The following is a 72,089-nucleotide window of genomic DNA, read 5'->3' as shown; positions in this document are numbered from 1 at the left end:
TTTGCCTCTCCTAAACTGGGTCTCCAACACGTGAAACAGAAAGAAAGAAGACAAAGACAAAAATCATTTTAATATAATTTTGAGTTTCCCAGCCCCCCCCCATCTGGAGAAGAATCTAAAGTTTGGGTCTGTCATCTGAGCTATGGTTTGAGTGATCCCTCCTCACTCCAAGCCCCTTTCGGCTAGAAGAGCAATTCACAGGCAATTCCTGATCATCCTCTTAAGTAACCACATTATTCAAACTTCTTTAAGCTTCCCAAAGTCTTCCCCAATGGATACTTCCACAGGCTGTCAGTTGGCCATTTGCATTTTTTGAAATCCCTTTCCATTTGTCTTGTTGTGTCTTACTCCTAAATCAAGTCGGAGCAAATCTTCCAAGTCATTATTCAAAGAGACACTAAGAATTTTCTCTTGTCTAGGCTTGGTGGTACATAACTTCAAACAACATTAAAAATGAGGCTAAGGAAGGAGGAGATGACAAGTTCAAGACCAGCCTCAGCAACTTAGTGAGGCCCTAAACAACTTGGTAAATTATAAGTTGTCTCAAAATAAAAAAATTAAAAGGACTCAATTTGGGGCTCCATGGTAAAGCACCCTGGGTTCAATCCCTCCTTCCAAAAACAGAATTTTCTCTTCACTATAAAGTCATGCTAGATGATCTACTATGAATAAATTGCAAAACTAGCCACTTAGATTGTTCTTGATTTTCCTATAGTTCCGTATCCAATAGGTATGCAGTCCTGCCTCCTAACATCATACACCAAAGGGACTGAAGGTCCAGGAGGCTCTGGAAGGCTGAGCAGGCTAGAGGGAAGGGTAGCACTCTGACCCTTTCTCCCACACACTTCTTATTTGCCAAAAAGACACTATCTGCATGGGGACAGGAGTCTTTTCCCTCTCTGAGATGGAAAATTAAGGAAATGGACTCTTCCAGTATTGGGGTCACTTCCTCACAGGAGAACAGCCTATTTTAGCTCTTGGAGAAAAGCTTCTTTCCAGGACACAGAATTGTGCATAGAACAGAAGTTTGATTGCCAGACTTGGACTTTCTCCATCCATCTTGGCCAAGTAGGTGCTGTCTTCTTCTGTCATTATTTTAAGAGCTTCCAAAGTGAAATGAATCATACTTTCTCTTTCTTTTTTGTCACAGTTACTGTTACATCATTATAATGACTATACTCCTTTATTCTAAAAGTATTAACTAGGAGGAACTAAAACTTCTCTTGGAAGTTTCTGGCAAACCTAAAACTTTCATACAATCATTGCTTTCAGTTGATGGCTGCATACAATTGTAGAGAAAATTTATAGTCAGAAACCATAATAGAACAGGAAGCAGATGTATACTGGGGGAAGTTAATGGAAAATGAAGGAGGATATCACAGTAGGTTTTTGTCTTTGTTTTGTTGTTTTGGTTTTGCTTGCTTTCTTGTTTTATACCAGGAATTCAACCCAGGGACACTTAACCACTGAGCCACATCCCAGCTCTTTTACTTTTTGATTTTGAGGCAGTGTATCACTAAGTTGCTTAGGGCCTCGCTAGGTTGCTGAGGATGGCTTTGAACTTGCCATCCTCCTGCCTCAGGCTGGAGAGCCTCTGGGGTTACAGGCATGCACCACCACACCAGGCCACACTGGAGATTTCTGAATCAGAGAAGGAAGAAACAATTATGATATGACAGTGACAGGATAGGATCCATGGAAGTAAGGAGAAAGGGAGTCTGTCCCAGTACTCACAATCCACAAATGAAATGTTTATAAACACATGTACATATATGTATATTATGATGATATTTTAAAATAATTGTATACTATGTACTGTTTATTATTCATAAACACACACACACACACACACACACACGCACACATGAATAAAAAGCTGTGATCTGCAGCATGGATGGAACTGGAGATCATCATGAAAAGTACAATGACTCAGGACAGGAAGACAAGCACCGCAGGATGTTACATGTGAAATAGAGAGAAGCTGATATCATAGGAGCTGAGAGTGGAATCCTGCTTACCGGAGGCCTGAGAGAGTGGAAGGTAGGAGAAGATGGAAAAGGCTGATCAACAGTTGCCACAATACAAGTGGAAAGGGGCAAGAAGCTGGTGGGCAAATGCAGGACATGGCGAATGTACAGAGCACGAACCTCCTGGGCATTTGAAAAAGCTGGAGGGAGGGATCTTGAGATGTTCACAACAGGGACATGATAAATATTCAAGAAGATGAGTGTGTTTAACCTGATTAAAACATTGCACCAGACATAATATGGTATCCCACTAAAATGTACAACTTTTGTATCTTTATGTACTACCTGTTGTGAGTATTAAAAGCATCACTTCAGGGGAAAATAGATGGGACTGGCATAATTAGTGAGAGATGAAGAATATGTAAACAGGAACCCCATTGGAGTAGGTGGAGAGATGAGTTAGAGAAATCCCGTTACCTTTTCCCTCAACTGGGGTATGATTTTCATGCTTCTCTTTAATAATATCCACATTTTGTTGATTTTCTGTTAACCTCATCTTGCCTAAAAGTATCACAGCTAAGCTGATGGGAAAATGCAAAGATAATGATGTGAATGAAAGGAAATCAACATAGAAAATAGCATTTATTTAGAACTAAAGTTTTAATTGCTATTTACAATAAAAGGGAAGAAAAAGAAAAGAAATATTTACACAACTGCTAGGCACACTGATGCATGCCTGTAATCTCAGGCACTCAGGAGGCTGAAGCAGGAGAATCACAAGTTCAAAGCCATCCTCAGCAAAAGCAAGGTATTAAGCAACTCAGTGAGACCCTGTCTCTAAACAAATAGGACTGGGGATGTTGCTAAAAGTGGCCGAGTAGTGGCTGAGTGCCCCTGATTTAAACCCCCAGTACCAAAAAAAAAAAAAAGGAAACATTTACCCAACCCCTCATCCACCTGCAAGAATTTAATTTAAAAATTGAAGAAGTTACAAATGAAGAATGCAAATTAAATTGATTAAATATAAAGAAAATGATTTATTAATCATACTTTAAAGGTATACATAATAATACATAAACAAAATTAATTAAATTTTATAAATAGTTAAATAAATAAATATTTAAATAAATAAATAGATAACATCTGCAGCGATGTAAGGGACTAGTGCCTGTAGATTTGAAAGCAATATTGCCTAAACTGCTGAAAACATCTGACAGATTGCTTGAATTCTTGTCACAGTTACAGCAAGAATGAGTCTTTGAAGTGGCAGAACTTGTGGGAGTGTGGTAAGGTGTGTTCATTAGTGAGAAGCATTTCTCTGCTGGACCAGGTCTCATTCGATGCTCCTTAGTCTTCCATACAAGTTGGCTGATGAAGAGAAGGATTTCATGATTTCTGCTCTGACCACCTCCCAGGCACAAGGCAGGTATTTCTTCTCCTTCAGGTAGATGGTGATCCTGTGGAAGTATTTCCTCACAGCCCTCAAGGGAGTCTCTTCTACATGTGCCTGCTTGGACCCACAGGCTTTCAGGTCATCCAGATGCTGATAGAGACCAGTGAGGAAGGTGTCCAGGAGGGTCTTGTCCCATGCAGCAAAGGCCTCCTGAGTGCTGAGGAGGTTGAAGACCTGCTGGGTCATCTCATGGAGGATAGTAACAGTTTGAGTCTTCTGCACCTGCTCACCCTCCAACTGCTCCTGGGGGAAGGCAAAGTCCTTTCTGTAGTTCAGGCAGGAGAAAGTGGGAATTCTCCTCATTTTTTGTAGGAGTGTCAGGGCCCCCTCCTCATTTTTCTCAGGAGTTTCAAGAGCCAGTTTGTATATTTAAGGCAGCTCACAGCCCAGAGAGCAGGTGTTCTTGCAGCTGAGCACCACCAGGGCCAGCGGGAAAGCCAAAGGCAAGGCAATTGGGGATCGTGCAGATGCTTCTTGGCTGCTTGAGATTGGTGATCTTGCACCTTTGCCTCTAGGTTCTCTGAAGCCCTTGACTTGTTCTTATGTCTTAAATAGTAACTAATATGCTTTCGATTTTCTGAATGTCATCAGTACTTTCTACTTCTGTTTTTGCTTTCCTTTATGCATTCACTACCTATGCTTAGAGCAAAGTTTCCCAATCATTATTTTTTTCATTATTGATTCCCCTTCCCTGTCCCCAGACCCTTTTTAAGAAGTATTTTCTCAGTTGAAACTCCTATTTTTTATTGGGGATTAGGGATACTGGGGATTGAACCCTGAGGCACTTTTACACTGAGTCACATCCCCAGACCTTTTTATTTTTATTTTGAGACAGGACCTTTTAAGTTGCTATGGTTTCCTTTAGTTTCTGAGGCTGTCCTCAAACTTGAGATCCTCTTGTCTCTGTCTGGGGAAGTCACTGGGATTAAAGGTGTGCACATTCATGCTTAGCCCATTAAATTTTAATAACAGATATACTGTGTATGTATTTATATACCCAATGGTTATGTCTACTTTGTAAGTAAAAGTGTTAAACTTAAACACTATATTCAATACAGAGTTTAAAATGTCTGAAACAAACTCAGTTAAAAATTAGGCTGAAAAGCTATTGGCATTGAACTTAACTGTCCAAATAAATTTACTTAGTGACTTTAATAAGACTAACTTACTTATAGAAATCATATGTATCAAATCCTTGTTTGATAAAAACTTGTCCTGTTTTGAACATTAACCTGACTTTGAAAAGCAACTTAAGTGAATCTTTCACAGAGTCATTGATAATAGGAAACTTAATGAATGCCATCTTTTCTCATGACGTTCAATTTTGTGGAATGACACTTTGGAAGAGAATCATTTTTCTAAAGTGCATACTTCAAGGAAATGTTTTTTTTTTTTTACTACTTAAATTAATTTAGTACACACAGTGTAAAAATGAAGACTGGACTTTCAAAGAACTTGTCTTCTTTTTCCACAAGTTATCAAGCTATGATGCCTTATCCACCATCTTTGCATGTAGGTATCACATATGCATAAACTCACACCAAGTGCATATGGGTGGAAATGATCTTTTCCAGCTTGGTTTTGGTCTGTGAAGTCACCTCATGTGATTCACCACACTTTTCCCCTTTCCAGTGCAGTGGAATATATTCCAGTACCGCAGTAACACTTTGGAATTACTTCTTGAACTTGGGCAAAGCCACCAATGGGATGACACTCAAGTCCTTGAATCACTGTTGGAAATGGTCCAATCACATTGTCATTTGACTGGAATTCCTACACCCAGCTCTTTTATGAAAGCAATGTAACTTTGTATTATGATCTAGTTACTGATAGTTCTTGCTTATGTGTTAAGAAACTAGCATCAACTTAACTGATGAATGTTGTTCAAAAATACCATCTTGAGGAATCTTTACTTTGAAAAAAAAAAAAATTTCAAACTTTGGAAACTGCATATTTTCCTCAAGAATTTCAACAGAAAACACAAATTTAAAAATCATAACATTATTTATTTAAGAAAATAAACCATGTGTTTCTTTCAAAAAGTTTTTGGTCAATTTTAAACGCCTCACGCACAACAGATTTTTAAAATAATCTCATTATTTTGGCTTTATATATTTTTCATCTGTTGCAAAATTGAGGCGAGATAGTGTTTAGGGGCTCATAAAACACTTGTGTAATTGTTTAGAGGGAGCGGTAAGTATAAATTTTCTTTTTATTTGTTGACTTGACTTTGATGATTGCTAATGAGGGTAAAGGACAATTCAGTTTCCCCGCAGACAACCTCCTAGGCACAGACGTTGTATTTCTTTCCCTTCAGATAGCAAGTGATTCTCTGGAAATACTTTCCGACTGCAAATCCCTAATGGAGACACAAAGCTTTTTCTATGTGTGTCAGCTTCAGTTAATCCAAATTGACATGAAGCCTAGAGAGTAGACGCTGATCCAGAAGGACCTTATCTCCGGCAGCACAGCAGCACGGCAACATTGCAGCAGGGCAGCACGGTTGACCATCCTGCTGAAGGGAAGGAACATCTGCTGGAGCATCATATGGTAGAGACAGGTGGCTTCTGTCTTCTGGATTTGGGTAATCTTCCCTGTTTTCCAAGAAAAATGAAAGTCAGCTCTGTTGGTCAGGCATTTCTGAGAGGGAGTGCTTTTCAGCCGTCTTAATCAGAAAGATTTCCTTGTTTTCCAGGTCACAGTTCAAAGGCATGCCCCAGCCAAGGGAGCAGGCAGTGTGGAAGCAGCGCATCATCACTCCTGCTATTAGCTGAAAGATCTGGACCACTCTGAGATTCAGTGATTCAGTCTGCATCTGAGGGGCCAGCGGACACTGCCACACTGTGAGTCTGCTCAAGAGGTGGCCTCAGGCTCTTCAGAAGATGAAAGAAATCACTAAAGTTTAAAAAAGCAAAGACCAAAACTTTGACCTTTTGCATAATCATTTAAGTAGAAAGTCTTTGACAAAAAGAATTTAAGCCAAAAACCCCGCAGTTGGGCTCTGCAGTTGGAGACAAGCATCCTAGCTGGTTATGTCAACTTTGAACAACAGTGAACCTCCTTATCCTTGGTGAGGTAGAAACTGCCTGAGCTTTTCTTGGTTAGCCACTACACAATTTAAACTCCTTTTTTGTGTGTGAAGAATTCGTTTTTTCAACGAGTGGAGGATGCGAGATGGTATAGGTTGTAATCACACAGATTGTGTGTTTAGGGTACTGTGTGGGCACTACGGGGAGAAGGAGAAAAGTGTAGACAGTCAAGGGGTACCGGAAGTGACCAGAATTGAGACCCTTTTAGGAGAGTTGGAGACATGGTCTTCTTTGGAGCCGGAGCAGGGAGTGTTCAGTGCCCCTCTATGGATGTTTTTAGTGTATTCCAGCACTTAAGTTTTCAATACGATGGCACTGAAGAAGTTGGAAAAGTGTGGCCTGTTATAACTCACAACATTATTTTGAGTTAAAAGCTTTTTATTTATACTAAATAAGAATTTCATATCATTTTACTTTCCTAAAGTTATAAGAGGCAAAGTCAATGATATTTCAGGATGATCATTTTTTCAATTGAGATAATGAAGTTTAATATATGATAGAAGGGTATATCATACATTTGATGTTTTATTTTGTTTATTCTTAAAATATATTAATATATCCCTATAATATACAGTATGAGTTTAAATAACATAAATTTATATAATTGAATGTATGTTATATATTACTTATATGAAATAACATGTATATTATATTTTTATGTTATAAAAACATACATTGCATTGTATATAAAATATGTATAGTATATGTTATTTATATATACATTATAAAACACTCATTTAATACATATATTTATATCATATAAGTATATATTTAATATATTATGTGTATTATATATGAATACTATATTATTTATCTAATTATGAAGCATGATATACAGTATGCTTTATATAAAATAAGCATCTAAATTATAACAACTTATGTTCATGTAATATTCAAATAGACTTATATTTTATATTTATTGATATACATTTAATAATATCAATATATATTATGTTTTATAGAAAATATATATTCATGTTATTTAATACGTATGTTAATAGCATATTTTATATAATACAAATACGTATTTCATACATTACATATTACGGGTGCTTGACTATGTGTCCTTATATAATAATCTAATAAATATATGTAATAATTTATAAGTATTTATATATGAAATACTTAGTGTATATTTATCATTTAATTTATATTGATATTATTTAATATATGTGTTAATATTCATTTATATAATATATATTTAAATTTTTATTTTAGTTGTACAGTCCAAGTTTAACCAAATTAAGCAAAGAGAATTTTCAACTGCAGCTCCAATACATTCTCAGGTGCCTACACTTTGTCTCCTTTGAAATGCAAACTCTAGGACAAGGGATTGTCTGCTGGACTGGAAGGAGCAGAGAAGTTGCCACTTTAAAGGAATGCCTGGCTCAGAGGGAGGGAGACTATAGTACATTGGTGGTCCTTTCCTGGAACCAACATCAACAAGTTGAAACTGGCTATTCTTATCAATAGCAAGATAAATGAAACAATGGCATTCCTCATGTTCAGTTAGTATCAAACCAGATTTGGTGCCTTTTAAAGATATGAGTAGAAAACAAAATCATTAAGAAAAACAAAAGGTTTATTCTCTTTATATATAAAGATAGTTAGATATTGATATACAGATATATGGAAAAATAAATATACAAAAAATATGAATACATATTAATTAATTAAGTATATATGATATACATACATCTCTATATTACATATATGAGATACATAAAATACATATTTACACTAAAAATCTATATATCTATATAAAAATGAATATATGTTCATGTAAAATATATAATGTGTTTACATTATATATATATATATGTGTGTGTGTGTGTGTGTGTGTGTGTGTGTGTGTATCTCCCATTTACAAAAGAAAAAGGGAAACACAGGGAGTCCATAAGTAACAAAACCACTGTTGCAACATAGACCAGCCTACTCAGAGTCTTCAGCTCTTACAAGCTGTATGGGGAGCGGATTTCTAGACTGATCAATGATTTCCCAGTGATCCTGTCTAAGTAATGGTAAAGTATTTTTCTTCATCTTCCATTTGACTCCTTCAGTGAATAGCCCCACTTGCTAAAGCCAAAGGTTACCTTAGTATTAAAGTAGGCCCAGTTTACTTACACATCAGTCTTATTTTCTTTTTTACATTGAGTCTTCACAGGCTTAATGATCTTTGTAAAACTCTTTGATTAGTCCAGCAATATATTCATATATCCCCCATTTAAAAAGAAAAATAGAAACACAGGGAGTCCATAAATGGCAAAAACATGTTGGATCATAGATCAACCATATTCATATATGACTGAAATCCTACTTACTCCCATCCACTTATTGAAATATATTTAAAACCTTAGGGACTAAGGCCTTAATTTTCACAGGCAAAGTGCAAGCCTGAATTGTGGTCAGGCTAGAAGCATGAGCCAAATCAGAACTATACCAGTGACCTCAGGCTCAGAGCTCAGGGAGCTGACATCTGGAAGGGCACTCTGAAGGCACTGGAAGTGTGGCCTGAGATGACTAAAGCCTCTGAGTCATCTGACTTGCCAGCTGGTGGGTGCCTGTTAGTTTTAGCCTTCTGGGTTACCTGACTGACAAGTGAAGAAAAATTATGGTGATACTAGGTAAAACACTAAGGAAGACTTTATTCAGACATATTGGGACAGGCATCAAGACTGTCACAACAGAGGAGAGAGACAGGGTCTCAATTCCCAATGCATCAAAGACAGCCTGACATTTGTAGCCAACCAGTAGAATGGGTGCAGTGAATGGAAAATTGCTAACAGAAGACATCAGGGGTGAGGGCATCTTTACCAAACCAACTTAACAGAACTCTTATAAAGGCAGGCCTCTTTACCAGATATGAAGTATGGGACACAAGACATTGGATCAGATATCAAGGGTGACCAATACCAAGAGATAGGAGATTCTCATAAACCTAAATTAGCAGGATTTTTATGACATCTGGACTAGGCAGAGCAAACACGGGGCCACAAAACTCTACTCTACCAACTGAGCTATATCCCCAGCCCAATACATGTATTTTGATGGCTAAAGAATATACTGAAGCCATGCAAGTTTTAAGGAAAATGGATCTCAAAATACTGCATGCAGTCAGGCAATTGGCCTGTCTTTGCCAAATGAACTGTAAACTTGCTGACTGGGCCCTGTCCTTAGTCTTTCTATCAACTTGCTGCATAATTTGTGCAATTGTCTTCATCTTCATAAGAAGATGAAGTACAGTTTTTCAACTTTGAAAAATCTCATTGAGCTATTGTGAGAATTCATTGAGTAAATTATATAAAGCATCAGGGGCACAGTAGTCATAGCTATGATAATTATTATCATCATAATTAACTGTGTTGATCTCATAATGAATAATCAGAAATAGTAACAAATACTACCACTTTATAATAGTAAGAACAAATAAAAATTCTTAACAGTGATGATGATAATAAATATTCATGGAACCAAAGAATCAGCTAGAAGTCAGGAACAAGAGGCAAGAGAGAGGCATTTGAAGGAGAAGAAAAAAGCACTTTGCAGAGCAAACGTGACCTTGAAGACATGATGGTGAATGAATACTTGCTAGTGTTTTTATAATTCTACAAATATATACATACTGATATTTTAAAAATGTAATCAATTTCAATAAATCAATTCCCCTTGACCACAAGAGATCATTTCCCAGTTCCTATCCCTTCCCAAGTTTTAACATCTGTTTGAAGATTGTTGACTATCTTCATAGTTTATACACATCTATAAAATATTTGTTGTGTAAGTTTTAACATATGTGATGTTATATCATAAACATCATTCAACAGTTCACTTTTAAATGTAATTTTTACCTATAAAATTTTTTTACTGCAGTACACAAGTTCAAATTTATGTATGTGAGAGAATACAATTTAATTAAATATTTGACTAAGCATATGCATATTTAGCATATGGTATCCTAACAATGCTGAAATAAATCCTTTTTCTCCATGAGACTGCACGTATGTCCATTTACCTAGAAGTAAAATTGCTTAGTCAAATTGTATATGCTGACAGCTGTCCCTTATAAGGCTCTAATAATTTCCATTCAAAACAGTGCAAAAATATATTTGTAATGCTCTATTTTTACCAATGTTTTACAGTTGATTTTTTGAATTTTCTTTTGTGTTGGTCACTATTCAGTTAGAAAAATAGAAATGGTATCAATTATGTTAATAGATTTGATATAGGAAATTGGATAAACAGATGTTTGTGATCTGAAAAAGTACTACTCCCAAGACTGGGTGGGGAAGACAATGAGAAAAATGTGGCCTGTCATGATGCACAAGCTCAAAAGAGGAACTGAGATTGTTCTGAGGACAGGAAGCCCCTTACTGAGGCTGGGATCCATGGAGCTTAGAGGAGGGAGGTTTGAGAGCTGGGACTCAGGCCTCAGGAAAGAGGGCCCTACCCAGATGTTATAGTGTCTGAATTTCCAAGGACAGGCATGAGGCATGCAGTGCAAAGTTTGAGAGGAGGCCTGTGTGTGGAAAATGCTAGAAGTTGGAGCCAACAGCTGTGATAGAAGTGACATGGATAGGAACATGGAATTTAAAGAAAGAGCTAGTTTCAGTCCCTTCATCTCGCCTTCCAGGGAGTTAGTCTCTCTCTCTCTCTCTCTCTCTCTCTCTCTCTCTCTCTCTCTCTCTCTCTCCTCTCTTTCTCTCTCTCTCTCTCTCTCTCTCTCTCTCTCTCTCTCTCTCTCTCTCTCTTTCTCTCTTCTGGGAATTGAATCTAGGGGTTCTCCATCATTGAGTTACATCCCCATCCTTTTTTATTTTTACTTTGAGACATGGTCTTGCCAAGTTGTGCAGGCTGGTCTCAAATTTGTGATCCTCTTGCCTCAGCCTCCTGAATTGCTGGGATTGCTGGTGTATGCTACCACTCTTGGTTTAGTTAACAATTCTTTTGTTTGTTTGTTTGTTTGTTACTGGGGGTTGAACTTGGGGCACTTGATCACTGAGTCACATCCCCAGCTCTATTTTGTATTTTATTAAGAGACAAGGTCTCACTGAGTTGCTTAGCTCCTTGCTATTGCTCAGGCTGGCTTAGAACTCAAGATCCTCTTACCTCAGCCTCCTGAGCCACTGGGATTATAAGTATGTGATATTGAACCCAGGTAGTTAACAATTCTTTGTTAATAATATAAAGGTATATTATTAATCCAACAATTGCAAATAGAAGAAAGATACTGGGAGTCAGTTTTCTCATTGAAAGAGGAGAATACACATAAGCAATGAGAGAAGGCTATAATACTTCATTTATTAAAAATTATTTCTAGTATATTAGCATTCTATACATTATTTATCTTAAATCTAAATACCATATATAAATTGCCTTAAGGAATTAGGTACCATAATAATCTGGTTCCCTACTTTTTCCTTTTGTCACATTTTTTTTACTATTGTCATTATACACACAATTTTGTAGTGGAGATAGACTACCACACATTCTTCTATTCTTTAGTATAACATAATTACTTGCATTTCCTCATTAACTATTTTATTGGCATTGTAGAGCATCAATTTCATGACAATCATAAACTCTGGGAGATGCACATAGAACCAAATTAAAATGAATATAATAGCCTTTGATGGAAGAGTAAACTTCTTTTCCCTAATAGCTAAAGAATAAAATAAGGTGAAAAACAAAAAATGTAAAATGGCATCTAACAATAAAAGGAAGACAATGAAGCAAGAGATTGCATGTGATGTGGGTTTAAAGCATATTTTAAAACTTAGCAGAATTCCAAAATATGAAACTTAAGCAATAATGAATATAGGATTCTGATTTGAATCTAGATTCAGTCAGGATATATGTGTGGTCTTGAGAAATTCACTAACTTCTCTCTGAATTTCCTATGTTCTCAATCATAAAATAAAGGAGAAATATATCTAGACATAATATATTAAACAAACCTTAGCAAAGTATCTTTCATAAGAGACGGCTTTCACAGAGAGATAGAAGGGGCCATTCTACCTCTATTTATGTGAGAGGACCTCTTAAGCTTCTCTATTCTTTCCTATGATCTATAGCAGAACAGTGAATTCTCCCAACCTTCTCTCAGTACTGACTGCAGAAATGTGACAGACTAAAAAATGGAATTCAGTCCTAGAGAAGAATGAAAAATAGCCACCTTTCACAGTGGAAATAACTTTGTTTTTTAATAACTTAGAAAAATGGTGATTTGTATAAATATTTGGAAGGCAGGTTACCCTCTATATTAGTCAACACTCTACCACCATAACAAATACCTGACACAGGTTACTAGTAAAGAGAGTTTATTTTGACTCGTGTAGAAAGTCATGGAGGTAGAAGTCCAGGACTGGATGACGGCATTGAATTGTCCTCTGGTGAGGGCAGTACATCAAGAGGGGAACATCTGTTAGAGCAGTGCTCACAACTCCAGTCATGGAGATTCTAAAACAAACCAAAACAGGCTGGGGGATTCCACAGTTCCCTTCAAGAGCACACCCTCAGTGATGTAAGGACCTTTCTCCAGGCCTCACCTCTTAAAATTCCACTTCCCAATTCTTCCACCCTAGGGACCATGCCTTTCTATATGGACCTTTAGAGATATTCAATATCCAAATTATAACACCTATTAAATTGAAGTTAAAGGATATAAAACTTAATTGCTGCCAGGCACTGTGGCACATGGCTATAATCCAGGCAGCTAGGAGGTAGACAGGAGGATCCTGAGTTCAAAGCTAGCCTCAGCAACTTAGTGAGGCCCTAAAGAATTTAGTGAGGACCTATTTCTAAATAAAATATAGAAGAGGACTGGGGATTTGGCTCTGTGGTTGAGTGCCCTTGGGATCAATCCTCAGCAGAAAGAAAGAACGAAAGAAAGAAAGAGAGAGAGAGAGAGAGAGGGAGGGAGGGAAGGAGGAGAAAGGAAGGAAGGAAGGAAGGAAGGAAGGAAGGAAGGAAGGAAGGAAGGAAGGGAGGGAGGGAGGAAGAAAGGGAGAAGAAAGAAAGAAAGAAAGAAAGAAAGAAAGAAAGAAAGAAAGAAAGAAAGAAAGAAAGAAAGAAAGAAAGAAAGAAAGAAAAGAAAAGAAAAAACTTAATTTATGATCCTGAAAATTTCATGTTCCCCTAACTGCCTACTTTTCTAGATCCCATTCTCTCATTCTCATATCCCAACAGTTTTCTCCTTCCCCACTATAGAACAATCCAGTGTGTTCTCTTCATTCACTCTCATTATCCTGCCCTCTCATTCATACAGCTGATTCCCATTCCATTATGGTTTCTGGCTGCCAATTTTCCCTTGTGTACAGAAAGCAAAAGTTGTGTGACAGTGCCAGGTTTTTCAGAAACCCACAGATGGGGCTTCTTTTCTTTTTTTTTTCCTTACCCTCCTGATGAGTATTTTTGTAAATGAGGAAATCCCCTGTTACAATGATGTAATCATAGTTGCTGCAAAAAGGAAATAGAAAGCATGATTCATTTCACCCTGGAGACTGTTAAAATGCTTACATAGAATGAGTGCCACCTACTGGCCAAGATGGATAATGGTCAAGAACCAGTCTAGTGAGGAGAGTTCTGGGCAGAATTCTGTCCCCCTGCAGATTTTTCTCCAGAGTTGAAGTAGGATATTTCTTGGAAAGAACTAACCATAATATTGAAAGAATCATATTTCTTTAGTTTCTTATCTTAGGGAAAATTGAGCTTTAGGCACAACATCCTGTCTTCAGCTCTGGAGCAGTTGGCAGCTATGTGGAGAAAGGGTAAAAATATATTTCTTGCTTCTAGCTGGTTTAACCTATTTTAATAATCACTCCCTTTACATACTGTTCAAATGCTAGTGGGCTGGATAATCTGCCAATCTGAGTGCCGAACTGCAGGCCTGATTGAAGAAAACCTCATATTTGATGGTACATTACTGTTAAGAGCAAGTTGCCAATTTACAAATTAATGCCTATTATTAGATTACTGCAATCCTGTTGGACACAGAAACACAAGCTGAGCCCTGTCCACATGATTACACTTGGTGATTTGTCAAAGAAGCCAGGAGCTCATCTGTGCCTCTCTTTAGATGCTTTCTTGTTCTGATTCTACAGGAGGAAACTGCATCAGGAATAGGACTCTTGCTTGCTAGAAACCAAAGAAAACAACAGGAATCATGAAGAAGTTGAAAGAGCCAGCAGTTCCTTGAGAATCTGGAGAACAGAGTGCTTAAAGCATCGAATGAAACAGGGGCAGAACTTGAGAAGTCAGAACAACATCAGAGGCCAGAATCGAGTCACCTGCTTCTTCTTGTCATTACAACCAAAGAAGATTGAAGTGGATGCTGACAGTTCAGACTTCTCCCACAGAAATGTGATCAACATCACAATCCCAAGCATGAGTGACACTTGTTTCATAACATTCTGCAGAGCATTGGAAGGGAGGGGGGCTCTTCCAGTGTCTGAGAAAACTTGTGTTTTTTCCCCTTGGGTCTCAGCAAATCATCACAACACAGGGAAGATTATTTATGAGGTCATACAATCTCTCTAAAATCATGGTTATAATATAGGCTGCTTTAAAAACAAACTAAGTAAAACAATGCTTGAAAAGAAGGGACACTAGAGGCTAAATAAGTACATTCAGCAATAAGTATAACAGAATTTTACCAGCAGATCAGATATTGGCAATGTGAAAGATCACAATTTCTAATGGCAAGGATCTTTGTGAAAATTTGTGTATTTTGTATAGTTGAACAAAAGATAATACTGGCGGATCAATCCTCTTTCTTTTCTTTACAGATGGTGCATACTGCACTAAGTGGCAGATTTAAAGTCAGAGGTTGGAACCCTCCCTGAGGATCAGGGTCCCCAAAACCAAACTCAAAGTTATATAAGTAAAAATTTAGATCAATTGCCCATTGATATCAATAACTAAAAGGCTAATATATTTGGCTTATGCCAATCATGAAGCTGATGAATGATGAAGTCTATAAAAGCCAGACAATAAAACACACAAATAAAACCAATTTCTTATCCTACAAAAGGAAATGGCATGAAGTGTGTTGATGGGATCACGTATACCATGTGCTCAGCTTTCTGTGGATTACATACAAAATATGCTAACCTTGTTCTACACTGATGGCATTTACAATACATACAACCCCCTAGATAACTGACCAATAATTTTGAGTATAACAGGTGTTCATTAATTTAAGAGTTGAGCAATAAAACCTCTACTGGCATAATAAAAATTACCTGACTGCTGAAGTTGAAATGATTATAATTGGAAAATGACTCCACCTACTTAGGCAAAACAAATCTCTGCTATCAGTATCTCAGAGAATCTCTCAGACTTTTGATGTCTGTAGACAATGGATCAGGTAAAGAGAATATCACTACTGAAAGATAGAGTCCTTTACACACAGTCTAGTGGCACAGGTAAGAAGAAACCAGTCACTAAGTAAATAGTAAAAAAAAAAAAAAAAAAAAAAAAAAAAGATACAGAATGATATCCTCCTCCATAGTGGCCAGCAGATGGCGATCATCCACTCTGTTTCCTTTCAACTACAGCTACTGTGACATCATTATAATAGGAACCTTCCCTCTTTTCCAAAAATATTTATAACAAGTGAACTAGAACTACTCATAGGAGTTTCTGACAAAGAACTTTCACTCAACTTTTGCTCTCAAATGGGGTATGTGTTCCTTTTTCCACATTTTTATTGGTGCATTATAGTTGTACATATTTATGGGATTTGTTGTTGCATATTCACACATGCACACAAGGAGGAGGTTGTAGAATACCAACTCCAGGAAGAGGAGGAGGAGGAGGTATTCCCACTCCAGAAACAGGAGGGGGAGGGGGTATTCCCATTTCAGGAAGGGGTGGGGGAGGCGGTATACCAGGAAGAGGAGGGGGAAGGGGTATTCCCATTCCAGGGATGGAAGTAGGTGGAGGTATTCCAGAAAGAGAAGGGGGAAGAGGTATTCCCATTCCAGGAAGAGGAGGAGGGGGAGGTATTTCTACTCCAGGAAGAGTAGGAGAGGGTGATATTCCAGGAAGAGAAGGAGGGGGAGGTATTCCTACTCCAGGAAGAGGAGGAGGGGGTGGTATTCCCACTTCAGGAAGAGGAGGAGGGGGTGGTATTCCCACTCCAGGAAGAGGAGGAGGGGGTGGTATTCCCACTTCAGGAAGAGGAGGAGGAGGGGAATTCCCACTCCAGGAAGAGGGAGAGGAGGAGGTATTCCAGGAAGAGGAGGGGGAGGGGATATTCCCACTCAGGGGGGAGGGGGAAGAGGAGGTATTCCCATATCAGGCAGAGGAAGGGGGGGAGGTATTCCCACTCCAGGAAGAGAAGGAGCAGGAATGGGTGGCCGCATTTCAGTACCAGGCAGAGGGGGAGGTAGGGGAACTGCTACACTGGGCAGAGGAGGCACTGTCACATCAGGGAGAGGGGAAGGTGATGGATTGCCATGCCCAGGCTAGGCATGGAGGTAGAGGATTCTGTGCAAGGCAGAGGTGGTGGGGGTGGAATATTACAGCTGTTTCCAAAGGAGGAGAAAATAGAGGGTTCATGGCTGGTTTCAAACTCAGTATGAAAAGAAGGATGGGACAACTGTGACCCAGGCTGCCCCTGACTATCAGAACATGGAAGGGATGAAGGTGGTAGAGGCTGTGATACACTCGGCGTGGACTGATGGGCCTCAAGCTGCACTGATATTCTCCTTGGAGACACAATCAAAGAAATCTCAGAACAAAATTTTGGAATGCTGACTCTCCACTTTCAGCACCAGGTGGTCATGGAGGACCTTCTGACAGTGCCTTCACAGAGGGTAGTGTTAATATCCCACGCTCCTCTGTTGGGGAAGTCTGTATAGATTTTGCCTCTAAAATCCTTTGAGGTTGTATATCCTTTCCTACTAATCTTAAAGTTTCCAGGCAGACATCTTCTGAGGATGTCACTCCATTCTCAGCCCCTTGATGGCTGCTGGCCACCTCGGTGTCCAGGGCAGGGTACTGCTTTTCTAGTTCAGCTATTTTGGTCCTCAGATCTTCCATGGTTTGTTCCAGTTGCTGAATTACATTTGCCTGTCCTTCAGACTTCATATCCAAAATTTCCTGCTGGTCAGCATCTGAACGTTTTTCCGGAGTTTCCAAAATAGCAGATTGAGATTCTGTTTCAGCATCCTTGGGCCTGTGTTCTTCATCAGGAGGTCTTGACGGTGGCCACATAGATGGGACTCACCTGGGAAACAATAGGGCATCTGTACTTTTGAAGGGAAATGGATGGAAAGAAACCACAAAGAACAGAAAAGAGCTCCTCCATTTTCTTTCTTCACTTTAGTTACTAACTTCTCTTATCCACATCTCTCTTCTTCCTAGGATGATAATGTTTCAGTTGAACTTCTTGGTTCATCCTTTTTGTGCTCATAAAGAAAATGTGGGGCAGTTAAACCAACATATGATGCAAAATAATATTAGTCTTCCATTTAATTTAAAAAAAAAACTGACTTCCAAACCTTTACAATTTTGCTCATTCATTTTACATATTTTTCTGAGCAAAGGGCTCTTCCTGTCTCTGACTTACTTTCACTTCATCTTGAGATTAGAAGTCAAATATCCAAGAAAAGAGAAAACCAAAAGTCACGAATCATTTTTTTCAAAAATTTTCAATACATCATTTTTCATTATCTGGTAAATATTCCTAGAAGTCAGTCATTGCAGCTGAGAAATAAAAGCAAAAGGAAAATAGATGGAAGCCTTAATGTGATGAAAAGGAAAGTGGCTCCCAGATAGCATGATGCAAAGAGCTCTTTTCTCCTCTTACTCAACTGCCACCTTCTCCATTTCTGCTCATTAATTCTAAATACCACCTCTCAATAGGGTCACCATTTCCATCAATTATCTGGCTTAGTGAAGGTTTTAGTCCAGAGAGCAGCTTACTGACATTCAACATAGTACCTACATATATAAGGAAAAACAATTGTTGTAATTAAATATGTGATTTAAAATTAATGCAATATTAAACATTAGTAGGAATTGTCTGAGCACCAATGCATGAAATCTGTTTGGACACAAATAGGTATCAAAGAGTAAAAACTATCTAGGAAAAACAACCTATGCTATTTGTGAGATCACAACTTATATTTTTCTCTCTGTCTCAGATACACAGAATTATTTATGAAATTTAATTATTAACTGCTTTCTGTTTTTCCTCTTAGATATATAATAATGTGGTTTCTGCTGATTAGTGCTACCCAACAAGCTACCACCAAGATCACAAATGTCCTCCTCTTTCCCAAAGCATTGAGGTGTTTCATTGCATGTCTTCCAAAAATGCATCAATTCCTATTCTAAGCCAATTTCTCTTTTGAAATACATATTTATACTGCCATTTTCTCTTTCATCCTTCTAATAGCAGGGTCTTCCACCTCTGGACTTTAAGAAAATATCCCATATTTGGAATGAATTCAGACCAATCTGAGAAGATCACTAGATATTGGATCAAGGAAAAAGGCAGAGAGTTCTTTGCACTTGGGAACTGAGTCTCCTGCCTAAGTCTCCTGCAAGCAAATATAACTTGTGGGAAATTCATCTATTTTGCTTAAATAAAATTATTATACATGTTTTGAGAATGATTTTTTTAAAAAATTTCTAAATACCAACATACAGACATAAGAACAAAGTTAAATATATCCGGCTGATCATTGACTAAAATTTATTTTTCTTTGCTTTCACTTTAAAAGCAATCATTGTTAATTTTGTGCATCAGTTTGAGGTTGAAGAAACAGCTTCCTGGGGATTCCAAGATGGCGGGCCAGAGGGAGGCAGCATCCTGAGTTGCACCCTGACCCAAATCTCACCTAGTTGGAATACTGCATCTCAGAGAGTGCAAGAGCACCCCTAGACAGCTGGTTTCTGCAGAAATCACCAGCACTGTGAACCCCGCACAGGGCTCAGGGCCTCAGTCTTCCAGTAGGACTCCATAAATGACCTCCCACTACATCTCAAAGCCCTAGAAGAAAAGAACAAATCAGCAGCAAAAGCAGTAGAAGGCAAGAAATAATTAAAATTGGAGCTGAAATCAATGCAACCCAAACCAAAGAAAGAATTGAAAAAGTTCAGGAAACAAAAAGATGGGTCTTTGAAAAAACAAATAAAGTTGGCAGACCCTTAGATACGCTAATGAAGTGAAGGACAGAAAAAAACTCCAATTACCTGCATATGTGATGAAAAAGGTCATCTCACAAGGGACACTACAGAATTACAGAGGAAAATTTGAAATTGTTTTGAAAACTCATACTCCAATAAAATAGAAGACATGGAAGGCATCAAACAGTTTCTTAAGTCGTATGATTTGCCCAGATTGAATCAGGAAGATATACACTATTTAAACAGACCAATGACAAGGGATGAAACAGAAGACACCATCAGAAGCTGACCAATCAAGAAAAGCCCAGAACTGGATAGATACACAGCCGAATTCTACAGGACCTTTAAAGAAGAACTAATACCAATACTCTGCAATTTATTTCAGGAAATGGAAACAGAGGCAGCACTTCCAAACCCATTCTCTGAGGCCAATATCACCCTGGTCCCAGTACCAGGCAAAGACACATCAAAGAAAGAAAACTTCAGACCAATATCTCTAATGAACCTAGATGCAAAAATTCTCAATACCATCCTGGCAAACCGATGACAAAAACATATCCAAAAGATTGTGCACCATGATCAGGTGGGATTTATTCGAGGGATGCACAGTTGGTTCAACATACGGAAATCAATAAATGTAATTAATCTCAGCAATAGACTCAAAGATAAGAATCATATGATCATCACAATAGATGCAGAAAAAGCATTTGACAAAATACAGCACCTTTCCATGTTCCAAACACTAGGAAATCTAAGAATAACAGGAACATAACTCCGCATCCTAAAGGCTATCTACAATAAGCCTCAGGCCAACATCATTCTCAAGGTTGAAAAATTAAAGGCATTCCCTCTAAAAACCAGAACAAGACAGGGATGCCCTCTTTCACCACTTCTGTTTAACATAGTTCTTGAAACAGTGGCAAGAACAACTAGAAATTAAAGGGATATGTATAGGAAAAGAAGAACTAAAATTAGCACTATTTGCTGACTATATGATTCTATACCTAGAAGATCTAAAAAGCTCCACCAGGAAACTTCTAGAAGTAGTAAATGAATTCAGCAAAGTGGCAGGATATGAAATCAACCCCCACAAATGAAGGGCATTTCTGTACATCAGTGACAAATCTGCTGAAAGTGAAACTAGGAAAAGCACTCCATTTATAAGAGCCTCAAAAAAATTCTTAGGAATAAATTTAACAAAAGAGGTAAAGACCTCTGCAATGAGAAACTACAACATGCTAAGGAAAGAAATTAAGGAAGACCTTAGAAGATGGAAAGATCTACCTTGTTCTTCGATAGGCAGAATTAATATTGTCCAAATGACCATACTACCAAAAGCACTGTAGAGATTTGATGCAATTCCACTCAAAATCCCAATGGCATTCCTCATAGAAAGAGAAAAAGCCATCATAAAATTCATCTGGAAAAACAAGAGACCCAGCATAGCCAAAGCAATCCTTAGCAAGAAGAAGGAAGCTGGTGGCATTACCATTCCACACCTAAAACTAAATTACACAGCAATAGCGACTAAAAACGCATGGTATTGGCACCAAAATAGATCTGTAGACCAATGGTACAGAATAGCAGACACAGAGTCTAACCCACATAACTTCAGTTATCTTATATTAGACAAAGGCGCCAAAAATATGCACCTGAGAAAACATAACCTCTTCGATAAATGGTGCTGGGAAAACTGGATATCCACAAGTCACAATATGAAATTAAAAATCGATCTCTCACAATGCACAAAACTAACCTCAAAGTGGATCAGGGACCTAGGAATTAAACCAGAGACTGTGCATCTAATCGAAGAAAAAGTAGGCCCTACTTCATCATATTTGTTTAAAAAAAAATACAGTGAGGTGAACAGAGAGCCTATATTCTGGCAGCAAATATTCACCCCTCACACATCAGATAGAGCACTAATCTCTAGGGTATATAAAGAACTCAAACAGAAAATCTAAAAAAAAAAAAAAGAAGAAAGAAAGAAATCAACAAATGGGCCAAGGACCTGAACAGACACTTCTCACAAGAGGATATACAATCAGTCAACAAATATACGAAAAAATTTTCATCATCTCTAGCAATTAGAGAAATGCAAATCAAAACTACTCTAACATATAATCTCATTCCAGTCAGAATGGCATCTATTATAAAGACAATAAGTGTTGGCAAGGGTGTGGGGGAAAAGTTACTCTCATCCACTACTGGTGGGACAGCAAATTGGTGCAGCCAATTGTAAAGCAGTATAGAGCTTCCTTGGAAATCTGGGAATGGAACCACCATTTGACCCAGTTATCCCACTGCTTAATCTATACCCAAAGGACTTAAAATCAACATACTACAGGGACAGAGCCACATGGATGTTTATAGCAGCACAATTCACAATAGCTAAACTGTGGAGCCAACCTAGTTGCCCTTCAGGGGAAGAATGTATAAAAAAAAATGGGGCACATATAGACACTACAAATTTACTCAGCAATAAAAGAGAATAAACTCATGGCATTTGCAGGTAAATGGATGGCATTGGAGAAGATAAGGCTAAATGAAGTTAGCCAATGCCAAGAAAACAAATGCCCAATGTTTTTCCAGATATAAGGAGGCTGATGCATATTGGGGTCAGAAGAGGGAGCATGGGAGAAATAGATGAATTCTAGATAGGGCAGAGGGGTGGGAGGGAAAGGGAGGGGGCAGGGAATTAACAAGGATGGTGGTGGAATGTGATAGACATCATTATCCAAAGTACATGAATGAAGACACGAATTGGTGTCAACATACTTTATATACAACCAGAGATATGAAAAGTTGTGCTGTATCTGTGTAATAAGCATTGTAATGCATTCCACTGTTATTTATAATTTTAAAAAATCAGTAAAAAATATCAACAACTTCCACAATGCATTTAAGAAGCTGTTTTCATGCTTGTCTTTCATCATATTGATACCTCCATTCATTTTCTCTTAACATCAACATGTCTAAAAGTGACACCACTAAGTTGACAGGAAAATGCAAAAAATAAAGATGTGCATGAAATGAGAACTCATCATACAAGTAATCATTTACAAATAAAATTTCAATTTTGCTCCTCAAGTTAAAATTGGGATAGAATAAAAAAATGTATTTACCGCACCCCTCATCCATGTCCAAGAATATAAAGGAGTTTCAAAACTAAAGAAGTTTCTACAGTAAAAAATGCAATGAAGAAAGCAAACTAAATTGACTGTATAAAAATGCTTTGTTTTATTAATTATACACTAAATATATACATAGAATATGAACAAAATAAATTAAATTTTACAAATAGTTAATTAAATGAATATTTAAATAGATAAATACATCTGCAGGGAGGTAAGGGACTGGTGCCTATAGAAACGCATCATTGACTGAAAACATACAAGGAATGGAGTGAATTCTTGTCACAAGGAACCATGAGAGTCTTGGAAATGGCAGAACTTGTGGGAGTGTGGTAAGGTGTGTTCTTCAGTGAGAAGCATTTCCCTGCTGGACCAGGTCTCGTTCCCTGCTCCTTAATCTTTCATACAACTTAGGTGAAGCAGAGATGAGTTTCTCCATTTCTGTTCGGACCACCTCCCAGGCACAAGGGAGGTATTCCTTCTCCTTCAGGTAATCAGTGATCCTGCAGAAGTATTTTCTAACAGTTATTCCAAGAGCTTTTCCCCCCCACACCTGGTGGGTCACACAGGCTTTCAGGTCATCCCACTGTTGATAGAGGCCACTGAGGAAGGTTTTCAGGAGGGTCTTGTTCCAAGCAGCAGAGGCCTCCTGGGTGCGAAAAAGGCATAAGATCCAGAAGGTCATCTCCTGGAGGGCAGCAACAGCTTGAGCCCTGGGCACCTTCTCACCCTCCAACAGCTTCTGGGGTAAGGCAAAGTCCTCTCTGTCATTCAGGCAGGAGGAAGTGGGAATTCTCTGCATTTCTTTCAGGAGTCTCAGTGCCCCCTCCTCATTTTCCTCAGAAGTTTCAAAAGCCAGGTTGTGAATCTGAGGCAGGTCACAGCGCAGAGAGCAGGTGGTCTTGCAGCTGAGCACCACCAGGGCCAGCAGGAAAGCCAAGGGCAAGGCCATTGGGGATCTTGCAGATGCTGCTGGGCTGTCTGAGATGGGTGATGCTCAGTCCTTGCTCCAGGGTCTCTGAAGACCTTGCTTTGTGTGGATACCTAAAAGAGAGAACACAGTAGTGCGATTTTATGAATGCCAGTGCCTTCTGTTTTTGCTTTCCTTTATACATTCTCTACTTTGGTTTTCAGCAATGTTTCTAAACCATTCTAGTTTTCATTATTGCCTCCACTTCCAATGTTAGCCTTACCTATCAGAGAACTTTTGCAAATTTATTTCTTATTGAAAATGTCATGAAATTTCACTTAGGATATTTATCCTTCATATCTGTACAGGTGCATATCTATATCTGTCTATATCAAAATTATGAACTTTCATTTTTATTCATTACAGAGTTATGAATGACAATATTTAAACTAAATTACACTTTATTTTTTTTGAAATTTAAATGATCTTTACATCTGTATTTGTAATGACTTCATTCACTTTAATTGTGATATGTCAAATTACAGTGACTATCAATTTTCAAAATATATTATAAAATTGAGATATTCTGATCCTTCAATGCGATTATAAAACCTTTCATAAAAGGATGAAATAATGTTAGACTGTTTTCTTTGCAATGATTTTTAGTACTTTGCATCATATGAGAAAATTATTAAAATCATATAAAAAATAATTTTTAATCTCTACAGTAGCTCAATTTTGTTGTGTATTTTACAAAATTATTGACATGACTTTAACTCGTGTAAGACATTTGGAAGTATCTGAAGATAGGGCAGAAACAGCAAGTGAAACAGAATTAGAAATAGAGCCTGCGAGGGCTGGGGTTATGCCTCAGTGGTAGAGCACTTGCCTAGCAGGTGTGAGGCCCTGGGCTGGATCCTCAGCACCACATGTAAATAAATAAATAAATAAATAAATAAATAAAAATAAAGCTATTGTGCCCACCTACAACCAAAAAGTAAATGTTTGGAAAAGAAATGGAGCCTGAGAGTATGACTGGATGACTCCAATCTCATGATAAAACCTTAATCTGTTCCTGCTCAGATGTGGGGTTCAGTGCTTGGATTAAAAAAAGAAACAGAAAGAAAGAAAAACAAAACTCAGAAAATATCTTCCTAATTTCAAATCTTCAGTCTATAAAGTATTGTGCCATTTGAAATGCAAGTGTTTGTTCAGTGTTCACAAAGCTTCTAATATTTTGAACCCATCATATTTGTAAGAAAACTGTGGGTTGCAGAGTTTCAGAGGGTTGTGCTACATCACACAGAAATCCTGGCAGAACTCCTAGTAAAATTATTCATCCTAATTGATGACTGATGACTAATTTTGTATTCTAGAATTTTAGATTTCTCTAATAATTGTTCAGTTCATTTATCTTCCGATAATAAACAATACCCTTGCTCTAAGGATTTTCAAGGGAATATTTTTGTTTCCAGGAAGGGTAGAGTTTTGGAGTACCAGAAACCACTGTAGCGCCTAAGATTCATTCTTACCTCCAAAGATTTTTTTGTAAATGTAGGTGATAGATCTGGACGGCTTCAGTTTCAGTAATGCACTTTCCAGCCTCTGGGCGGCGCTTAGGCACCGCTATGCCCTGAAAGTGCACAAGAGGCAGCGTCAGGCTTTTCTGCCTCCTTCGCCCGTGATTGGGAGATGTTTGGGGCTTTCAGTTTCCAAATGCCCTCTGTAGTTGGAGGAAATCACCCTGGCTTGCCTGTCAACTTGCTGCCCCTTAAATACTCCACCAGGCTCTCTCTGTCGGAAGTTAGGTGGACACTTTACCCGCATTTGGGGGATGAAGATCTTTCTTGGGTGCAAGTTGCAAATGTTACCCATTCTCAATATTGCGCTAGGCTTGGGGATTTCCCTCTGGGGTGAAGTGTGTGTCAGCAGAAGGGGATTTTTTTTTTTTTTTGACTAAACATTTTTTCAGCGTTTTGAGGACTAGAGGTCTTTTGGTTTGTGACTATAGAGGTTACGTGTGTCTGGAGAAGTGCCCGCAGCACTTGGAGAAGGGGAAGGAAGAGACAGCTCTGCGGACCGGGAAGGACCAGAATTGCGGACCCCTGCAGGGGAGCTGGAGAGCGCCCTTTCCCTAGAGCCCCAGAAGGGAGACAGCGCCTCTCTAGGGATGCTTTTAGTAATTTTCAGTGATTTCGTTTTCAATGGGATGGCCTTGAAGGAATTTGAAAACGTAAATAAGGCGTGTTATCATCATATTATTATCACGAGTTCTTTAGTGAAAAATCGGTTTGGGGGCTGGCGTTGTGGCTCAGCAAGAGAGCGCTCGCCTGGCAAATGCAAGGCATTGGGTTCAATCCTCAGCACCACATAAAATAAATAAATAAAATAAAGGTATTGTGTGCAACTGCAGCTAAAATGTGTGTTTATGTATGTATGTGTATGTATGTGTGTGTGTGTATGTGTGTGTGTGTGTGTGTGTGTGTGTAGTTTTTTCACTAAAGCATTAAATAAAATGAGTTAAATTTTTATTCATACTGAAAGAAAAATTTTATATCCTTTTTCTGTCCTAGCTTTAGAAGAAATGAAGTCAACGATATTTTCAGGATGACCTCTTTTGCAATTGATTCGATAGACGAGTTCTACAATTCCTCGTGGGTTACAACTTTTGAGACTTTTTATTGAATTTGAAGGTACTGAAACTTCGTGCACAAGGAAACCAGGTAGTATCAGCATGAACAAATACGTTTCTGTGATTTAACTTATAACCTAACAATTAGTTATAAACAACTGTGAAACCTGAATTTCCACTGCTGAAGGAAATATAGAAACCAGCTGACAAATCAAGGAAAATGGATTTCAAAACCACAATCCTTGAGTCAGAATCTTGGGCTATCTTTATATTTGATAGAAATATATGGTTTCCAAATGCTCCTCGGAAAATGTATGGATGAGTGGTCTGAGAAGTCATTGATCATACTGAATTATATACTTATCATGATATGCTGTAATGTTGAACTTGCAAAACAGAAAGTCTCAGAGAAGTGCTGCAGGATCTAGAGGCCAGATGTGTGGGGGGATCTTTCAGGTTGGATAATTTGGACCCATGACTGGCTCACTTTTCACTTTTCTGATCCCATAGCTCCACTCTCAAGAATACTCTCTGACTCTTCCGTAGCTCTGTGACATTCACCTGTTACACGACACAGGACCATGCCTTCTCTGTGCCTTATTACTGAGGCAGCAGTACCCTTCAGATCCTGGGAAACTTTGGCTTGGTCCCTCAACATGTTATTGAACCCTGAAGCTTTGCTTTCGTCTTTTAGTTTCATGAACACTGTCGTGTAAATGGACCCAGTGGCACCCGTATTTATAAATTCTTGAAGGATAACAAAAACATCAGTTTAGTAAGGGAGCCCTAAGACTGCCAAAAGAGATTGATATTGGTTTTCCTTTATTCACCTTACTTTTCAAATAGAATCATTAGAACAAAGAGACAATTCAAAGAGGAATTCTCAGGAGGGAAGAAAAAAGCTAGAGGTCATAATGTTTGAAGTCTGTTAAGCACTCAAAGGTCACACTTTACATTTTTCTCTCTGTCTCAGAATACACACTGTCAGAATTATTTTTGATATGAGATTATTAACTGCCTTCTGTTGTTCCATTTAGAACTATGACAATGTGGTTTCTGCTGATTAGTGCTACCCAACAAGCTACCACCAAGATCACAAATGTCCTCCTCTTTCCCAAAGCATTGAGGTGTTTCATTGCATGTCTTCCAAAAATGCATCAATTCCTATTCTAAGCCAATTTCTCTTTTAAAATACATATTTATACTGCCATTTTCTCTTTCATCCTTCTAATAGCAGGGTCTTCCACCTCTGGACTTTAAGAAAATATCCCATATTTGGAATGAATTCAGACCAATCTGAGAAGATCACTAGATATTGGATCAAGGAAAAAGGCAGAGAGTTCTTTGCACTTGGGAACTGAGTCTCCTGCCTAAGGCACTGGTATGCATGCAAGCAAATATAACTTGTGGGAAATTCATCTATTTTGCTTAAATAAAATTATTATACATGTTTTGAGAATGATTTTTTAAAAAAAAATTTCTAAATACCAACATACAGACATAAGAACAAAGTTAAATATATCCGGCTGATCATTGACTAAAATTTATTTTTCTTTGCTTTCACTTTAAAAGCAATCATTGTTAATTTTGTGCTTCAGTTTGAGGTTGAAGAAACAGCTTCCTGGGGATTCCAAGATGGCGGGCCAGAGGGAGGCAGCATCCTGAGTTGCACCCTGACCCAAATCTCACCTAGTTGGAATACTGCATCTCAGAGAGTGCAAGAGCACCCCTAGACAGCTGGTTTCTGCAGAAATCACCAGCACTGTGAACCCCGCACAGGGCTCAGGGCCTCAGTCTTCCAGTAGGACTCCATAAATGACCTCCCACTACATCTCAAAGCCCTAGAAGAAAAGAACAAATCAGCAACAAAAGCAGTAGAAGGCAAGAAATAATTAAAATTGGAGCTGAAATCAATGCAACCCAAACCAAAGAAAGAATTGAAAAAGTTGAGGAAACAAAAAGATGGGTCTTTGAAACAACAAATAAAGTTGGCAGACCCTTAGATACGCTAATGAAGTGAAGGACAGAAAAAAACTCCAATTGCCTGCATATGTGATGAAAAAGGTCATCTCACAAGGGACACTACAGAATTACAGAGGAAAATTAGAAATTGTTTTGAAAACTCATACTCCAATAAAATAGAAGACATGGAAGGCATCAAACAGTTTCTTAAGTCGTATGATTTGCCCAGATTGAATCAGGAAGATATACACTATTTAAACGGACCAATGACAAGGGATGAAACAGAAGACACCATCAGAAGCTGACCAATCAAGAAAAGCCCAGAACTGGATAGATACACAGCCGAATTCTACAGGACCTTTAAAGAAGAACTAATACCAATACTCTGCAATTTATTTCAGGAAATAGAAACAGAGGCAGCACTTCCAAACCCATTCTCTGAGGCCAATATCACCCTGGTCCCAGTACCAGGCAAAGACACATCAAAGAAAGAAAACTTCAGACCAATATCTCTAATGAACCTAGATGCAAAAATTCTCAATACCATCCTGGCAAACCGATGACAAAAACATATCCAAAAGATTGTGCACCATGATCAGGTGGGATTTATTCGAGGGATGCACAGTTGGTTCAACATACGGAAATCAATAAATGTAATTAATCTCAGCAATAGACTCAAAGATAAGAATCATATGATCATCACAATAGATGCAGAAAAAGCATTTGACAAAATACAGCACCTTTCCATGTTCCAAACACTAGGAAATCTAAGAATAACAGGAACATAACTCCACATCCTAAAGGCTATCTACAATAAGCCTCAGGCCAACATCATTCTCAAGGTTGAAAAATTAAAGGCATTCCCTCTAAAAACCAGAACAAGACAGGGATGCCCTCTTTCACCACTTCTGTTTAACATAGTTCTTGAAACAGTGGCAAGAACAACTAGAAATTAAAGGGATATGTATAGGAAAAGAAGAACTAAAATTAGCACTATTTGCTGACTATATGATTCTATACCTAGAAGATCTAAAAAGCTCCACCAGGAAACTTCTAGAAGTAGTAAATGAATTCAGCAAAGTGGCAGGATATGAAATCAACCCCCACAAATGAAGGGCATTTCTGTACATCAGTGACAAATCTGCTGAAAGTGAAACTAGGAAAAGCACTCCATTTATAAGAGCCTCAAAAAAATTCTTAGGAATAAATTTAACAAAAGAGGTAAAGACCTCTGCAATGAGAAACTACAACATGCTAAGGAAAGAAATTAAGGAAGACCTTAGAAGATGGAAAGATCTACCTTGTTCTTCGATAGGCAGAATTAATATTGTCCAAATGACCATACTACCAAAAGCACTGTAGAGATTTGATGCAATTCCACTCAAAATCCCAATGGCATTCCTCATAGAAAGAGAAAAAGCCATCATAAAATTCATCTGGAAAAACAAGAGACCCAGCATAGCCAAAGCAATCCTTAGCAAGAAGAAGGAAGCTGGTGGCATTACCATTCCACACCTAAAACTAAATTACACAGCAATAGCGACTAAAAATGCATGATATTGGCACCAAAATAGATCTGTAGACCAATGGTACAGAATAGCAGACACAGAGTCTAACCCACATAACTTCAGTTATCTTATATTAGACAAAGGCGCCAAAAATATGCACCTGAGAAAACATAACCTCTTCGATAAATGGTGCTGGGAAAACTGGATATCCACAAGTCACAATATGAAATTAAAAATCGATCTCTCACCATGCACAAAACTAACCTCAAAGTGGATCAGGGACCTAGGAATTAAACCAGAGACTGTGCATCTAATCGAAGAAAAAGTAGGCCCTACTTCATCATATTTGTTTAAAAAAAATACAGTGAGGTGAACAGAGAGCCTATATTCTGGCAGCAAATATTCACCCCTCACACATCAGATAGAGCACTAATCTCTAGGGTATATAAAGAACTCAAACAGAAAATCTAAAAAAAAAAAAGAAGAAAGAAAGAAATCAACAAATGGGCCAAGGACCTGAACAGACACTTCTCACAAGAGGATATACAATCAGTCAACAAATATACGAAAAAATTTTCATCATCTCTAGCAATTAGAGAAATGCAAATCAAAACTACTCTAACATATAATCTCATTCCAGTCAGAATGGCAGCTATTATGAAGACAATAAGTGTTGGCAAGGGTGTGGGGGAAAAGTTACTCTCATCCACTACTGGTGGGACAGCAAATTGGTGCAGCCAATTGTAAAGCAGTATAGAGCTTCCTTGGAAATCTGGGAATGGAACCACCATTTGACCCAGTTATCCCACTGCTTAATCTATACCCAAAGGACTTAAAATCAGCATACTACAGGGACAGAGCCACATGGATGTTTATAGCAGCACAATTCACAATAGCTAAACTGTGGAGCCAACCTAGTTGCCCTTCAGGGGAAGAATGTATAAAAAAAAATGGGGCACATATATACACTACAAATTTACTCAGCAATAAAAGAGAATAAACTCATGGCATTTGCAGGTAAATGGATGGCATTGGAGAAGATAAGGCTAAATGAAGTTAGCCAATGCCAAGAAAACAAATGCCCAATGTTTTTCCAGATATAAGGAGGCTGATGCATATTGGGGTCAGAAGAGGGAGCATGGGAGAAATAGATGAATTCTAGATAGGGCAGAGGGGTGGGAGGGAAAGGGAGGGGGCAGGGAATTAACAAGGATGGTGGTGGAATGTGATAGACATCATTATCCAAAGTACATGAATGAAGACACGAATTGGTGTCAACATACTTTATATACAACCAGAGATATGAAAAGTTGTGCTGTATCTGTGTAATAAGCATTGTAATGCATTCCACTGTTATTTATAATTTTAAAAAATCAGTAAAAAATATCAACAACTTCCACAATGCATTTAAGAAGCTGTTTTCATGCTTGTCTTTCATCATATTGATACCTCCATTCATTTTCTCTTAACATCAACATGTCTAAAAGTGACACCACTAAGTTGACAGGAAAATGCAAAAAATAAAGATGTGCATGAAATGAGAACTCATCATACAAGTAATCATTTACAAATAAAATTTCAATTTTGCTCCTCAAGTTAAAATTGGGATAGAATAAAAAAATGTATTTACCGCACCCCTCATACATGTCCAAGAATATAAAGGAGTTTCAAAACTAAAGAAGTTTCTACAGTAAAAAATGCAATGAAGAAAGCAAACTAAATTGACTGTATAAAAATGCTTTGTTTTATTAATCATACACTAAATATATACATAGAATATGAACAAAATAAATTAAATTTTACAAATAGTTAATTAAATGAATATTTAAATAGATAAATACATCTGCAGGGAGGTAAGGGACTGGTGCCTATAGAAACGCATCATTGACTGAAAACATACAAGGAATGGAGTGAATTCTTGTCACAAGGAACCATGAGAGTCTTGGAAATGGCAGAACTTGTGGGAGTGTGGTAAGGTGTGTTCTTCAGTGAGAAGCATTTCCCTGCTGGACCAGGTCTCGTTCCCTGCTCCTTAATCTTTCATACAACTTAGGTGAAGCAGAGATGAGTTTCTCCATTTCTGTTCGGACCACCTCCCAGGCACAAGGGAGGTATTCCTTCTCCTTCAGGTAATCAGTGATCCTGCAGAAGTATTTTCTAACAGTTATTCCAAGAGCTTTTCCCCCCCACACCTGGTGGGTCACACAGGCTTTCAGGTCATCCCACTGTTGATAGAGGCCACTGAGGAAGGTTTTCAGGAGGGTCTTGTTCCAAGCAGCAGAGGCCTCCTGGGTGCGAAAAAGGCATAAGATCCGGAAGGTCATCTCCTGGAGGGCAGCAACAGCTTGAGCCCTGGGCACCTTCTCACCCTCCAACAGCTTCTGGGGTAAGGCAAAGTCCTCTCTGTCATTCAGGCAGGAGGAAGTGGGAATTCTCTGCATTTCTTTCAGGAGTCTCAGTGCCCCCTCCTCATTTTTCTCAGAAGTTTCAAGACTCAGATTGTGTATCTGAGGCAGGTCACAGCGCAGAGAGCAGGTGGTCTTGCAGCTGAGCACCACTAGGGCCAGCAGGAAAGCCAAGGGCAAGGCCATTGGGGATCTTGCAGATGCTGCTGGGCTGTCTGAGATGGGTGATGCTCAGTCCTTGCTCCAGGGTCTCTGAAGACCTTGCTTTGTGTGGATACCTAAAAGAGAGAACACAGTAGTGCGATTTTATGAATGCCACTGCCTTCTGTTTTTGCTTTCCTTTATACATTCTCTACTTTGGTTTTCAGCAATGTTTCTAAACCATTCTAGTTTTCATTATTGCCTCCACTTCCAATGTTAGCCTTACCTATCAGAGAACTTTTGCAAATTTATTTCTTATTGAAAATGTCATTAAATTTCACTTAGGATATTTATCCTTCATATCTGTACAGGTAGCATATCTATATCTGTCTATATCAAAATTATGAACTTTCGTTTTTATTCATTACAGAGTTATGAATGACAATATTTAAACTAAATTACACTTTAATTTTTTTGAAATTTAAATGATCTTTACATCTGTATTTGTAATGACTTCATTCACTTTAATTGTGATATGTCAAATTACAGTGACTATCAATTTTCAAAATATATTATAAAATTGAGATATTCTGATCCTTCAATGCGATTATAAAACCTTTCATAAAAGGATGAAATAATGTTAGACTGTTTTCTTTGCAATGATTTTTAGTACTTTGCATCATATGAGAAAATTATTAAAATCATATAAAAAATAATTTTTAATCTCTACAGTAGCTCAATTTTGTTGTGTATTTTACAAAATTATTGACATGACTTTAACTCGTGTAAGACATTTGGAAGTATCTGAAGATAGGGCAGAAACAGCAAGTGAAACACAATTAGAAATGGAGCCTGCGAGGGCTGGGGTTATGCCTCAGTGGTAGAGCACTTGCCTAGCAGGTGTGAGGCCCTGGGCTGGATCCTCAGCACCACATGTAAATAAATAAATAAATAAATAAATAAATAAATAAATAAAAATAAAGCTATTGTGCCCACCTACAACCAAAAAGTAAATGTTTGGAAAAGAAATGGAGCCTGAGAGTATGACTGGATGACTCCAATCTCATGATAAAACCTTAATCTGTTCCTGCTCAGATGTGGGGTTCAGTCCTTGGATTAAAAAAAGAAACAGAAAGAAAGAAAAACAAAACTCAGAAAATATCTTCCTAATTTCAAATCTTCAGTCTATAAAGTATTGTGCCATTTGAAATGCAAGTGTTTGTTCAGTGTTCACAAAGCTTCTAATATTTTGAACCCATCATATTTGTAAGAAAACTGTGGGTTGCAGAGTTTCAGAGGGTTGTGCTACATCACACAGAAATCCTGGCAGAACTCCTAGTAAAATTATTCATCCTAATTGATGACTGATGACTAATTTTGTATTCTAGAATTTTAGATTTCTCTAATAATTGTTCAGTTCATTTATCTTCCGATTATAAACAATACCCTTGCTCTAAGGATTTTCAAGGGAATATTTTTGTTTCCAGGAAGGGTAGAGTTTTGGAGTACCAGAAACCACTGTAGTGCCTAAGATTCATTCTTACCTCCAAAGATTTTTTTGTAAATGTAGGTGATAGATCTGGACGACTTCAGTTTCAGTAATGCACTTTGCAGCCTCTGGGCGGCGCTTAGGCACCGCTATGCCCTGAAAGTGCACAAGAGGCAGCGTCAGGCTTTTCTGCCTCCTTCGCCCGTGATTGGGAGATGTTTGGGGCTTTCAGTTTCCAGTTGCCCTCTGTAGTTGGAGGAAAACACCCTGGCTTGCCTGTCAACTTGCTGCCCCTTAAATACTCCACCAGGCTCTCTCTGTCGGAAGTTAGGTGGACACTTTACCCGCATTTTGGGGATGAAGATCTTTCTTGGGTGCAAGTTGCAAATGTTACCCATTCTCAATATTGCTCTAGGCTTGGGGATTTCCCTCTGGGGTGAAGTGTGTGTCAGCAGAAGGGGATTTTTTTTTTTTTTTCTTTGACTAAACATTTTTTCAGCCATTTGAGGACTAGAGGTCTTTTGGTTTGTGACTATAGAGGTTACGTGTGTCTGGAGAAGTGCCCGCAGCACTTGGAGAAGGGGAAAGAAGAGACAGCTCTGCGGACCGGGAAGGACCAGAATTGCGGACCCCTGCAGGGGAGCTGGAGAGCACCCTTTCCCTAGAGCCCCAGGAGGGAGACAGCGCCTCTCTAGGGATGCTTTTAGTAATTTTCAGTGATTTCGTTTTCAATGGGATGGCCTTGAAGAAATTTGAAAACGTAAGTAAGGCGTGTTATCATCATATTATTATCAGGAGTTCTTTAGTGAAAAATCGGTTTGGGGGCTGGCGTTGTGGCTCAGCAAGAGAGCGCTCGCCTGGCAAATGCAAGGCATTGGGTTCAATCCTCAGCACCACATAAAATAAATAAATAAAATAAAGGTATTGTGTGCAACTGCAGCTAAAATGTGTGTTTATGTATGTATGTGTATGTGTGTGTGTGTGTGTGTAGTTTTTTCACTAAAGCATTAAATAAAATGAGTTAAATTTTTATTCATACTGAAAGAAAAATTTTATATCCTTTTTCTGTCCTAGCTTTAGAAGAAATGAAGTCAACGATATTTTCAGGATGACCTCTTTTGCAATTGATTCGATAGACGAGTTCTACAATTCCTCGTGGGTTACAACTTTTGAGACTTTTTATTGAATTTGAAGGTACTGAAACTTCGTGCACAAGGAACCAGGTAGTATCAGCATGAACAAATACATTTCTGTGATTTAACTTATAACCTAACAATTAGTTATAAACAACTGTGAAACCTGAATTTCCACTGCTGAAGGAAATATAGAAACCAGCTGACAAATCAAGGAAAATGGATTTCAAAACCACAATCCTTGAGTCAGAATCTTGGGCTATCTTTATATTTGATAGAAATATATGGTTTCCAAATGCTCCTCGGAAAATGTATGGATGAGTGGTCTGAGAAGTCATTGATCATACTGAATTATATACTTATCATGATATGCTGTAATGTTGAACTTGCAAAACAGAAAGTCTCAGAGAAGTGCTGCAGGATCTAGAGGCCAGATGTGTGGGGGGATCTTTCAGGTTGGATAATTTGGACCCATGACTGGCTCACTTTTCACTTTTCTGATCCCATAGCTCCACTCTCAAGAATACTCTCTGACTCTTCCGTAGCTCTGTGACATTCACCTGTTACACGACACAGGACCATGCCTTCTCTGTGCCTTATTACTGAGGCAGCAGTACCCTTCAGATCCTGGGAAACTTTGGCTTGGTCCCTCAACATGTTATTGAACCCTGAAGCTTTGCTTTCGTCTTTTAGTTTCATGAACACTGTCGTGTAAATGGACCCAGTGGCACCCGTATTTATAAATTCTTGAAGGATAACAAAAACATCAGTTTAGTAAGGGAGCCCTAAGACTGCCAAAAGAGATTGATATTGGTTTTCCTTTATTCACCTTACTTTTCAAATAGAATCATTAGAACAAAGAGACAATTCAAAGAGGAATTCTCAGGAGGGAAGAAAAAAGCTAGAGGTCATAATGTTTGAAGTCTGTTAAGCACTCAAAGGTCACACTTTACATTTTTCTCTCTGTCTCAGAATACACACTGTCAGAATTATTTTTGATATGAGATTATTAACTGCCTTCTGTTGTTCCATTTAGAACTATGACAATGTGGTTTCTGCTGATTAGTGCTACCCAACAAGCTACCACCAAGATCACAAATGTCCTCCGCTTTCCCAAAGCATTGAGGTGTTTCATTGCATGTCTTCCCAAAATGCATCAATTCCTATTCTAAGCCAATTTCTCTTTTAAAATACATATTTATACTGCCATTTTCTCTTTCATCCTTCTAATAGCAGGGTCTTCCACCTCTGGACTTTAAGAAAATATCCCATATTTGGAATGAATTCAGACCAATCTGAGAAGATCTCTAGATATTGGATCAAGGAAAAAGGCAGAGAGTTCTTTGCACTTGGGAACTGAGTCTCCTGCCTAAGGCACTGGTATGCATGCAAGCAAATATAACTTGTGGGAAATTCATCTATTTTGCTTAAATAAAATTATTATACATGTTTTGAGAATGATTTTTTTAAAAAATTTCTAAATACCAACATACAGACATAAGAACAAAGTTAAATATATCCGGCTGATCATTGACTAAAATTTATTTTTCTTTGCTTTCACTTTAAAAGCAATCATTGTTAATTTTGTGCTTCAGTTTGAGGTTGAAGAAACAGCTTCCTGGGGATTCCAAGATGGCGGGCCAGAGGGAGGCAGCATCCTGAGTTGCACCCTGACCCAAATCTCACCTAGTTGGAATACTGCATCTCAGAGAGTGCAAGAGCACCCCTAGACAGCTGGTTTCTGCAGAAATCACCAGCACTGTGAACCCCGCACAGGGCTCAGGGCCTCAGTCTTCCAGTAGGACTCCATAAATGACCTCCCACTACATTTCAAAGCCCTAGAAGAAAAGAACAAATCAGCAGCAAAAGCAGTAGAAGGCAAGAAATAATTAAAATTGGAGCTGAAATCAATGCAACCCAAACCAAAGAAAGAATTGAAAAAGTTGAGGAAACAAAAAGATGGGTCTTTGAAAAAACAAATAAAGTTGGCAGACCCTTAGATACGCTAATGAAGTGAAGGACAGAAAAAAACTCCAATTACCTGCATATGTGATGAAAAAGGTCATCTCACAAGGGACACTACAGAATTACAGGGGAAAATTAGAAATTGTTTTGAAAACTCATACTCCCATAAAATAGAAGACATGGAAGGCATCAAACAGTTTCTTAAGTCATATGATTTGCCCAGATTGAATCAGGAAGATATACACAATTTAAACAGACCAATATCGAGGGATGAAACAGAAGACACCATCAGAAGCTGACCAATCAAGAAAAGCCCAGAACTGGGTAGACACACAGCCGAGTTCTACAAGACCTTTAAAGAAGAACTAATACCAATACTCTACAATTTATTTCAGGAAATAGAAACAGAGGCAGCACTTCCAAAACCATTCTATGAGGCCAATATCGCCCTGATCCTAGTACCAGGCAAAGACACATCAAAGAAAGAAAACTTCAGACCAATATCTCTAATGAACCTGGATGCAAAAATTCTCAATACCATCCTGGCAAACCGATGACAAAAACATATCCAAAAGATTGTGCACCATGATCACGTGGGATTTATCCCAGGGATGCACGGTTGGTTCAACATAGGGAAATCAATAAATGTAATTCATCACAGCAATAGACTCAAAGATAAGAATCATATGATCATGCAGAAAAAGCATTCGACAAAATACAGCACCTTTACAAGTTCCAAACACTAGAAAAACTAAGGATAACAGGAACATATCTCCACATCCTAAGGCTATCTACAAAAAGCCTCAGGCCAACATCATTCTCAATGTTGAAAAATTAAAGTCATTCCCTGTAAAAACTGGAACAAGACAGGGATGCCCTCTTTCACCACTTCTGTTTAACATAGTTCTTGAAACAGTGGCTAGAGCAACTAGAAATTAATAGGATATGTATAGGAAAAGAAGAACTAAAATTAGCACTCTTTGCTGACTATATGATTCTATACCTAGAAGATCTAAAAAGCTCCACCAGGAAACTTCTAGAACTAGTAAATGAATTCAGCAAAGTGGCAGGATATGAAATCAACCCCCATAAATCAAGGGCATTTCTGTACATCAGTGACAAATCCGCTGTAAGTGAAACTAGGAAAAGCACCCTATTTATAAGAGCCTCAAAAAAAATTCTTAGGAATAAATTTAACAAAAGAGGTAAAGACCTCTGCAATGGAAACTACAACCTGCTAAGGAAAGAAATTAAAGAAGACCTTAGAAGGTGGAAAGATCTACCTTGTTCTTCGATAGGCAGAATTAATATTGTCCAAATGCCCATACTACCAAAAGCACTGTAGAGATTTGATGCAATTCCGATCATAAAATTCATCTGGAAAAACAAGAGACCCAGCATAGCCAAAGCAATCCTTAGCAAGAAGAATGAAGCTGGTGGCATTACCATTCCACACCTAAAACTATACTACACAGCAATAGTGACTAAAACCGCATGGTATTGGCACCAAAACAGAGCTGTAGACCAATGGTACAAAATAGAGGACACAGAGTCTAACCCACATAACTTCAGTTATCTTATATTAGACAAAGGCGCCAAAAATATGCACTGGAGAAAAGATAGCCTCTTCGATAAATGGTGCTGGGAAAACTGGATATCCACAAGTCACAAAATGAAATTAAAAATCCATCTCTCACCATGCACAAAACTCAACTCAAAGTGGATCGGGGAACTAGGAATTAAACCCGAGACTCTGCATCTAATAGAAGAAAAAGTAGGCCCTACTTCATCATGTGGGATCAGGCCCCAACTTCCATCAAAAGACCGCTATAGTGCAAGAATTAAAACCAAGAATCAACAAATGGGATGGAATCAAACTAAAATAATTCTTTAAAAAAAAAAAAAAAACAGTGAGGTGAACAGAGAGCCTATATCCTGGGAGCAAATATTCACCCCTCACACATCAGATAGAGCACTAATCTCTAGGGTATATAAGGAACTCAAACAGAAAAGCTCAAAAAACAAACAAACAAACAAACAAACAAATAAACAAATCAACAAATGGGCCAAAGACCTGAACAGACATTTCTCACAAGAGGATATACAATCAATCAACAAATATACGAAAAAATTTTCATCATCTCTAGCAATTAGAGAAATGCAAATCAAAACTACTCTAAGATATCATCCCATTCCAGTCAGAATGGCAGCTATTATGAAGACAATAAGTGTTGGCAAGGATGTGGGGGAAAAGTTACTCTCATCCACTACTGGCGGGACAGCAAATTGGTGCTGCCAATGTGGAAAGCAGTATGGAGCTTCCTTGGAAATCTGGGAATGGAACCACCATTTGACCCAGTTATCCCACTGCTTAGTCTATACCCAAAGGACTTAAAATCAACATACTACAGGGACAGAGCCACATGGATGTTTATAGCAGCACAATTCACAATAGCTAAACTGTGGAGCCAACCTAGATGCCCATCAGGGGAAGAATGTTTAAAAGAAATGGGGCACATATAGACACTGCAATTTTACTCAGCAATAAAAGAGAATAAAGTCATGGCATTTGCAGGTAAATGGATGGCATTGGAGAAGATAAGGCTAAATGAAGTTAGCCAATGCCAAGAAAACAAATGCCCAATGTTTTTCCTGATATAAGGAGGCTGATGCATATTGGGGTCAGAAGGGGGAGCATGGGGGAAATAGATGAATTCTAGATAGGGCAGAGGGGTGGGAGGGAAAGAGAGGGCGGCAGGGGATTAACAAGGATGGTGGTGGAATGTGATAGACATCATTATCCAAAGTACATGAATGAAGACACGAATTGGTGTCAACATACTTTATAAAACTAGAGATATGAAAAGTTGTGCTCTATATGTGTAATAAGCATTGTAATGCATTCCGCTGTTATTTATATTCATAAAAAATCAGTAAAAAAAAATCAACAACTTCCACAATGCATTTAGGAAGTTGTTTTCATGCTTGTCTTTCATCATATGGATACCTCCATTCATTTTCCCTTAACATCAACATGTCTAAAAGTGACACCACTAAGTTGACAGGAAAATGCAAACAATAAAGATGTGCATGAAATGAGAACTCATCATAGAAATCATCATTACAACTAAAATTTCAATTTTGCTTCTCAAGTTAAAATTGGGATAGAATAAAAAATGTATTTACCGCACCCCTCATCCATGTCCAAGAATATAAAGGTGTTTCAAAACTAAAGAAGTTTCTACAGTAAAATATGCAGTGAAGAAAGCAAACTAAATTGACTGTATAAAAATGCTTTGTTTTATTAATCATACTCTAAATATATACATAGAATATGAACAAAATAAATTAAATCTTATGATTAGTTAATTAAATGAATATTTAAATAGATCAATACATCTGCAGGGAGGTAAGGGACTGGTGCCTATAGAAACGCATCATTGACTGAAAACATACAAGGAATGGAGTGAATTCTTGTCACAAGGAACCATGAGAGTCTTGGAAATGGCAGAACTTGTGGGAGTGTGGTAAGGTGTGTTCTTCAGTGAGAAGCATTTCCCTGCTGGACCAGGTCTCGTTCCCTGCTCCTTAATCTTTCATACAACTTAGGTGAAGCAGAGACGAGTTTCTCCATTTCTGTTCGGACCACCTCCCAGGCACAAGGGAGGTATTCCTTCTCCTTCAGGTAATCAGTGATCCTGAGGAAGTATTTTCTAACAGTTATTCCAAGAGCTTTTTCCCGCCTCACCTTGTGGGTCACACAGGCTTTCAGGTCCTGATACTGTTGATCGATGCCACTGAGGAAGGGGTACAGGAGGGTCTTGTTCCAAGCAGCAAAGGCCTTCTGGGTGCCAAAAAGGCATAAGATCTGGTAGGTCATCTCCTGGAGGGCAGCAACAGCTTGAGCCCTGGGCACCTTCTCACCCTCCAACAGCTTCTGGGGTAAGGCAAAGTCCTCTCTGTCATTCAGGCAGGAGGAAGTGGGAATTCTCTGCATTTCTTTCAGGAGTCTCAGTGCCCCCTCCTCATTTTTCTCAGAAGTTTCAAGACTCAGATTGTGTATCTGAGGCAGGTCACAGCGCAGAGAGCAGGTGGTCTTGCAGCTGAACACCACTAGGGCCAGCAGGAAAGCCAAGGGCAAGGCCATTGGGGATCTTGCAGATGCTGCTGGGCTGTCTGAGATGGGTGATGCTCAGTCCTTGCTCCAGGGTCTCTGAAGACCTTGCTTTGTGTGGATACCTAAAAGAGAGAACACAGTAGTGCGATTTTATGAATGCCAGTGCCTTCTGTTTTTGCTTTCCTTTATACATTCTCTACTTTGGTTTTCAGCAATGTTTCTAAACCATTCTAGTTTTCATTATTGCCTCCACTTCCAATGTTAGCCTTACCTATCAGAGAACTTTTGCAAATTTATTTCTTATTGAAAATGTCATTAAATTTCACCTAGGACATTTATCCTTCATATCTGTACAGGTAGAGTAACTATATATATCTATATCAAAATTATGAACTTATGTTTTTATTCATTACAGAGTTATGAATGACAATGTTTAAGCTAAATTACACTTTAATTTTTTTGAAATTTAAATGATCTTTATATCTGTATTTGTAATGACTTCATTCACTTTAATTGTGATATGTCAAATTACAGTGACTATCAATTTTCAAAATATATTATAAAATTGAGATATTCTGATCCTTCAATGCGATTATAAAACCTTTCATAAAAGGATGAAATAATGTTAGACTGTTTTCTTTGCAATGATTTTTAGTACTTTGCATCATATGAGAAAATTATTAAAATCATATAAAAAATAATTTTTAATCTCTACAGTAGCTCAATTTTGTTGTGTATTTTACAAAATTATTGACATGACTTTAACTCGTGTAAGACATTTGGAAGTATCTGAAGATAGGGCAGAAACAGCAAGTGAAACAGAATTAGAAATAGAGCCTGCGAGGGCTGGGGTTATGCCTCAGTGGTAGAGCACTTGCCTAGCAGGTGTGAGGCCCTGGGCTGGATCCTCAGCACCACATAAATACATAAATAAATAAATAAATAAATAAATAAATAAAAATAAAGCTATTGTGCCCACCTACAACCAAAAAGTAAATGTTTAGAAAAGAAATGGAGCCTGAGAGTATGACTGAATGACTCCAATCTCATGATAAAACCTTAATCTGTTCCTGCTCAGATGTGGGGTTCAGTGCTTGGATTAAAAAAAGAAACAGAAAGAAAGAAAAACAAAACTCAGAAAATATCTTCCTAATTTCAAATCTTCAGTCTATAAAGTATTGTGCCATTTGAAATGCAAGTGTTTGTTCAGTGTTCACAAAGCTTCTAATATTTTGAACCCATCATATTTGTAAGAAAACTGTGGGTTGCAGAGTTTCAGAGGGTTGTGCTACATCACACAGAAATCCTGGCAGAACTCCTAGTAAAATTATTCATCCTAATTGATGACTGATGACTAATTTTGTATTCTAGAATTTTAGATTTCTCTAATAATTGTTCAGTTCATTTATCTTCCGATTATAAACAATACCCTTGCTCTAAGGATTTTCAAGGGAATATTTTTGTTTCCAGGAAGGGTAGAGTTTTGGAGTACCAGAAACCACTGTAGTGCCTAAGATTCATTCTTACCTCCAAAGATTTTTTTGTAAATGTAGGTGATAGATCTGGACGACTTCAGTTTCAGTAATGCACTTTGCAGCCTCTGGGTGGCGCTTAGGCACCGCTATGCCCTGAAAGTGCACAAGAGGCAGCGTCAGGCTTTTCTGCCTCCTTCGCCCGTGATTGGGAGATGTTTGGGGCTTTCAGTTTCCAGTTGCCCTCTGTAGTTGGAGGAAAACACCCTGGCTTGCCTGTCAACTTGCTGCCCCTTAAATACTCCACCAGGCTCTCTCTGTCGGAAGTTAGCTGGACACTTTACCCGCATTTTGGGGATGAAGATCTTTCTTGGGTGCAAGTTGCAAATGTTACCCATTCTCAATATTGCTCTAGGCTTGGGGATTTCCCTCTGGGGTGAAGTGTGTGTCAGCAGAAGGGGATTTTTTTTTTTCTTTGACTAAACATTTTTTCAGCCATTTGAGGACTAGAGGTCTTTTGGTTTGTGACTATAGAGGTTACGTGTGTCTGGAGAAGTGCCCGCAGCACTTGGAGAAGGGGAAAGAAGAGACAGCTCTGCGGACCGGGAAGGACCAGAATTGCGGACCCCTGCAGGGGAGCTGGAGAGCACCCTTTCCCTAGAGCCCCAGGAGGGAGACAGCGCCTCTCTAGGGATGCTTTTAGTAATTTTCAGTGATTTCGTTTTCAATGGGATGGCGTTGAAGAAATTTGAAAACATGAGAAAGGCATGTTGTAATCATATTATTATCAGGAGTTCTTGAGTGAAAAATCGGTTTTTCACGAAACCATTAAATCAAATAAGTTAAATTTTTATTCATACTAAAACAAAAATTTTACATGCTTTTACTTTGCTAGCTTTAGAATAAACGAAGTCAACGATATTTTCAGGATGACCTCTCTTATTTGATTGAATAGACGAGTTCTACAATTTCTCGTCGGTTACAACTTTTGAGACTTTTTATTGAATTTGAAGGTACTGAAACTTTGTAAACAAGGAACCAGGAAGTATTAGCATGAACAAACACATGACTGTGTTTTAATTTATAACCTAACAGTTAGTCATAAATATCTGAAACATCCGAATTTCAGCAGCTGAAGGAAATATAGAAACCAGCTGGCGATCAAGCAAACTGGATTTCAAAACCACAATCCTTGAATCAGAATCTTGGACTATCCTTATATTTGATATAATATATGGTTTCTAAATGCTCCTCCGAAAATGTATGGATGAGTGGTCAGAGAAGTCATTTATCATACTGAATTTTATTTTTATCATTATATGCTGTGATGCTGAACTTGGAAATCAGAAAGTCTCAGAGAATTGCTGCAGGATCTAGAGGCCAGAAGTATGGTGGGTTCTTTCAGGTTGGATATTATGGACAGATGACTGGCTCACTTTTCACTTTTCTGATCCCATAGCTCCACTCTCAAAACTACTTTTTGACTCTTCCATAGCTCTGTTTCATTCACCTGTTACTCTAGACAGGACCATGCCTTCTGGGTGCCTTATTACTAAGGCAGCAGTATACTTCAGATCAGGGGAAACTTTGGCTTGGTCCCTCAACATGTTATTGGACCCTGAAGCTTTGCTTTCATCTTTTAGTTTCATGAACACTGCCGTGTAAATGGACCCAGTGGCACCCATATTTATAAATTCTGAAAAATAACAATAACATCAATTTAATAAGGGAGCCCTAAGTCTGCCAGAAGAGATTGACATTGGTTTTCCTTTATTCACCCTACTTTTAAAATATGACCATTATAACAAAGAGACAATTAGAATAGGAAATCTCAGGAGGGATTAGAACGTCATCAATCTAGAAAAACAAGTTGGTCAGGATAGAGTAAAAAGTGAGGATTATGATGTCAATTCCATACTCATGACCATCTAGCTGGGGTGCTGAGAGCCATAGCCAAGTAGGAATGACTCATGGCATTTGGGGTTGAAAGGTGACCCTGCTCAGATCCTGCTGGGAAGAGGGCAGCTCCAGGATTAGGGTGGATCCTGCTGGGATTAGGGCAGATCCTGCTGCCTCAGGCTCCCACTCCTTTGGAGTTCCTGTTGAGTTCTCTGGGGGTTCTGAGAGAATTGGTGTGGGAAGCTGGGTAGAGGCAGGGTGTTTCCGGGAAGTGTGTGTAGAGTGTCAGTGAGAGTTCAGGAATAAAGAGTTGCTGTTTGAATCTACAAGGCTTTGTGGCTGCTCAGTTATTTTGTGCCCAGACAGACTGCGGCACTGGGGGAAGTACATGATTCCAGAGAATAGTTTCAGGCAGCTGATTCAGTGTCTATAGATTGGTTTAATGAGACCACCAGGGAACATAGGCCCTCCATCCTGGTTCATCAGCCATTTTTCCACCTCAACTTGCTTGGGGCCAACCCTCTGACTTGTGTCAATGGGGTCATGGAGAGCAATGCTGAGTCCCTGAAATCCTCTGGTCTGACAGTCAACATGGCCTCAGAGAGTAGAGTACTATCATGATCTTGAAGAGAGAGCACACATGATCTTGAAGAGAGAGCCAAATAACTTTCTTTAGCAGAGACTGCTATATGACATATGAAGAGGACCAAATGCAGAACTCTATTCTTTATTTCAGCTTTTCAAAAAAGGGTTAAGATGTAAATGTTTTTATCCATTGCAAAAATTAATAAAATGGAAGGAATATGGATCTCAAAATAATGTTGAAAATCTTTATTCACTAATAATCTAAACCCTGTTTAGATTAAATGTAGGTCAATTGTCTTTATTTTTCCAGAATTAACACAGAGATGGATGAAGAACAATAACAACAACAACAACAAAAAACCCCTAGATCTTTACAGGTGATGTTCTGCTGTTCTGCCAGGCTTCCCCCTCTCCCAAACACCTGGCAACCTTTAGTGATCCTAAAGGTGAAACTGAGAGAGAAATATCATTTTTTTTTACTATCTCCATAATTTTCTTTTCAAATATCATTTTTTTACTATCTCTATAATTGTTCTTTTCCAGATGTCATAGAGTTAGAATCATAATTTTTAGTCTTTTGACATTGGCTTCTTTCATTCAGCTCTATGCATTTAAAATTCTTCTATGTGGTTTTTTCATTAGTTTGTTTTGGTTTAGTCTGTTTTTTTGTTTGGTTGGTTGGTTTGGGATTTTTGTTTTGTTTTGGTTTTGGCTTGATAAATTATTTCTATTTTAATAAATTTTTCAAATTGTAGATGGCACAATATCTTTATTCATTCATTTATGTGGTGCTGAGGATGAAACCCCATGCCTCACATGTGCTAGGAGAGTACTCTACCATTGAGTCACAACCCCAGCCCAGCTTTTTTTTTTAACTGAATAATTTCCATTGCATGGAAGAATGAAAGTTCATTTATGCATTCACCCACTGCAGGACATTTTAGTTGCCACCAAGTTTTGCGATTATGAATCCAGCTACTCTGTTTAGCGGCTCTGTGAGCAAGTTTATATGGATATATACTTTCAACTCATTTGGGTAGATATCAAGCAGTGTAACTGCTGGATCATATGATAAAATTGTGTCTAGTTTCAAAGGAAACTGACAAACAGACTTTCAAAGTGGCTGTACCATTTTGCCTTCCCACGAACAATAAAAAAGAATTCCTGTTGCTCCTGGTCACTTGATCAAGTCCATAGAAGAATTTCTCCGGTGGGTCTCATTCAGATCAGCAAAAGAGCCCTTGAATATCTGCTACAGCATGTCAAGGAGGAAAAACAATGGCCTCAATTAAACTGGAACTAGTTTCGCCCATCTGTCCCCATGAAACCTAAAGTCAGTTTTGTTCATCAGACAAGCGGAAAGAGAGTCTCCTCATTGTCTCTGAAGTATAAAGATTCACCTGTTGATCAGACTTTGGTTCTTAGGCAATTCACAGTTCTGAAAGCAGAAAGAGATGCTGAAGAACATCACCAAGCCATTGTAATAGAGAAGGAGAAAGCCACTAAATATCTTGTAGATGTTGCTGGCCTGTCTAGTAATATAGTATCTGAAGATTGGCCTTTGAGTTCTCTGAAGACCTTTCACTATTTGTGCTTTTAAATCAGAAATACAATAGTTTTCATTGACTTGAAGACCTGCACCAAGAACAATTATCTAGAGTGCTCTGGGTGGAAGAAGTTGAATATCTGCTGGAGGATCCCATGGAGGATAAACAGACACAACCGAGGCCTCCTGGAACTGGCTGCCAGGCACCATCTTTCAAAGGAAATAGAAGTCTCTTCAGTCTCTCAGACACAAGGAAGAGGAGATTCTCCTCATTTGGCCCAGGAGCACAATGATATTCATACTAAGCAGGACAGAGTTCTGAGGCAGGTCACAGCCCAGAGATCCAACAGGACCAAAGGTGCCCACCACCAGGATGGTCAATACACCTCCTACACAGGAGGGCCATGTGGAAATGAGGATGCTGCTGGCCTGATTGATCAGGGGTCTGGGTGAACCTTGGACCCTATTTTCTGTGAAGACACTGTGTCTACACATGGCTTTCAAATCGGGAACACAATTTTCATTTTCTGAACATTTTTCAACACCGTTACTTCTCTTTTTGTTTTCCTTTGTGTATTCTCTCCATATGACCAGACTATGTTGTCAGGCTAAATTTTTAATGTTTGCAATGGAATTTGTATTTCATAGTAAACTTCAAAAATACTAATTCAACTGGATACTTTTCAGTCAAATGAGAATGCCTGTGTCTTAAAGATTAAATGTATGTATGTATAGAAAAATTCATACTTAGAAACAGGCACATACTTTTTTTCATATACAAATATTGCTCCCTTTGTTCAGGAACAAATTGTTAGCCATGATCCTCACCACTTTTACTCCCTTTATTTTACACATACAGGCAGGTTCTTCAATCCCAAGTATTTCTGTAGTTGTTTAGGGATTTAACAAACCATCTGTGGCAATTACACTTAGTAAGAAGAACTGGGTTTTGTTTGCTGCTTATTTATGAAAGAGCCTCAAAATAAGTGGTAATGAGTGTCTCTGTTGTTTCTCTCCTTTCAGAATATATTCATGCAGGACTATGTGGTTAAGTTTCACTGGGCCCAAAGTCAGGATTAATGTAGACATTGTCCTTTCTGTCCACCATTTTCTTACTGAGGTCTACAGAACTTCTCAGTCGGACAATAATCCTGGGAGGAACCCTGGTTCTTTTGAGGTCCTTACGAAAGTGGATATCTTAACTGCAAGATAGGTTATTTCTCCAATACCTCCTCACTCACAAGGTGGCCTTGACATCTAGTAACACCTCTGATATAGGGTAATAAAGTGTTCTTTGTGGAAACTCTTCCAGATTCACTCCAGAGCAGGCTCACCACATATTAAGGATTTCAGGACCCCTTTACTAGGGAGTGGCTGGTTTCTTCTTACCTGTGCCACTAGACTGTGTGTAAAGGACTCTATCTTTCAGTAGTGATATTCTCCTTACCTGATCCATTGTCTACAGACATCAAATGTCTGAGAGATTCTCTGAGATACTGATAGCAGAGATTTGTTTTGCCTAAGTAGGTGGAGTCATTTTCCAATTATAATCATTGCAACTTCACCAGTCATAATTTTTATTATGCCAGTAGAGGTTTTATTGCTCAACTCTTAAATTAATGAACACCTGTTATGCTCAAAATTATTGGTCAGTTATCTGGGGGTTGGATGGATTGTCAATGCCATCAGTGTAGAACAAGGTTAGCATATTTTGTATGTAATCCACAGAAAGCTGAGCACATGGTATATGTGATCCCATCAACACACTTCATGCCATTTCCTTTTATAGGATAATAAATTGGTTTTATTTGTGTGTTTTCTTGTTTGGCTTTTATAGACTTCATCATTCATGAGCTTCATGATTGGCAGAAGCCAAATATATTAGCCTTTTAGTTATTGATATCAATGGGCAATTGATCTAAATTTTTACTTATATAACTTTGAGTTTGGTTTTGGGGACCTGATCCTCAGGAAGGGTTCCAACCTCTGACTTTAAATCTGCCCCTCAGTGCAGTATGCACCATCTGTAAAGAAAAGAAAGAGGATTGATCCACCAGTATCATCTTTTTGTTCAACTATACAAAATACACAAATTTTCACAAAGATCCTTGCCATTAGAAATTGTGTTCTTTCACATTGCCAATATCTGATCTTCTGGTAAAATTCTGTTACACTTATTGCTAAATGTACTTAATTACCCTCTAGTGTCGCTTCTTTTCAAGCATTGTTTTATTTAGTTTGTTTTTAAAGCAGCCTGTATTATAACCATGATTTTAGAGAGATTGTATGACCTCATAAATAATCTTCCCTGTGTTGTGATGATTTGCTGAGATCCAAGGGGAAAAACACAAGTTTTCTCAGACACTGGAAGAGCCCCCCCTCCCTTCCAATGCTCTGCAGAATGTTGTGGTACAAGTGTCACTCATGCTTGGGATTCTGATGTTGATCACATTTCTGTGGGAGAAGTCTGAACTGTCAGCATCCACTTCAATCTTCTTTGGTTGTAATGACAAGAAGAAGCAGGTGACTCGATTCTGGCCTCTGATGTTGTTCTGTCTCCTGAAGTTCTGCCCCTGTTTCATTCGATGCTTTAAGCACTCTGTTCTCCAGATTCTCAAGGAACTGCTGGCTCTTTCAACTTCTTCATGATTCCTGTTGTTTTCTTTGGTTTCTAGGAAGCAAGAGTCCTATTCCTGATGCGGTTTCCTCCTGTAGAATCAGAACAAGAAAGCATCTAAAGAGAGGCACAGATGAGCTCCTGGCTTCTTTGACAAATCACCAAGTGTAATCATGTGGGCAGGGCTCAGCTTGTGTTTCTGTGTCCAACAGGATTGCAGTAATCTAATAATAGGCATTAATTTGTAAATTGGCAACTTGCTCTTAATAGTAATGTACCATCAAATATGAGATTTTCTTCAATCAGCCCTGCAGTTCTGCACTCAGATTGGCAGGTTCTCCAGCCCACTAGCATTTGAACAGTATGTAAAGGGAGTGATTATTAAAATAGGTTAAACCGGCTAGAAGCAAGAAATATATTTTTACCCTTTCTCTCTCCACATAGCTGCCAACTGCTCCACAGCTGAAGACAGGATGTTGTGCCTAAAGCTCAATTTTCCCTAAGATAAGAAACTAAAGAAATATGATTCTTTCAATATTATGCTTAGTTCTTTCCAAGAAATATCCCACTTCAACTCTGGAGAAAAATCTGCAGGGGGACAGAATTCTGCCCAGAACTCTCCTCCCTAGACGGGTTCTTGACCATTATCCATCTTGGCCAGTAGGTGGCACTCATTCTATGTAAGCATTTTAACAGTCTCCAGGGTGAAATGAATCATGCTTTCTATTTCCTTTTTGCAGCAACTATGATTACATCATTGTAACAGGGGATTTCCTCATTTACAAAAATATTCATCAGGAGGGTAAGGAAAAACAAAGAAAAGAAGCCCCACTTGTGGGATTTCTGAAAAACCTGGCACTGTCACTCCACTTTTGCTTTCCGTACACAAGGGAAAATTGGCAGCCAGAACCATAAAGGAATGGGAAGCAGCTGTATGAATGAGAGGGCAGGATAATGAGGAGTGAATGAAGAGAACACACTGGATTTTTCTGTAGTGGCAAAGGAGGAAACTGTTGGGATATGAGAGTGAGAGAATGGGATCTAGAAAAGTAGGCAGGATAGGGGAACATGACAGTTTTCAGAATCAGAAATTAAGTTTTTTTCTTTCTTTCTTTCTTTCTTTCTTTCTTTCTTTCTTTCTTTCTTTCTTTCTTTCTTTCTTTCTTTCTTTCTTTCTTTCTTCCTCCTCCTCCCTCCCTCCCTTGCATCCTTCCTTCCTTCCTTTCTTTCTCCTCCTTTCCTCCCTCCCTCCCTCTCTCTCTCTTTCTTTCTTTCTTTCTTTCGTTCTTTCTTTCTACTGAGGATTGAACCCAAGGGCACTCAACCACTGAGCCTCATCCCCAGCCCTCTTCTGTATTTTATTTAGAAATAGGTCCTCCCTCACTGAATTCTTTAGGGCCTCACTAAGTTGCTGAGGCTAGCTTTGAACTCAGGATCCTCCTGTCTACCTCCTAGCTGCCTGGATTATAGCCATGTGCCACGGTGCCTGGCAGCAATTAAGTTTTATATCCTTTAACTTCAATTTAATAGGTGTTATAATTTGGATATTGAATATCTCTAAAGGTCCATATAGAAAGGCATGGTCCCTAGGGTGGAGGAATTGGGAAGTGGAATTTTAAGAGGTGAGGCCTGGAGAAAGGTCCTTACATCATTGAGGGTGTGCTCTTGAAGGGAACTGTGGAATCCCCCAGCCTGTTTTGGTTTGTTTTAGAATCTCCATGACTGGAGTTGTGAGCACTGCTCTAACAGATGTTCCCCTCTTGATGTACTGCCCTCACCAGAGGACAATTCAATGCAGTCACCCAGTCCTGGACTTCCACCTGCATGATTTTCTACACGAGTCAAAATAAACCTCTCTTTACTTGTAGCCTGTGTCAGATATTTGTTATGGTGGTAGAGTGTTGACTAATGTAGAGGGTAACCTACCTTCCAGATATTTATACAAATCAAATTTTTCTTAATAAAAAGCAAAGTTATTTCCAATGTGAAAGGTGACTATTTTTCATTCTTCTCTAGGACTGAATTCCATTTTTTAGAATGTCACATTTCTGCAGTCAGTACTGAGAGAAGGTTGGGAGAATTCACTCTTCTGCAAGACCATAGGAAAAAACAGAGAAGCTTAAGAGGTCCTCTCACATAAATAGAGGTAGAATGGCCCCTTCTATCTCTCTGTGAAAGTCATCTCTTCATGAAAGATACTTTGCTAAGGTTTGTTTAATATATTAATTCTAGATATATTTCCCCTTTATTTTATGATTGAGAACATATGAAATTCAGAGAGAAGTTAGTGAATTTCTCAAGACCACACATATATCCTGACTGAATCTAGATTCAAATCAGAATCCTATATTCATTGTTGCTTAAGTTTCATATTTTGGAATTCTGCTAAGTTTTAAAATATGCTTTAAACCCACATCACATGCAATCTCTTGCTTCATTGTCTTCCTTTTATTGTTAGATGCCATTTTACATTTTTTGATTTTCACCTTATTTTATTCTTTAGCTAATAGGGAAAAAAAGTTTACTCTTCCATCAAATGCTATTATATTCATTTTAATTTGGTTCTATGTGCATCTCCCAGAGTTTATGATTGTCATGAAATTGATGCTCTACAATGCCAATAAAATAGTTAATGAGGAAATGCAAGGAATTATGTTATACTAAAGAATAGAAGTGTGGCAGTCTATCTCCACTACAAAATTGTGTCTATAATGACAATAGTAAAAACAATGTGACAAAAGGAAAAAGGAAAAAGTAGGGAACCAGATTATTATGGTACCTAATCCCTGAAGGCAATTTATATATGGTATTTAGATTTAAGATAAATAATGTATAGAATGCTAATATACTAGAAATAAGTTTTTAATAAATGAATTATTATAGCCTTCTCCCATTGCTTATCTGTACCCTCCACCTTCAATGAGAAAACTGACTCCCACTATCTTTCATCTATTTACAATTGTTCGATTCCAGTATACCTTTATATTGTTAACAAAGTATTGTTAACTAGCTGGGTGCAATATCGAATACCTATAATCCCAGTGGCTCAGGAAGCTGAGGCAAGAGGATCTTGAGTTCTAAGCCAGCCTGAGCAATAGCAAGGAGCTAAGCAACTCAGTGAGACCCTGTCTCTAAAAAAAATACAAAATAGGGCTGGGGATGTGGCTCAGTGGTCAAATGCCCCGAGTTCAACCCCCAGTAACAAACAAACAAACAAACAAAAGGATTATTAACTAAACCAAGAGTGGTAGCACACACCAGTAATCCCAGCAATTCAGGAGGCTGAGACAGGAGGATCACAAGTCTGAGACCAGCCTGCACAACTTGGCAAGACTATGTGTCAAAGTAAAAATAAAAAATGATGGGGATGTAACTCAATGATAGAGAGCCCCTAGATTCAATTCCCAGATGAGAGAAAGAGAGAGAGAAAGAGAGGAGAGAGAGAGAGAGAGAGAGAGAGAGAGAGAGAGAGAGAGAGAGAGAGACACTAACTCTCCATGGAAGACGAGATGAAGGGACCAAAACTAGCTCTTTCTTTAAATTCACTGTTTCTATGCATGTCACTTCTATCACAGCTGTTGGCTCCAACTTCTAGCATTTTCCACACACAGGCCTCCTCTCAAACTTTGCACTGCATGCCTTATGCCTCTCCTTGGCAATTCAGACACCATAACATCTGGGTAGGGCCCTCTTTCCTGAGGCCTGAGTCCCAGCTCTCAAACCTCCCTCCTCTAAGCTCCATGGATCCCAGCCTCAGTAAGGGGCTTCCTGTCCTCAGAACAATCTCAGTTCCTCTTTTGAGCTTGTGCATCATGATAGGCCACATTTTTCTTATTGTCTTCCCCACCCAGTCTTGGGAGTAGTACTTTTTCAGATCACAAACATCTGTTTGTCCAATTTCCTATATCAAATCTATTAACATAATTGATACCATTTCTATTTTTCTAACTGAATAGTGGCCAACACAAAAGAAAATTCAAAAAATCAACTGTAAAACATTGGTAAAAATAGAGCATTACAATATATTTTTGCACTGTTTTGAATGGAAATTATTAGAGCCTTATAAGGGACAGCTGTCAGTAAATATGCATATACAATTTGACTAAGCAATTTTACTTCTAGGTAACCGGACATTCATGCAGTCTCTCATGGAGAAAAAGGATTTATTTCAGCATTGTTAGGATACCATATGCTAAATATGCATATGCTTAGTCAAATATTTAATTAAATTATATTGTCTCACATACATAAATTTGAATTTGTGTACTGCAATAAAAAATATAGGTAAAAATTACATTTAAAAGTGAACTGTTGAAGGATGTTTATGATATAACATCACATATGTTAAAACTTACACAACAAATATTTTATAGATGTGTATAAACTATGAAGATAGTCACCAATCTTCAAACAGATGTTAAAACTTGGGAAGGGATAGGAACTGGGAATTGATCTCTTGTGGTCAAGGGGAATTGATTTATTGAAATTGATTACAGTTTTAAAATATCAGTATGTATATATTTGTAGAGTTCTTGTGCAATTATAAAAACAATAGCAAGTTTTCATTCACCATCATGTCTTCAAGGTCACGTTCATAACAGTTGCTCTGCAAAGTGCTTTTTTCTTCTCCTTCAAATGCCTCTCTCTTGTCTCTTGTTCCTGACTTCTAGCTGGTTCTTTTGTTCCATGAATATTTATTATCATCATCACTGTTAAGAATTTTTATTTGTTATTACTATTATAAAGTGGTAGTATTTGTTACTATTTCTGATTATTCATTATGAGATCAACACAATTAATTATGATGATAATAATTATCACTGTGCCCCTGATGCTTTATATAATTTACTCAATAAATTCTCACAATAGCTCAATGAGATTTTTCAAAGTTGAAAAACTGTACTTCATCTTCTTATGAAGATGAAGACAATTGAACAAATTATGCAGCAAGTTGATAGAAAGACTAAGGACAGGACCCAGTCAGCAAGTTTACAGTTCATCTGACAAAGACAAGCCAATTGCCTGACTGCATGCAATATTGTGAGATCCATTTTCCTTAAAACTTGCATGGCTTCAGTATATTCTTTAGCCATCAAAATACATGTATTGGGCTGGGGATAAAGCTCAGTTGGTAGAGTACTTAAATCTTGCAGAAGCCCCTCTTGTCCTTTGGGTCAATGCACACAGGAAGAGCAGGCTTTTCATGAACCAACCATTTTCTGGGCCAAGGTAGCCACATGGCCAGAGAAGGTAGTGGGCTGCCAAGTCCCACTACAGCGACTTCCTCAGCTTCCTCCTGACTGCTCTAGACGCAGCAGAGACTTTGAATTTCTATATGGTGCTCTTGTATCTGTATCAAAGCAGAATATAACCCTGCTTCACCCCAGTTTTCGGAAAAGCTGATGTCAGAAGTTGGAAGAAGGGGGAAGGTTGACTTTTTACAAAGGACCAGGCTAGTTTGAGTTGATGGCTGCAGGCCCACCAGGTTGGCACATTCTTTGTACAGCTGATGTGTAACCACCTTGAGTAGGAAGGGGGAACCCTGAGCTCCATGTCACCTTAATAGTAACTACCCTGGACCTGCTCTCAGATTTCTTCTCCTGGAGTCTTACTCTTTTCAAAATCTGACTTTCCATTCCCAAATTTCCAAGGAATCTCCATACTGCTCTTCATATTGGCTGCACCAATTTGCAGTCCCACCAGCAATATATGAGTGTACCTTTTTTCCCCACATCCTTGCCAACACTTATTATTGTTTGTATGCATAATAGCTGCCATTCTGACTGGAGTGAGATGAAATCTTAGAGTGGTTTTGATTTGCATTTCTCTAATTGCTAGAGATGATGAATATTTTTTCATATATTTGTTGATTGATGTATATCCTCTTCTGAGAAGTGTCTGTTCAGGTCCTTGGCCCATTGGTTGATTGGGTTATTTGTTTTTTTTTTGGGGGGGGGGCTTAGCTTTTTGAGTTCTTTGTATATCCTAGACCCAAAGGACTTAAAAAAAGCACACCATAGGGACACAGCCATATCAATGTTTATAGCAGCACAATTCACAATAGCTAAACTGTGGAGCCAATCTAGATGCCCTTCAGTGGATGAATGGATAAAAAAAAATGTGGCATATATACACAATGGTATCATATTAGCAATAAAAGAGAATAAAATTATCGCATTTGCAGGTAAATAGAAGGCGTTGGAGAAAATAATGCTAAGTTTATTTGGAATTTGACAATTCCAAATAAACAAATGTTAAATGTTTTCTCTAATATACAGAGTAATATAGTGGGGTAAGGAGGGGAAAAATGAGAGGAATAGATGAATTCTAGATAGGGCAGAGGGGTGGGAGGGAAAAAGAGGGAGCAGGGGATTAGCAAGGATGGTGGAATGTGATAGACAAAGTACAAGTATGAAGATGTGAACTGGTGTCAATATACTTTATATACAACCAGAGATATGTTGTGCTGTATATGTGTAATAAGAATTGTAATACATTCTGCTGGCACTTATTTTTAAAAAAGAAATGAATAAAAAAAGAATCTAGTTTTCATGCTGCTCTCTGAACAAATGCATAGTTTCAAATAAAATTTTTATAAACACCCACTCAAAATTTTTGTGAAATTTGGTGGTTACTAAGCCTCTTTGATATTTAGTTTCCTGTCCTATAAAATGGAAAAATGTAGAATAAGTATTCACTATGTAGGCAAACTGATTATGTAAGGAGGCATATGAAGAGGATCAAATTGAAATATGTACATAGGTGCTCAGCCCAGTGCCTGTTTCATTAGAATCTCTGAGTAAATCGCAGCTGCAAATGACAGTAATAGACAAAATAGCTCAAGTACCAAGAAGTGAGTCTGAAGACCAAAACCTAGCCAGTGGGCATATGCTGGTCAGATAACCAGGAATCCCTTGGAAAGTTTCATTATCCCAGGGCAAGCACTGGAAAACTGGTGCCTTCTATTACTTTGAATTTTCTTTCACCTATGATTCCTGCTTTTAGCCTGGCTTAAAAATTGGATTTAATCTTATGTACCTGTCTTGGATTGTTGCTTTGGGGAGTGTGTGGCTTCAGAGATACAGAGAACCAGGAAAACTACATAAGATATTCCCAGAATTCTGTCTGACGAAGCTGGGATGCCAGGAGCAGACTTGGTTTTTGAGAAACAAAACTAGACAGATGGATAGAGTAGAAAGAAGGTTCCCCGCCCTCTATTCCCTTTCTCTTAAAACTGACAGACACATTCGAAAGTATGAGGACCAAAATCAAGTTACTTCATAAGTGTCAGAAAAGTACTCACCCTCAATCTTGAGGGCACACAGATATTTAAACTCCTCTCATGGGCAAAGCATTCCCCAGAAAAGGAATGGCTTAGGCAAACTACAAGAGCTATTATATCCCTTTGATTCACCTCAGCGCTAAATTCTAACTTTACAATCTTAGAGCTTGGAGCACAGAGCAGAAGCAATGGGCACCCCAGGTTTCCACTCCCAAGTCGTTTGCTCACCTACTCCCCTCCAATCCCACAGCATACAACCCACACTTATTGCCCATAAGGTTCAGATCCCCTTATTATGAAATACCTTGTATATTACATGTGGCTTCTTTGGAATTTAAATTCCTCAGGGGAAGTTAAATGTCAGGATTTTAAATTCTAGCATGGGCTGGAAATTCTACTATTTTGCAGGCACATTTTACAAAGAGCATCTAAGAGGTGTACTCAATATGTTAACAGGGGTTTTATAAATCAAATTGAAATTGAAACTAGCACATGGATTTTTGCACCATAAATAATTTATTTTCCAACATAAATATTTAAATAAATAATAAACATAACTGAATTCATAAATTAATTTAAAAAGTTAAAAACATCTATTTCTTTTCAAAGGCACCCCATTTGCTGTCTGTCACTGAATGAGCCTCTGCTAGTTGAAGAATACCTGAACTCATCGTCTGGTCCAGACATGGTGCATAGTGGGCCATCTTCAGTTTTGGAATTTGTCTTTAAGTTTGTTAATGAAGGAGAAGTTCCAGTAGAGTTCCTCTCTGACGATTGTCCAGGCACAGCTGCTGTACTCCTTGGCCTCCAGGTACGTCCAGATCCTCAAATAGTAGCTCTTCAGGGGCAGGATGGTCCCAGAGTATGCCTGGCTCTTGTTTTCCTCCCCCAGTTTCTCTACCACTGTTGTGTTCAGGAAGACCATCTGATGATGGAGTTCATGAAGGAGGTCTTTAATAATGGTCTCATTCCAGCCAGGGTTAGTGTAGCCTCCTTCAAATACATGAAAGATGTCCTGGAGCATCTCATACATGACAAAGACAGCGTGCTCCTTCTGGAACTGCTGTGGATGTTTGATCTCCTTGGGGATCTTGAAGTCCATCCTGTCACTGAGGCAGTCTGCAGGACTTCCATTCAACTGCTGTAGGAGCTTCTGACATTCCACACTGCTGTTGAACTGTTGGAGTCAAAACAGGTTGTAACCTGGGGAAAGAGCTGTGGAGGAGAAGCACAACAGGAGAGCCAGTTGGAGGATGCACCTGTTGTTCATGATGACAACCAGAACAGCACTGCCTACAATCTATGCAAGGTGGCACAGACTGCAAAGGTCTGCAATGTGAATGTCCTGGCTCCATGGGGATGGGCTATTTATATGGGATGGTCCTCTCTGTTTCAGAGGTATTTCTTACTTTCAGTTCTCCCTTTCATTTTTACTATCACTTTCTTCTTATTCCGAGAAGCAGCTTGGCAGGAAGAGGTCTTTAGCCAAGCCTTCATGAAATGTCAAGCCTGGAGCTGAGGCCAACCAGGGACGGACCAGTCCCACCCCTCCATTCAGACTCTCTGGCAAGGAGCCTGGAGCCCGCCATAGCAGAGAGGTGATGTCATCGGAGTTCAGCAGACAGAATTCCTTCCCAGCAGAATCCACTTTAGCAGGTGTGTGACTCCCTCCCCATCCAGATACAAGCAGCCAGGAAACTTCAGGGATCTCTCAGGGGGCATGTCTGTAGGGAAGCAGAGGGGATCCCCAACCCCCAAACCCCCATATCACCAGCAGTGACTCCCAAGGTCTTAGCCGCCAGTTTACCACAGCACTGGGGCTTAAATGGGACACGCGGTGGGGCTGCAAGTGTAACTAGATCTCTGGGGAACCGCTTCTGGTGAACAGGACCTGGCTGGCTGGCTGACAGGAGGAAGCGGGGGAAGGGCCGGAGAAGTGAACAGGCTCTGGACTGACAAGTCTGAGAGACTCCCAGGAGACACCTTACAGGGATTGCTATTGGCAGATAGAGGACAGAAGCTCCGCTCCAAGGGCACAGCTCCACCTACTGGAAGAGAAGAAAATGGATTTCTAAGACTTCAATTTTTTTTCTTCTTCTCTCTCTGTTCCTTTCTCCCCTTTTCCTTCTTTCTTTCTTTCCCGTTTCAAGTTTTATTGTTCTTTTCATTCTCCTCTAATCTATCTATCTCTCTCTCCTTCTTTCTTTTTAAGAGCACCTTCCTTCCCCTACCCCCCAACTTTCATCCCAAGCATTATGTTTTCCATTGCATGTAATTTTCTAAATGCAAATAGGTGAATGTTTTGAGGCTGTCTATAGGGCTCCTAAATACCTAGCTACTACCAACACCCTGATCCAATTGTCTGCTAGTATCCACCTGCAGTAGAGCAATCTTCTAAAGTAGCCAAGACATACTAACCCTCATACCTATAGAGAATCAGATGTGACTGTGTTACTATTACTGTCCTTGATGGAGTCTGCCTGCAAACGGGATATTCTGTCAAGGTATAGATAGGTAACAGCAGACATGCTTAAAAACGAGATGTTTGCTGTCCCTGGGAGAGTCTGCTCGCAAACGAGAGGCTTCTTCAAGGTTTAGATAGGTAACAACAGACATGCTTGAAAATGAGGTGTGTGCTGACCTTGGGAGAACTTGCCTGCAAACGGGATGTTCTGCCAAGTGGGCTAGGAGGGCGCTAAGAAAAATTTTTTATCTGTTCTAAACAAAGAGCAAAGCTCAGCATACTCCAGGCCGAAAGTAGATTAGCCATGAGAAGCGGGTCACTTCTGATTAGAAAGTAAAACTTCTGTGTGCTATGTTTAATTAGCTGAAAGACCTGATTTATTGAAGTTGGAAGGCTGCCTTTTTTGTTCACAATACTATAAAAAGATTGCTTGTACACAATAAAGAACTTTTTTTCTGCTGCTGCTTTGCTTGCTCTGCTTCTTCTTCTTCTTCTTCGTTTTCCCATGCTGACCTGCAAGTGAATTACTGCAACAATTGGCGCAGTCGACAGGATCCAGCACCGAAAGGGTAAGCACCCCAGGTTAAGAAAATGAAAGGGGGACTTTCGGGATAAAAAAAAAAATATTGAAAAGTAGCGCCCCAGGTTGAAAGAAACTTTAGGGGGACTTTCAGAACTAACAAATATTGAAAGATAGCGCCCCAGGTTGAAAGAAACTTTAGGGGGACTTTCAGAACTAACAAATATTGAAAGGTAGCGCCCCAGGTTGAAAGAAACTTTAGGGGGACTTTCAGAACTAACATGGGAAACTCCCAGTCCTTAAAGGAACAATAAATGGAGTTACTGCAGGGATTATTATATTCCATAGGTATAAAAACATCTCATAAGAGACTCAAGGAGTTATTTTAAATTATAGAATGTCATTGTCATTGGTTCCAGTATCAAACTAAGGTCCAGTTAAATTTTAGGGGAATAGAAATTGGTTCAAAAAGAGCTCCGTAAGCAGCATCAGGCTGGGAATGTTATTTCTTTGAAGATTTGGACATTGTGTAATGCTATTACTCAGGCATTACAATTATTAGAAAGCAATAATGAAAAGGGCTCTCTTTGTGAAAGACAAGTTAATACATCAAAATCTGATAATAAGATTAACAAAACGGAGCCCTAAGAAAATATTTGTGATACTATAGATGACTCTCCTAAATCAGATCTGGGCGATAAGAAAGATTCAAAAAGTTCAGATAGTGACTCCAATATGAAAGAAATTATGGAGGGCCTTTGTGGATAAAATGCGATTAAAAAAACAAAGATCCTCTCTTAACCCTACTGCTCCTTTTAATGCTTCTCTCTTTCCAATGACAGTATAGAGTTGATGTGTGTAGAGAACAACAACGTTTTTCATTTCCTCTTACTATGATACATGATGATGATGACGATCTTACAGCTCCTCCTGGTTGTATTGTTGATCCACCACATTTGTTTCCTATAACTAGACAACAAAACCTTCAAAATTCCCTATGATTGATGTTCACTATACTGCAGTGAAATACAAGTTTATAAAGGATTTAAAAGCTACAGCCTTTCAATATAGCCCTCAGTCTCCTTTTGTGTTAGATATGTTAGAAAATTTGGGAACTTCTAAATTACTTATTCCTTTGGATTGGGAGGCATTAGCCAAAACAGTTTTGGAGGGTAAGTTAATGGGGGAAGGTAATTACCATGCCTTTAGAGACAGGCTCAATATACAGATCCAGATCTTCTACAAGTTTGTCAGGTTTTCTTAAAAGCTTAGAGATGTATGATACCCACTGGTCAGGCACAACCTTCCTTTACTAAAACTATACAAGGGGCTACTGAAACTTACACTGATTTTCTTGCAAGACCGCGTACTTTTGTTATGAGGGCATGAGTCAAGATCAAATAACAAAGGTATTATTGGAAACATTAGCATTTGAAAATGCAAATCCTGAATGTAAGCATATTTTGGGGCCATTAAAAGGGCAAAAAGCTTCATTGAGTAAATATGTGAGAGCTTGTGCTGGAGTGGGAGGAATTGTACATCAAAGTTTCTGTTTCGTTGCAGCCATGGCTAGAGCCCTTAAACCCAATAAATCAGGAACTTGTTTCAATTGTGGAAAAACAGGTCATTTTAAAAGGGATTATAAAAAATAAAATTATATATATAAATAAATTTTATGATACTTTCTAATTACTGGCCGGTCATTTTTCTAGGACTCTTACTTTTTCCTAGATTCTGTATTTTTTGAGCTCATAATTTTGACCCTACAGACCTAAATTAATGTTTTTCTGATCAGTTCTATTTTGATCAACTGTGAAATATTTAAACATTACAATGGAAATTTCACCTAAAATAGCTACAAGGCCTTTATTGTGTTATGTGTACACATTTGTATTATATGTTGTATGTCTGTTTGTGTGTATGTCCATATGTCATGTACATGATATAAAGATTGATATATATGTAAAGAGCGCTCATAAAAATTTTTAAAAAATGGATCCAAATATTTTTAATTCACTGATTTATATGGTTCAATTTAAAATGGATAAACAGATAAAAATAAGACGTCTTTAACATGTTAATGACTGATATCCTTTGGTTCTAGGACTTTTCTTCAACAACAACAACAAAAAAAAATGGCTAACACGGTTCATTATACTTGTCTAATGTTTTGATAAAATAAGTAAATTAATTAGACATAAAATTATTTGTTTATAAATATTTGTTAAATATCTGATTGATTTACAAGGTTAATATGCTAAATGTTAAATATACCATTAAATGCTTTTAACTCCTTAAATTACATTAGATAACATTATTAATAATTTTTTAAGTTGGTAAATAATATAAATAAATAAATAAATGGTTCTTTATCATCCCTAATATTTAGACACTATATTTTCATAATATGGTAAACAAATGTGATTAATTGTGTACTACAAATAACAAAATATCTCTTATTAAAATGGAATAATTTGCCTAAATTCAAAAATTTTCAAAGATTATTTCTAAGTGTAAATAAAAAAGGGGTTAAAAAAATTAAAAGGTTCTAGATATAGATTTAATAAAAAAATGTGTTTCTGGAAGTAAGTAAATGAAAGGATTTAAACAAGTGATAAAGAAGGTCTATGTATGTTGGCTATATAGTTTTAAGTAAGTGATAAAAAAGGTCTGTGTACATTGGCTATATATGTAAATTTTTAAACAAATAATCTTGAAAAAAATAAGGATTATACAGATATGGTTAAACAACTGTTATTTTGCAATATTCTAATATGTTATTTCTTTAAGAGATAAACTTAATTAATATAAAAACATCAATAGTAATTATGGTACTATTACTCTTCTTTGTATATTAAATGTATTCATATTTTCCAGGTATACAAGTCATTAAGATAAAAGCTTTAAAAAAAATTATATCAAGCTGGTGTTCTCCAAAAGGTTGCATGGTAATTTTAGGTTTATAAAAATAACATATTGGAGATTTATTTATATCCTTTAATGTTCTATAACTAGGCCTATTATCAATAAGATATATAAAGTTTTATGTTACTTTTTACACTGAGGTACAATTTAAATGTAATTTTTAAGTTAATAAGAGCCTTATCTACATAAAGGTTAATATTATAAAACACAAAAACATTTTTCTATTTTTCTAAAAAAAGCTAAAAGCTTTCAGCCTTTCTTTATTTCATGTTTTAGATGTATTATCATATTGTGTTAGTTTTTACTCAAATAAACTTAAACAATTATTGATATAAAATTTATAATATAATATTTAAAAAAAATAATAAATTTTAAAAGTACAACACTTTACTTAAATTTATAATGAGCCCTACTTACCTAAGATAAGACTCTATGTCCTATCTGACTACATGTAAAAAATAACAACAAAAATAGTAGGCCAAATTTCAGTATATTTTACTCATATTAGAGCACATTCTACACTGCCAGGAGCATTAACTAAAAAAAAAAAAAAAATCAAAATGTTGATTAACTATTATTCCCCTCACAAAAGGCTCATCTAAATCATGCTTTACATCATACAAACACTAAAGGACTTTATAAAAAATACAAAATAACTGTTCATCATGTGCTCCTTTTAATATTCCTTACTGTCCTCCTGGTGTTAATCCAAGGGGACTCCATCCTAATGCCCTTTAACAAATGGATGTTGTTATAATTCAGTCATTTGGACAACTAAGATATGTACATCGTACTATTGACACTAATACTCATTTTCTTGGGCCACAGTTTATCTTAAAAAAAAAAAGAAAGAAAAAAAAGGCTGATGCAATCATTTCTCATTTATTATCTTGTTTTGCTATCATGGGAATTCCTTTAGAACTTAAACTGACAATGCACCTGCATATACCTCACAAAAATTACATTCATTTTTACAAAAGTATGACATTACACATATATTTGACATACCTTGTAATAGTCAGGGTCAAGCTATTATATAAAGGACAAATCATACGTTAAGAAAATACATACTAAAAATAAAAAGGGGGAATATGGCTATGGTTTATACACCTCAAAATATACTTCATAAAACTTTACTAACTTTAAATTTTTTAAATGTCTGGTCAACTTCCAAGATTCCTGCAGCCCAGCAACATTTCTCTACATTTAAATCTCAGCCATTATTTCTAAAAATTGGAAATGCCTATGTGAAACAGGGATGAAAATAAAGAATGGATTTCTAGGTTGTTGCACCACATGGGAAGAGGGTTTGCTCTTATTTCTACAGGTAAAACACCTTTCTAGGTACCTTCAAGATGTATCAAATTGCAAAATAAGTGACCCATTTGTCAGACAATTTCAGGAGCTGGCAATGCAGAGAACTTCTACAATGGCAACGAGAACAGCGGACCCCCCAACATGGGGACAGATAAAAAAGTTGACTCAAGAAGCTGAAAAAAAACCTTCAAAAGGCAAATCAGCCTTTAAATCCTGTTAATCTTTTATTAGCTATGCTTACAGTTATTAATTGCCAGGTAAGTATAGTTTCTGCTCATTCTTTTGCTTATTGGGCCTATGTTCCTAACCCTCCTTTGGTGTGCAGTGTTTCCTGGGGAAAATCTGAAGTTCGTGTGTGTACTAATAATACTAATTTTCCCCCCTCATGTATGTGGGGGAATTAAAAATATTCCATTCTATAAAAGTCTGTATAATATTTCTAATATTAGAATATTAGAAATATTTCTGTAGCTGTTGAAGGCGTCCCATTGTGTAGAGGGGCTCATTCTTTCTATTTGCCTCTTATAGCACATAACAACTCTTTCTTATAATAGTTGGGGAGTTAATTATCATAGTTATCCTACTGCTGTTTTTACTGTCATGATATCTTCCCGAGGATTTAATACCTCTAGTATGTATGTTAATCAATCATGGCTATCATCTGAAGAATGTTTTGTCAGAACTCATCTTCCTTTATGTTCAGCTAAATGTTTTGAAACATTTTTAACTCATTTAAAGTGGGAAAAATGTCATGATTATCACCCTAAAACAGTAGTCATATATCAATATATCACTATAGTTGGGTGGAGTCCTGATCATTCTAAATTTATAGAAAGTTGGTCAAATTGTACTTTAAGATGGCATCGACATAATGGAACAATAAATGCTTGGGGTAATGAGACAATTAAAATGCAATATTATGCTTTGGTCCCTCCAATGTTACAACATATAAAGTTTCCCAATATTCAAGGGGATATATGGAAATTATGGGCAGTATCTGGGAAACTCACTGTATGGACTGGAAATTTCACATTAGATGTATCCCGTTCCTCTCCTTTTGAAGTACATCTACATAATAATCTGACTTATTTTGCTTCTACATATGTTATATTCCCTTATTCTCTTATGATTGGAAACTGGGAATGGAATGTAACTTGGGGAACAATATCATGTATAAACTGTTATCTTACTCAATGTGTAAATAGAACTAATTGGGAATTAATAGAAATTAATAATTATTCTTTAGTCATTGTTAAAGCTCGCACAGAATTGTGGGTGCCTGTTAATTTGACTCGTCCTTGGTCTGATTCATTGTCTGTTACTCATTTGTACAATGCTGTTCAAGTTTTGTTATATTGCTCTCTACAATTACTAGGAATAGTTATAGCTTCATTCTTTGCAGTTGCTTCTGTAACTGCCACTGCTGCGATAGCTAGTGTTGCTTTGCATCAAGACATTCAAACTGTGAATTTCATGAAAACATGGCATCAACATGCTCATTTAATATGGCAACAACAAAAGGACTTAAACTCTCAATTAGCTACAGATGTGATCAATTTACAACATACTGTTTCCTGGCTTGGCGATCAAGTGATTATCTTGGCTACCAGAAGTGTTCTGAAGTGTGACTAAAATTCTTCTCATATTTGTGTGACTCCTATGCCATATAATACCAGTGATTCCTGGGAAACTGTTAAAAGATGGTTAAATGGACATCAAAATTTAACTTTAGAAATTATGAATTTGGAAAAAACTATTATGGACACCTTTAGTAAGACATTACCTGAACTAACAGGATCTAACATTTTACAAAAATTGTCTTCAAGTATTGCTAATTTAAATCCTTTAAGTCATTTTTCTACCTTGTTGTCAGCTTCGTTAGGTAAGACTGTTATAATTCTTGTTTTGTATTTTGTTTTGTATATAGTCTTCCAACGCTGGAAAAAGCAAAGGCAATTGAAACATGAAACCTCCCTTATCGCTTCTGCTATGGCTCATTTACAAAAACAAAAGGAGGGAGATATAGAGAATCAGATGTGACTGTGTTACTATTACTGTCCTTGATGGAGTCTGCCTGCAAACGGGATATTCTGTCAAGGTATAGATAGGTAACAGCGGACATGCTTAAAAACGAGATGTTTGCTGTCCCTGGGAGAGTCTGCTCGCAAACGAGAGGCTTCTTCAAGGTTTAGATAGGTAACAACAGACATGCTTGAAAAGGAGGTGTGTGCTGACCTTGGGAGAACTTGCCTGCAAACGGGATGTTCTCCCAAGTGGGCTAGGAGGGCGCTAAGAAAAATTTTTTATCTGTTCTAAACAAAGAGCAAAGCTCAGCATACTCCAGGCCGAAAGTAGATTAGCCATGAGAAGCGGGTCACTTCTGATTAGAAAGTAAAACTTCTGTGTGCTATGTTTAATTAGCTGAAAGACCTGATTTATTGAAGTTGGAAGGCTGCCTTTTTTGTTCACTATACTATAAAAAGATTCCTTGTACACAATGAAGAACTTTTTTTCTGCTGCTGCTTTGCTTGCTCTGCTTCTTCTTCTTCTTTGTTTTCCCATGATGACCTGCAAGTGAATTACTGCAACACATACCATCATAGCACCTAACCTAAACATAAAGTCCTAAGAACAAACAACAAATCACTATATGCATACAGAACCCGGAAGCCTTTTATGAATTGAATGAATCAGCTTTAAAGTACAATAAAGCCCAACATTTCTAGGCATAATCTACCACCACAAAGGAGAGACAACAGAGATATACAAAGCCAAAACAAATGTATAAGAGAAAGCAGTTACAAAGCAGTCAAATAGAGCTGGAAAGTAACGTGAACAACATGAAAATACAAGGGACAAAAGGATTACAAACAATGCAGGACAACTTAAATCTACAGGAGGACCTAGAAGCATCAGAAATATGGACAGGGAAAGAAATCAAGGCATACCTAACTCAGAGGGAATGGAATATCAGAGAAGACATGAGACAGCAAGTCCAAGCAATGAAAGTATATTTTGAAAACGAATTAAACAAACAAATTCAAACTGCAAAGAACGAGCTTTACCAGGAGATAGAGATTTTTTAAAAAAATAAAACAGTAATCCTAGAAATGCAGGAAACTATAAACCAGATTAAAAACTCTAATGAGAATATTACAAATAGACTAGATCAAGTAGAAGTCAGAACATCAGATAATGAAGACAAAGTTTATCAACTTGAAAAGAAAATAGTCAACACAGAAAAGATGCTTAAATCTCATGAGCAATCTATCCAAGAGATATGGGATCTCATAAAAAAAAAACAAATTTGAGAGTCATTGGAATAGAAGAAGGTACAGAGGTTCAAACCAAAGGAATGGACAACCTATTAAATGAAATAATCCTAGAAAACTTCCCAGAGATGAAAGATGGAATGGATTGCCAAATCGTGGAAGCCTACAGGACCCCAAACATCCAAAATCATAATAGACCAACTCCAAGACATATAATTATTAAGATAGCTAACATACAGAACAAGGAGAGAATATTAAAAGCTACGAGAGAATGCAGGCAGATTACATTCAAGGGTAAACCAATTAGGTTAACGACTGATTTTTAATCATAGACTTTGAAAGCGAGAAGATCCTGGAACAACGTATTTCAAACACTGAAAAATAGTGGATTCCAACCAAGAATACTGTATCCAGCAAAATTAAGCTTCAGATTTGACAATGAAATTAAAATCTTTCACAATAAACAAAAGCTAAAAGAATTCACAGCCAGAAAACCAGCACTGCAAAGCATTTTGAGCAAAATGCTACAAGAAGAGGAATTGAAAAATAGCACCCAAAACTAATAGTGGGAGGTATCTCAGTAAAGAGGGAGAAAAATAACCAAAGAGGAAAAACTAGCCAAACTAAAATAAATAAATAAATAAACATGACTGGAAGTACAAACCATATTTCAATTGTAACCTTAAATGTTAATGGCTTAAATTCACCAATCAAGAGACATAGGCTAGTAACCTGGAATAAAAAAACAAATCCAACAATATACTGCCTTCAGGAGACTCATATGATAGGAAAAGACATACACAGGCTGAAGGTGAAAGGTTGGGAAAACTCATACCACTCACATGGCCCTCGGAAGCAAGCAGCAGTGGCCATACTCATATCGAATAAAATCAACTTCAAACCTAAGTTAATCAAAAGGGACAAAGAAGGACACTATACACTGTTAAAAGGAACCATCCACCATCAAGACATAACAATTATCAATTTGTATGCACCAAACTATGGTGCTGCAACGTTCATAAAACAAACCCTCCTCAAGTTCAAGAGTCAAATAGACCACAACACAATAATTATGGGGGACTTCAACACACCGCTCTCGCCATTGGACAGATCCTCTAGGCAAAAGCTGAACAAAGAAACTATAAAACTCAATAACACAATCAGTAACCTAGACTTAACCGACATATATAGAATATATCAACCATCATCAAGTGGATACACGTTCTTCTCAGCAGCACATGGAACCTACTCAAAGATAGACCATATATTATGCCATAGGGTGACTCTCAGTAAATATAAAGGTGTGGAGATAATACCATGCACCATATCTGACCATAATGGAATGAAACTGGAAATAAATGATAAAAGAAGGAAGGAAAAATTCTGCATCAACTGGAAAATGAACAATATATTACTGAATGATCAGTGGGTTACAGAAGACATAAAGGAGGAAATAAAAAATTCTTAGAGATAAACAACAATACAGACACAACATACTAGAATCTATGGGACACAATGAAAGCAGTTTTAAGAGGGAAATTCATTTCCTGGAGTTCATAACTCAAAAAAAGATAAAACCAGCAAATGAATGAACTCACATTACATCTTAAAACCCTGGAAAAGGAAGAGTAAAACAACAGCAAATGTAGTAGAAGACAAGAAAAAATTAAAATCAGAGTGGAAATCAACGACATTGAAACAAAACAAAAAAACATTGAAAAAATTGATAAAACTAAAAGTTGGTTCTTTGAAAAAATAAATAAGATCGACAGACCCTTAGCCATGCTAACGAAGAGAAGAAGAGAGAGAACTCAAATTACTAACATAAGGGATGAAAAAGGCAATATCACAACAGACACTACAGAAATACAGAAGATAATTAGAAAGTATTTTGAAACCCTATATTCCAATAAAATAGAAGATAGTGAAGATACTGATAAATTTCTTAAGTCATATAATCTGCCCAGATTGAGTCAGGAAGACACACACAATTTAAACAGACCAATAACAAAGGAAGAAATAGAAGAGGCCATCAAAAGACTACCAATCAAGAAAAACCCTGGACTGGATGAGTATACAGCAGAGTTTTACAAAACCTTCAAAGAAGAATTAATACCAATACTTTTCAAGATATTTCAAGAAATAGAAAAAGAAGGATCTCTTCAAAATTCATTCTATGAGGCCATTATCACCCTAATCCTGAAACCAGACAAAGACACTTCAAACAAAGAAAACTACAGACCAATATCTCTAATGAACTTAGATGCAAAAATTCTCAATAAAATCCTGGCGAATCAAATACAAAAGCATATCAAAAACATTGTGCACCATGATCAAGTAGGATTCATCCCTGGGATACAAGGCTGGTTGAATATATGGAAATCAATAAATGTTATTCACCACATCAATAGACTTAAAGATAAGAACCATATGATCATCTCGATAGATGCAGAAAGAGCATTTAACAAAGTACAGCATCCCTTTATGTTCAAAACACTAGAAAAACTAGGGATAACAGGAACTTACCTCAACATTGTAAAAGCTATATATGCTAAACCTCAGGCTAGCATCATTCTAAATGGAGAAAAACTGAAGGCATTCACTCTAAAATCTGGAACAAGACAGGGATGCCCTCTCACCACTTCTATTCAATTTAGTTCTTGAAATACTAGCCAGAGCAATTAGACCGACAAAAGAAATTAAAGGCATAAAAACAGGAAAATAAGAACTTAAATTATCACTATTTGCGGGTGATATGATAATATATCTAACAGACCCAAGGGGGTCTGCAAAGAAACTGCTAGAGTTAACAAATGAACTCAACAAAGTGGCAGGATATAAAGTCAACACGCATAAATCAAAGGCATTCCTGTATATCAGCAACAAAACTTCTGAAATGGAAATGAGGAAAACCACTCCATTCACAATATCCTCAAAAAAATAAAAATAAAATATTTGGGAATCAACCTAACAGAAGAGGTGAAAGATTTATACAATGAAAATTACAAAACCCTAAAGAGAGAGATAGAAGAAGATCTTAGAAGATGGAAAAATGTACCCTGTTCATGGATAGGCAGAACTAACATCATCAAAATGGCGATATTACACAAAGTTATCTACAGGTTTAATGCGATGCCAATCAAAATATCAATGGCATTTCTTGTAGAAATTGATAAAGCAATCATGAAATTCATATTCTGGGTCAAAAGACCCAGAATAGCAAAAGCAATTCTAAGCAGGAAGTGTGAATCTGGAGGTATATTGATACCAGATTTCAAACTATACTACAGAACAATATTAACAAAAACAGCATTGTACTGGTACCAAAACAGGCAGGGGGACCAGTGGTACAGAATAGAGGACCCAGAGACCAATCCACAAAATTACAACTTTCTTATATTTGTTAAAAGGGCTAAAAGCATGCAATGGAGGAAGGATAGCATCTTCAACAAATGGTGCTGGGAAAACTGGAAATCCATATGCAACAGAATGAAGCTAAACCCCTTTCTCTCACCATGCACAAAAGTTAACTCAAAATGGATCAAAGAGCTTGATATCAAATCAGAGACTCTGCACCTGATAGAAGAAAAAGTTGGCTCAGATCTACATATTGTGGGGTCGGGCTCCAAATTCCTCAATAGGACACCCATAGCACAAGAGTTAATAACAAGAATAAACAAATGGGACTTACTTCAACTAAAAAGTTTTTTCTCAGCAAGAGAAACAATAAGAGAGGTAAATAGGGAGCCTACATCCTTGGAACAAATCATTACTCCACACACTTCAGATAGAGCCCTAATTTCCAGAATATACAAAGAATTCAAAAAATTAAACAATAAGATAACAAATAACCCAATCAACAAATGGGCCAAGGATCTGAACAGACACTTCTCAGAGGAGGACATACAATCAACCAGTAAGTACATGAAAAAATGCTCACCATCTCTATCAGTCAGAGAAATACAAATCAAAACCACCCTAAGATACCATCTCACTCCAGTAAGATTGGCAGCCGTTATGAAGTCAAACAACAATAAGTGCTGGCGAGGATGTGGGGAAAAGGGTACACTTGTAAATTGCTGGTGGGACTGCAAATTGGTGCGGCCAGTGTGGAAAGTAGTATGGAGATTCCTGGGAAATCTGGGAATGGAACCACCATTTGACCCACCTATCGCCCTTCTCGAACTATTCCCTGAGGACCTTAAAAGAGCGTACTATAGGAATACTGCCACATCAATGATCATAGCAGCACAATTCACAATAGCTAGACTGTGGAACCAACCTACATGCCCTTCAATAGATGAATGGATAAAAAAAATGTGGCATTTATGCACAATGGAATATTATGCAGCACTAAAAAATGACAAAATCATGGAATTTGCAGGGAAATGGATGGCATTAGAGCAGATTATGCTAAGTGAAGCTAGCCAATCCTTAAAAAACAAATGCCAAATGTCTTCTTTGATTTAAGGAGAGCAACTATGAACTGAGCAGGGAGGAAGAGCATGAGGAAAAGATTAATATTAAACAGAGATGAGTGGTGGGAGGGAAAGGGAGAGAGAAGGGAAATTGCATGGAAATGGAAGGAAACCCTCAACGTTATATGAAATCACATATAAGAGGTTGTGAGGGGAAAGGGGGGGGGAAACAAGGGAGAGAACTGAACAACAACAGATGAGGTAGAGAGGAAAGATGGGAGAGGAGGGGAGGGGGGATAGTAGGGGATAGGAAAGGCAGCAGAATACAACAGTCACTAATATGGCATTAGGTAAAAATTGTGAATGTGTAACTGATGTGATTCTGCAATTTGTATTTGGGGTAAAAATGGGAGTTCATAACTCACTTGAATCAAATGTATGAAAGATGATATGTCATGAGCTTTGTAATGTTTTGAACAACCAATAAAAAAAAGAAATGCTACTTTCATTAAAAAATATGCAAAAATTGTGGGATAGCATCGAAAGATCAAATCTAAGATTTATGGGGATAGAGGAAGGCACAAATATTCAAACCAAAGTAATATACAATCTCTTCAATGAAATGATGTCAGAAAATTTCCTAAACATAAAGAATGAATTGGAGGGGCTGGGGATGTGCCTCAAGCAGTAGCGTGCTCACCTGGCATGCGTGTGTCCCGCGTTCGATCCT

The 72,089-nt window shown here is 37.8% G+C and overlaps 4 protein-coding genes and 1 pseudogene across 4 annotated transcripts; all 5 read right to left on the bottom strand.

Moving 5' to 3' along the window:
- Positions 1-3,300: 3,300 nt before the first annotated feature.
- On the bottom strand, positions 3,301-5,931 carry LOC144254331 (interferon alpha-2-like; annotated as a pseudogene).
- Positions 5,932-23,126: 17,195 nt separating this feature from the next.
- Positions 23,127-23,732, bottom strand: LOC144254564 (interferon alpha-6-like). The gene has a single exon (XM_077797876.1). The coding sequence runs from the start codon at positions 23,730-23,732 to the stop codon at positions 23,127-23,129; it is 606 nt and encodes a 201-aa protein (XP_077654002.1).
- Positions 23,733-31,777: 8,045 nt separating this feature from the next.
- LOC144254562 (interferon alpha-6-like) lies at positions 31,778-32,383 on the bottom strand. Its single transcript, XM_077797875.1, has one exon. It carries the CDS (start codon positions 32,381-32,383, stop codon positions 31,778-31,780), a length of 606 nt encoding a protein of 201 aa, XP_077654001.1.
- Positions 32,384-40,466: 8,083 nt separating this feature from the next.
- LOC144254561 (interferon alpha-1-like) lies at positions 40,467-41,072 on the bottom strand. The gene has a single exon (XM_077797874.1). The coding sequence runs from the start codon at positions 41,070-41,072 to the stop codon at positions 40,467-40,469; it is 606 nt and encodes a 201-aa protein (XP_077654000.1).
- A 16,077-nt stretch (positions 41,073-57,149) lies between these two features.
- LOC144254330 (interferon beta-like) lies at positions 57,150-57,545 on the bottom strand. The gene has a single exon (XM_077797338.1). It carries the CDS (start codon positions 57,543-57,545, stop codon positions 57,150-57,152), a length of 396 nt encoding a protein of 131 aa, XP_077653464.1.
- Between the last annotated feature and the right edge of the window lie 14,544 nt (positions 57,546-72,089).

This window comes from Urocitellus parryii, chromosome 4 (assembly GCF_045843805.1).
Source record: "Urocitellus parryii isolate mUroPar1 chromosome 4, mUroPar1.hap1, whole genome shotgun sequence".
Classification (NCBI taxonomy): domain Eukaryota; kingdom Metazoa; phylum Chordata; class Mammalia; order Rodentia; family Sciuridae; genus Urocitellus; species Urocitellus parryii.
Note: the sequence above shows the minus strand (reverse complement) of the source record. Positions and strands in the feature narration are given on the sequence as shown.

Coding starts and splice junctions, on each gene's coding strand:
- LOC144254562 (XM_077797875.1), bottom strand. CDS start 32,383: ATGGCCTTGCCCTTGGCTTTCCTGCTGGCCCTAGTGGTGCTCAGCTGC.
- LOC144254330 (XM_077797338.1), bottom strand. CDS start 57,545: ATGGACTTCAAGATCCCCAAGGAGATCAAACATCCACAGCAGTTCCAG.
- LOC144254561 (XM_077797874.1), bottom strand. CDS start 41,072: ATGGCCTTGCCCTTGGCTTTCCTGCTGGCCCTAGTGGTGTTCAGCTGC.
- LOC144254564 (XM_077797876.1), bottom strand. CDS start 23,732: ATGGCCTTGCCCTTGGCTTTCCTGCTGGCCCTGGTGGTGCTCAGCTGC.